The sequence below is a fragment of the Pyrgilauda ruficollis genome, unplaced genomic scaffold (assembly GCF_017590135.1).
Source record: "Pyrgilauda ruficollis isolate IOZ18807 unplaced genomic scaffold, ASM1759013v1 scaffold115, whole genome shotgun sequence".
Classification (NCBI taxonomy): Eukaryota; Metazoa; Chordata; class Aves; order Passeriformes; family Passeridae; genus Pyrgilauda; species Pyrgilauda ruficollis.
In genome coordinates, this window is record NW_024509766.1 from 234,312 (window position 1) to 303,929 (window position 69,618).

The 69,618-nt window shown below is 49.0% G+C and overlaps 2 protein-coding genes across 5 annotated transcripts; one reads left to right on the top strand and one right to left on the bottom strand.

The window, feature by feature from the left end:
• The first annotated feature begins 8,301 nt into the window (after window positions 1-8,301).
• On the top strand, window positions 8,302-40,383 carry MLLT1 (MLLT1 super elongation complex subunit). 2 transcript variants are annotated; one of them, XM_041482109.1, is made up of 12 exons: window positions 8,302-8,548; window positions 12,134-12,314; window positions 15,181-15,263; window positions 23,964-24,107; window positions 25,603-25,728; window positions 26,956-27,501; window positions 31,835-31,931; window positions 32,650-32,761; window positions 33,926-34,025; window positions 34,207-34,278; window positions 35,572-35,643; window positions 36,393-40,383. In XM_041482109.1, the coding sequence occupies exons 1-12, from the start codon at window positions 8,537-8,539 to the stop codon at window positions 36,519-36,521; spliced, it is 1,674 nt and encodes a 557-aa protein (XP_041338043.1). In that variant the 5' UTR covers window positions 8,302-8,536; the 3' UTR covers window positions 36,522-40,383. The 2 variants fall into 2 exon arrangements, with proteins under 2 accessions (XP_041338043.1, XP_041338052.1); XM_041482118.1 differs by having other exon boundaries at window positions 31,844-31,931.
• A 429-nt stretch (window positions 40,384-40,812) lies between these two features.
• On the bottom strand, window positions 40,813-58,916 carry ACSBG2 (acyl-CoA synthetase bubblegum family member 2). Of its 3 annotated transcripts, none has more exons than XM_041481962.1 (15): window positions 58,822-58,916; window positions 53,998-54,127; window positions 51,887-51,966; window positions 51,112-51,356; window positions 49,756-49,844; window positions 49,104-49,224; window positions 48,571-48,651; window positions 47,865-48,014; window positions 47,198-47,374; window positions 46,464-46,645; window positions 45,937-46,170; window positions 45,151-45,368; window positions 43,844-43,983; window positions 42,736-42,982; window positions 40,813-42,187 (listed from the first exon to the last, which is right to left on the bottom strand). In XM_041481962.1, exons 2-15 carry the CDS (start codon window positions 54,096-54,098, stop codon window positions 42,063-42,065), a joined length of 2,190 nt encoding a protein of 729 aa, XP_041337896.1. In that variant the 5' UTR covers window positions 54,099-54,127; window positions 58,822-58,916; the 3' UTR covers window positions 40,813-42,062. The 3 variants fall into 3 exon arrangements, with proteins under 3 accessions (XP_041337896.1, XP_041337877.1, XP_041337886.1); XM_041481943.1 differs by lacking the exon at window positions 58,822-58,916 and adding an exon at window positions 54,415-54,688; XM_041481952.1 differs by lacking the exon at window positions 58,822-58,916 and adding an exon at window positions 54,415-54,687 and having other exon boundaries at window positions 51,112-51,353.
• Window positions 58,917-69,618: the final 10,702 nt, after the last annotated feature.

The window sequence follows — 69,618 nt, forward strand, 5'->3', positions numbered from 1 at the left end:
TAATTCTATTAATCTTAGTGTTTAAAAGATCACAGAGCAAAGGGTCAAAAATAACATTATTTTCCTCTTTCTGCCTCTTACCCACCACAAAATATTTTTACGAGGATCAAATAAAAATTTCCAGGCTCAAACACATCAGCCATTTGAATTTGCCCTCATAATTTTACTCCTCACAAGTTCAACACCCCTGACATTGCCTGTGACCTACAGAGACCTGGGCCGTGCCCCCCTTCCCCTGGGATGGTGTCACCAAATAAATAACTCCATATCCATATGCAAATGATTGCTGTTTTCAAGCTGTTCCCCAGCGACCTCACACCCTGCTCAGACGGTGCAGGAATATGTTTCCCACATATGTCAGATGTTTTGTGACACATTTCACAGGGATTTAAAATAGATCTCCTGGCCTATAAAAAAGCCCAGGCACCCAAACCAAGCAGCCTGCACCTGCAGTGTTTGCAGAGTGCACTTCCAAAACTGTGTGAAATGGGTCCAAATGGATTGTATCCTTTATCCAGCTCAAATATTGATGGTTTATAACTTTACAAGTGCAGTGAATCCACTCATGGGAGGGTATTACCTGGCTTATTTGATGGCTGAGTAACAAAGGCAAAGAATTTGTTACAGCTTTGCTTCCACAGTGACAGCTCTGAATCCTCCCTGTGTTGGTCAAAACAGTGTTTGTCACATGTGTTTGTCACTTTATATTCCAGCCTGACTCCCTTGAAACTGCACTGGCTGTGCTTTTATGCAACAAAATCCAGCTCCAGGGTGTTTGAGATGTGCCACGCTGCTAAAAAATGACTTTGCTGCAATCAGGGGCACTCCTGTCTCACAGGTGACGATGGCACTGATAAAGCTGAAGTTTCAGTGGGCTGAATTTCAGCATGGCAGTGCCAGCCAAGTGTCCTGAGTCACAGCACGTTGGCATAGCCCCCACTGCAGCGTGGGGCACTATCTGAGCTGGTATCGTACCTGAGCCAGGTAGAGCAGGGGTCATTTGCATACATTTGCATATGTGGCAACCCCTCCTGCAGTTGCTGTGCAGACAGGTGAAAGCTCTTTTTACACCATTCCAGGAAAACAGTTTAGTGGAATCTATTATGGGAGCAGCTGATCCAGAATCCACTAAAAAAAAAAAATCAGAAATTCTTAATAATTTCATACAATCTCAGAATCAATCCCAATGGTTCAGATCCTTGAGTTCAGCCACCACCATTCAAACCATGCCCCCAGGGGCCACATCCAAAGTTTTTTGAACACTTCCAGCAATGGTGATTTCACCACTGCCCTGGGCAGCCCATTCCAATGCTTTACAACCCTTTCTACAAGGAAATTTCACAATATCCAACCTAAACCTCCCCTGGACCAACTTGAGGCTGGTTTTTGTCCTGTCCCTTGTTCCTGGGAGCAGACCCAACTCCTACATGGCTGCACTCTCCTGTCAGGGAGTTGTGGAGAACCAAAAGGTCCCTCTTGAATCTTCATTCTCCAGGTTGAGGCTTGGAATGCCACAGGCTCTGAAAAACAGCTCCAGGAGCTCTGGTTTTGTCTCACAATGTGCTCTGAGTGCACAGAGCATCACACAGCACCAGGCTGGGGACCCACTACCCTTGGAAAACACCAGTGGCTCTCAAAGCCACCAGGCTGAATTACTGGGCTTGGAAATAGCAGAAACACCAGTGCCAAGAGGAAAAGGCTCCACAAAAGATGAGGAGAGCTCAGGATGCTCAGAAGTAGGGCAAACATGAGTATGCAGCCACTGCATTACCACCTTAGAGCCCTAGGAAACTCCCATTACTGGGAGGGCCTTGGGAGGGGTCCCGTCTCAGGGTATTTGTAGAATCATGGAATGGTTGGGGTTGGCAGGGACTTTAAAGCCCATCCAGTGCCACCCCTGTCATGGGCAGGGACACTTTCCACTATCCCAGATTTCTCCAAGCCCCACCCAACCTGGATTTGGACACTTCCAGGGATGGGGCAGCCACAGCCACAGCCAATCCCTACTCACTTTTTGGGCTCTTCAACCTAGAACACAACTCAGAACAGGCTCTTTGGTGCTGGTGAGACTTCTCTACTGATCTCCTTCTGTCATTTCTATTTTTCAAGCTATTTTTTCCCCTCACCTGGTATCTTTCAGTAGCCTGAAGGTCACCCTGCCGAGGGTGACAGTCCCCAGTCACAAGGTGGCCTCTCTCTCAGCATGCAGATGGGCACCTTTCAAAGAGTTTGGCAGCCCTGTGCAGAGCAGACACCGATTTCAGCAGGAAATCTCCCTCCCTCCCATTGTGCCACGATTGTGTTTGCTCCAGTGGCCACATGAGGTGCCTGGGCCCGTCTTCTCCAGCTGTCCTTGTGCCAGCAGTTTGTATTCAGCCTGGGACAAATCCAGCTGGTGAAATTCTCCCCGTGGCAGGTCTGGCCAGCTCGGGCAGCACCAGGCTGTTACATCACTTGGCCAAAGCTGACCCTGTGTGCAGAGCACGAGGGGAAGATGGCCTTACCTCAATAGCCAGCGGGGAGGATTGATGGGTGTCACTTCAGCAGCCCATTATAATGCCAAACTCACCTTTGGTGTTAATGAGGCCCCTTCATTAACAGCCTGGAGCAGAGGGGTCAGGGGCTGAATAGTGACAGGCTCCTTTCTCCCCCAGCAAGCTGGTGCTGCTCATTCAGAACTGGGTCACGTTGGCGGGGCAGTTCGAGGATGCTTGTGCTGCCCATGTTGCATCTGCAAGGGACGTGACATGTTTGGGACTATTCATCTGGCTCTTTTCACCAACACTAAATACCCAGAAAGAATAAAATAAATTCTCATTGTGTTCCCACTTACTAAGAAAATTTTCCCTCTTCCTTCTGGTTCGGAGGGTTATTGTACATTTAAATCCTTCTGCATTTTTCAGTAGCTATAGCATGCTATAATTTAGATTTTCCTCGGGCACAAAAGAACTTAGTTAAGCTAAACTGTATTACAGTGTGGGTTGGGTTTTTTTACAAAGTCCTTCATTAATAAGGAACTAAAGAATTTCCAAGCTGTCTGTAATTTTTCCCAGATGCAGCTAGTAGTTGCTAGGAGTATCTTCTTGGCAATCAGAGTTTTTGGTTATTAACAATCTGGGCTTTTGCTACACTCCACCAGTGTTAAATATGTTCTGTGAACACTGCAGTGTGGAGTGTGAACTGCAGAAGGGGAAGGCAGACACCAGACAAAAAAAAATCATTTTTCAGAAGAATAAACACTGCTGGGGTTCACAGCTGATTGAAACAAGCACAGGATTCCCTGCAGGGATCCCAGTGTTGATTAACAAACCAGGAGCCAGCGTGGCTGCAGCCCTCACTCACAGCTTCTCCCTGTCACCCTGAGGTGACCCTGTGCCAGACACAGATCAGAGCAGCACCCAGGTCCCCCCAGAGGAACCAAATCCTCCCTCAGCTTCAGGTTCAGGACATTTTCAGAGGCTGCACACAAGGATGTGGTGCCGTGGTTGTCAAAGCCTTGGTCCACACCAGGAGAAAGATCTCTGCCCCTTCTTACTTAGATATCACCAGTTCTGGGTTCCAGCTGCACATTTGCTCATCCTGGGAACACCACAGGGCACTTGGCTCACGGGGTGTGCTTTGCAGAAGTGGGTGAAGGCCACTGTAATCATTTTGCAGCTGTCAGAGAAGGCAGTGAAGTCACTGACATCCAGAACCTGAGGATCTTTCCTCAAGCATGTTGCACATGGGCAAGAAGTGGAAGAGTGAATTTTCTCAGAGAAACCCTGCTCAAATGCGAGGTTTGTGTCCTAATCTTTAAATCCTTTAGAGCTATTACAAGATGATAATTTTCCTGCACTGCCTGATTCTTTCCGTGCTGGAATCAGCATTGCTTGTTCCCTGGCTGGTGTCCAAGCCACTCAGAGCCCAGTCTGACCACAGAAGTCGTGGTCTTCAGTGCAAGAGTGGAAGCAGGGAAGACTGCAACTAAATTAATAATGAGAAAATAATAATGAATGATGAAAAACAGTGAAACAGACTTGTTTCTCCAGAGACAGGAAGGGCAAGCCACAAGCACAGACATATGAAACCATGACAGGGACTTGCAGTCAATGTACAGTTGATGTAGAGCCCACCTCGCAGTGAGGGATGCTAAACTACAGGAAAGAACTTTTGGAAAAATGAGCAATTCAGGCATCTTGGGCTGCATGATGATGATCTGGAGGGGCTGCTGGGGATGGTGGGGGCTGTGTGTGAACAGGTCAGTGCTGTGTTCCTGCAGAGAAAAGGAGGCAGGAGAGGGAAGAGGTGCCTCAAGGGGCAGTTTTGTCTGCAGTTGCCTGCTGCTCAGATCATCCCAAGAGCTGGGGTGGGCTCTGCCAGTCTGGTGGCTGGGGGGACACCTGAGCATGGGCTGCTCTGTCAGGACTTCACCCACTGCAGCACCAGGACTCACCTGACCTCAACGCCCCAGCTGCTGCCTCTGCTCACTCTCCCCAGGAACAGCCACGTTCAAGCATCCGAGTGCGCACAGGCAGCAGAGAGAAAGAACGTGTTGTCCTTTCCCAGGGCTGGAACCTGGGAAAACGCCCCCGAAATCTTTCCCATCCCTGGCCAAGGCAGGGATACGCAGTGCAAAGTCTTTTTTCCACTTTATTTTCCATCATCCCAAACTCTCACGGGAGAGAACCAGCCCTTGGCATGGTCCCCTACCATGGGCCAAGCCAGATTAAACACACACCTTTCAGTCTGAGACAAGGATCTTTGAGGCAAGACTCTGGAAAGAAAAATAAAATAAAATAAAAAACCCCAAACAAAAATGAAGGAGCGCTGTCGTGTCTCATTTGCATATTTGAATATGCAAATAAGGGCTGTTTCTTATCCATTGGCACTGGCCCTACTGTAGATGGCAGCAGCACAGCGGATCTCTGCCAGCATCCAGTGCCACAAAGAAAGACGCTAATTGGATTTGCAGACGCTTATTGCAAAGCCCAGAAGTTGCTGGAATAGGTATAAAGAACCAGGAGCTCAGCCCACGGCTGCCTCGGGTGCGAAGGCACTCGGCTGACAGCTCGTTAGCTTGAGATCTCCCTGCAAAATTAGGAGTTTGGAGAAGCCTGGATGGCTGCTGGCTCCGGCATCCCCAGCACCCAAAACTCCCCAAGAGCCTGGCAAATTTTCTACCCTTGGCTGTGATTTTTTTTTTTTCCTTTTTGAGGGGAGCTTGAAAAGAAAATCAGGGTAGGTTTGATCAGTGGTTGTGCTGGAAACAGTTCAGGCTGGGAACTGCTAGCAGAGGAAAGGCTGGTTCTAGGAATTTCTCTCCTTGAGTGTTTTCACAGTTGAATGTAAAGAGCCACCCCAGCACATTTTAAATTAATCCGTTCACGCCACTTCATCAAATATCCTGAGTTGGAAGGGATCCACAGGGATCAGCAAAGTCCAGCTCCAAACTGCTTGTCCCAGCAGGGAGTGCTTGGAGCACCAGGTGGTGCTTACCCCAAATGGGACACCCCAAATTGTTCAGGAAAAATGTGATTTAATGCCCAGTTATTGGACTGCCAGAGTGCATGTGGAAGCTGAGGCACCTGGCTCTGGGTTTCCCATCTTGGAAGTGTCCAAGTTCTTGCTCTGATCCTGTCCCTGAAAGCTGGAGGAGTGACCCGTGTCCAAACCAGAAGTGGGATGGAAGCTGTGTCCTGCACTGGGAGAGCACAAAAACAACAATTAACACCAGGCTGGGCAAAAATAAAAGCATGGGAAAATTGCCATTGAGGGAAATTAAAACAAAAAACAAATTCTAACGATGTCTCAGAGGAAGAAACAGGGAATTTTTCAAGAAAAAGTTCAGAGTCTAGTGTGTCTGAACAACATCTCTTGCACAAGGTGGAAATTCAGCAGAGCAAGAGCAAACTTGGGAAAGATGAAGACATTCCCAGGAAATATTCAGCCCTGGGAGCACATAACCACCAGGACTGTGATGAGGCTGTGAGTGAATAGCCAAGATGGGGAGGTAGAAAATAAAAAGATTTAGACCCGAGAGTCACGTGCATGGGAATAATGTCCACAATTAAAGATATCAATGAGAACTCCCAGAGAAAGAGGCCCTTTCTCAGTGGAGAAGAAAAGGGACTGTCCAAGGAGATGTCTCTTGGGACTGCATCAGACAGAAACATGGAAAATTAAAACCGGAGCACTTAAAGGAACCCAAATCAGGCTCTTTTTTGTTGTTGTTGTTGTTAACTGAAGCGATGAAGCATTTTGCTTCGCTAATATCCTCTATCAGGTTGATGAGGTAAAGTGGCTCTTTAGAACGATTTGGGAGCCGATTAATCCTCGCCTGTGGCGATCAGGCAGCGACACACAGAGTTATTGGCTAACACGGGGGTTTTTCTGCTGCCTCGCAGAGATCAACAAACTATTTCAAACAAGAAAGTTGCACGGAGAAAAATTCTGAGAGGCTTTGCTGGGAAACAGTCACCAATCGCACTTGTAAAGATTTTGCTGAGTTCTTTTAGGGCTGGCAAAATTGAGAGCTATAACTTGTCACTTAAAATTCTAAAAAAAAAAAAAAAAAAGGAGAAAACTCTGCCCGGGAGGGAGAAAGAGGAGGGAGAGGGGGAAGGAAGGCGGGAAGGGGAAGGGAACTGCAGGGGAATGAGGGACAAAGGGGAGAAATGAGGGAAGTGAAGGGGAAATGGGAACTGAGAGGAAATGTGGGAGGCTGAGGGGAAGAATGAGGGGAAAATGAGGGGGAAAAAGAGAGAAAATGAGGGGAAAATGAGCAAGAGTGAGAGGAAAAAGGAGAGAAACTGAGGGGAGAATGAGGGAGTGTGAGGGGAAAAAGGAGAGAAATGGAGGTGAGAATGAGGGACAGTGAGGGGCAAAGTGGAAACTGAGGGGCAAAATGAAGGGGACTGAGGGGAAAAAATGAGGGGAATGAGGGAGACTGAGAGGAAAATGGAAACTGAGAGGAAATGTGTGAGATTGAGGGGAGAAATGAGGAAGACTGAGGGGGAAAATCTGGGAGACTGAGGGGAAAAAAAATTAGCAAGACCACAGGGAAAAGGAGATAAATGGAAGGAAAAGAGGGAGACTTGGGGAAAAATATGTGAGACAAGGGGAAAATGGAAATTTAAGAGGAAATGTGGGAGATTGTGTGGGGGGAAGGAAAGAAAATGAGGGGGAAAATGAGAAAAACTGAGGAAAAATGAGAGTGGAGGAAAAGGAGAGAAGCTGAAAGAAAATGAGATTGAGGGAGAAAATGAGAGAAAACATGGGATACTGCAGGGTAAATAGAAACTGAGGGGGACATGAGGGAAACTGAGGAGAAAAGGAGAGATAATGAGTGGGGAATGAGAGAAACTGAAAGAAAATGAGGGAGACCAAGTGAAAAAGAGTGTAAGAGGGAAAGGAGCAAAACAGAAAGAAAAAGGAGGAACACCAAGAGTAAAATGGAAACTGAAAGAAAATGTGGGAGATTGATGGGAGAAATGAGGGAGACTGAGAGGAAAAGGAAATAAATGGAAAGAAAATGAGAGTGTGGGCAATTGAAATGAGAGAGAGAGAGCAAAGGAAAGATGAGGGAGAACAAGGGAGAATAAAGGAGTGAGGGAAAACGGGGGGAACGAGAGCAAATGAGAGAAACTGACGGGAATCGAGAGATAGGCAGGAGGAAAAGGGGAGCGCTGAAGGAAAATGAAAGACAACGAGGGGAAAACTGAGACGGGGGAACGTGAGGGAGAGACGGAGAGAAAAAAGGCGCAAGAAGGAGCGGAGAACGAGGCGAGCCCTGCCCGGCCATCCCGGGCTACCCAGCCCGCCGCAAAACCTGCGGCTTCCCTCGTTTCCCCTTGTTCCCACCTCATTTGTGTCGGGAATTAACACACCGTCGGGGAAACGTGGACCGAGGGCGGGATGGGAGGAGAAGGGGCGGGATGGCGCGGCCGGGAGCGCACGGCGAGGCCCACACGCCTGGTCCCTGTGTTGGCTGTGCACTAAGAGGAACATCGCGGGGAACAGAAGCGGGGACAGCACCGGGACAGCGGCCGGAGCGGAGCGGCCGCCACATCGCCCCTCACGGGGCTGGGGGGGGCGGCCGGACCCCGCTCCCGCCCCCCGCCTGACCCACAGCGCCAGCCCCGCCCACGGGCCCGCCCACTCCGCAGCCCGCCCGCCTCTCATTGGTGGATACTCCTGTCCATCACAGACAGGAGGGCGGGGCCGCGCCCCGCGGCGTGCGGCGCGCGGGCATTGGCGGCGCGCGGGGGCCGCTGTGGCGCTGAGGCGGTTTCCGGTTCCGCGGGGCGGGCGCGGGGCTGGCGCTGCCTGTGAGTGACACACAATGAGGCGGGCGGCGGGGCCGTGAGGGGCCGCGACCGAGCAGGCGGCGGCCGAGGCGGTGGGGAGGGGGGTGGGGGGGACGGACAGAGCGGCTTCGCTCGTGGACTGAGCGGGGGAAGAGATTCTCTCCCCCCCCGCCCCGCCGACCGGGCAGCGAAACCGCCGCGGCGGCGGGAGCGAGCGAGCGGGGCCCGCGGCGCTGCTGTGCCCAGCCATGGACAATCAGGTGAGGGGAGCGGCCGCGCCGCGCTGCCGGAGGGGTGGGGCGGTGCCGCCCCCCCCTCAGAATGGGGGGCACGTAGGGGAGGGACCCCCGGGAAGGGACCCTGAATGGGGGGGCCGCCCCTGTCCTCGGGAAGGGGGGGCTGGGCGGCATCGCCCCCCTTTGGGGGGACATATCTGCTCCTCACACCCTCTTTGGGGCGCACACCTCCTCCCAACCCCTCATATTGGTGGGGTGTATGTCCTCCCCACACCCTTTAAGGGAGATACCTCCTCCCCGTTTTCTGTGGGGGAGCACACCTCCTGCCCAGTTGCTTTTGGGGGGCACATCTACTAGTCAGTCCCATTTGGGGGACACACCTCCTCCTACCCACACCCTGGTGCGGGGGCACATCTCCTTTCCAATCCCCTTTGGGCGGCACACGTCCTCCTCACACCCCTTTGTGGGGGCACACCTCCCTACAAGCCCCATTTAGGGGGCACGTCTCCTTTTCACACCCTTTTGGGGGAGGCAGATCCCCTCAATTCAGTTTGGGAGGGGTCACACCTCCTTCCCACCCCCAATTTGGGGAGCGTGCACGCCTTTCTTCCCACTGTCCTTTTGGGGGACACATCTCCTTAATCCCATTTGGGGTGCACACCTCCTCCTTCCCGCACCTTTTGCATAGGCACACCTCCTCCCCCATCCCATTTGGGGGGGCACACCTCCTCCCCACTCCCCCATTTGGGGGACACACCTCCTCCACACCCCCATTTGGGGGGTACATCATCTCCCCAGTCCCATTTGGGGGGGCACATCCCGCCCTTCATTTGATGGGGACTCCTCCTTCCCACCCCGCATTTAGGGGTCACACCCCCTCCCTAATCCCATTGAGGGGGGGGACACCTCCCCACACCCTTCTGGGGGGGTTTCAGCCCTCTCCCCTCCGTGGGCGGCCGCCGCAGCCTCACCCGCGGCGGGGGGTGTGAGCAGCATTTCCCGCAAATTCCTGCCTGGGATTATTGCCGGGGAGGGACGTGCCAGGGGGCGACCCCCCCCCGAGCCGCGCCCGGAAGGGTTAATGCCACCGGGAAGGGTTAATGCCACCCGGAGAGTCCCTGCAGGCCAGGGGGGTCCCAGGATGCGTGCGGGAAGTTTACCTGAGGTGATGTGGATGGGGAGCCTTTTGTGTGCGGGGAGCGGGTAACAGGTACCTCCCGGGCTGAGGTTCGGAACGAGCCCCGCTATCCCGGATAATCACCCGCAGGAGCGGGAATGGGAGCTGCTGATGGCTTTCAGGCAATTAGCACATCAAACAAAAACCAGAGCAGCCTTCAGAATGTTTATTGAGAAGTTGAAAGCAGGCTCCTTTGTATTATTACAAATTGTTTGAATAGGATCCTGATTTCCCTTTGTTGAGAGACACGCTTGGAAAAAAAGGAAAAAACCCTCCATTTTCAGCGGAGCAACTTTGGATGCTGGTTATGTTGGGAGATCTTATTTTCAAATGTGTTTCAACTTCTGGCTTAATTCACAGCGATTGTTAATTGGAGCAGGGTGTGAGGAGTGCAGCAAGTACAACTTTCACTCTCAGTTAAACAGTTCTCTTTTATGTTTAATTTCGGTCTCTTCCACACAGCCCCATCTGGTTCTCAGCTCCAATTTCTCAGCCGTTTCAACTCGGAAAGGCAGATTTTGTAGCCTGACAGTCATTTGCACTTCTCAGGAGAGGGGTAGTAACTGGCAACAGTAGCAGGATTTAAAGGGTAATTACGGAATCGATAACGTGAGGCTGCGGCACAGACTGGCTCAGGGGATGTGAACACTGTGGGAAGCATCCCAGATAAAGCAGGCCTGCAGGCACACTCCAATGTGAGCTGAGGATTTCGGCAGGCTGCTCCATAATGCTTTTGCAGCGTTGGAGGGATTGCTGTGCTGGGAGAGAAGCACACCTTGCCTTTCTTCTCAGCCCTTAATGCGACATGAAAGAGCAGCCGGCCCTGGGCCTTGGTTCTTAGTGCAGGAGCGAGGTGGAGCTGCTGTAGATAAGCCTTAAGAACAGGAAAAAATGGCCTGCCAAGAGAACTTGCAGAGGAAGGTATCCCAAAGAAATGCTGTAGCAATAATGGTGAAGGAATTAATGAGATGAGTTTGTCCCCGAGCCTTAGGATTGATGTGTTGGGTGGCTGGAGGTATTTTGCTGGGAAGATTTAAGCTGCCTGAAAGAGTGTGTTAAGGCTTATGGTTGAAATTGGAACTGGACTGCAATTTGGGAGGTCAGGCTTTGATGCCTGGTGCTCTGCAGACCTCCTGTGAGAGCTTTTTACAAAGACAAGAAGGCTGAGATGGAGTCACTTGTGCTTTTTCAGCAAGTATTCACCATGTTCTGGAAAAAATCTCGGGTTGGAGATGCAAAGTGGTTTTTGAGCATTAATTGTGAACACACTCCTTGCTGCAGTGTGTCAGGGAGAAAATAAGGATGATACTTTCCCTAAACATTTGTCTGGAGCTCAGGAAGCTTTCTCTTTCCCTGCTCATTGTCTAACATGCCCTTGGTTTGGCTCCAGGTCAACATGTAATATAGGTAATGACAAATAATGCTGCCTCTCCCAATGGTAATTGGGACTTGCTAGGAAGTGCAAGACACTTATTTTCAAGCCTGAAGTGAAGAATGGGGTAGGGACTAAAACCTGCCCCTTTTTCTATGAGCCTCCTGGTGCTGAAGCTGGATTTTGGTAGGTTTAGTTTGGAATCACTATTGCTGCTCTGGTTTGTGTAACAAATCTGCACAAAAGTTGGGTACCTTGAGTGTTTTTCTCTGTCTACAAATGTGGCTCTAAAGATTTCCTTGATTTATTTTGTGTCTGATTCCCATTTGCCTTTTCTCTGTTACATCTGTTTAATTCATTTCCTTTCTCCTGGCTGTGAAGTCTGCAATACTATGTGGATTTTCACCATTAACTTCATTTGGTTTTTAAGGCACTTAATAGGATTTTTCTGCTTTGAGCCTGACATGGAATACACCTTCTCTGTTACTCAGAGGTCGGAGTAGGATTTAGGAGTGCAAATCAGAATTAGGTCAGTTTAGTGTTGGACATTGTACAGGCAGATATGTTAACTTGGTCTTTGAAAGTGAGATGATAAAATATATTTAGAATCATACAGGAAACATAATTTTCTTCTGGTGAGTGATATATTCTAGAGAATATCATAAACCACCAATTCATGATCTGATTTTTCCTGTTTCAAGATGAGTTTTCTGTCAGTGCTGTGAATTCTGTAAGCTGTGAACATCAAGTTCTGTCTCTGACACTTTCTAGAAATAAAGATTCCTCAATTAGGACTTTGCTGACAATTTAACTGATAAGTGAGGCAGAAAAACCGATCCCTCTTTTAGAGCTGCTTTCTCTTCAATGTGAATATTAGGAAGAAAACAGGTATGAAATGGTGCTGGGAGCTTTTTTTGTGGCAGCTTTGCCGTCCATAACCGCGGTTTGCCGTCTGAGGCCGATCCCCACATGGGGGCTGTTGTGTTCCCTGGCGGATGCGGTGTCCTCAGCACGGTTTTGTGTTCTCTCTGCTGACGCTCCCGCCTCTGTCCCCACGCAGTGCACGGTGCAGGTGAAGCTGGAGCTGGGGCACCGGGCCCAGCTGCGCAAGAAGCCGACCACGGAAGGGTTCACCCATGACTGGATGGTGTTCGTGCGGGGCCCCGAGCAGTGCGACATCCAGCACTTCGTGGAGCGCGTCGTCTTCCGGCTGCACGAGAGCTTCCCGAAACCCAAGCGAGGTCAGAGGGGCTGGGCACGGTTTATCTCTGTGAAAGAGCATTTTGCAAGTCGAGGTTGCTTTGAACTGTCGCTTTTCTGTGAAATATCTCCTTAAAAAGGAGAGAAATATCCATTGCGTGCACTCCAGCTTTAACCTTTCCCCACTGTGTTTGAGGAAGGTCAGGGAGAATGGGACCTTTCTTCTGCTGAAAGGGCAGGAGGTGAGCTGCTTTCTCCTCTTATTTAAGCATTAGTATGTGCAGGTTCTCAAGACACAAGTGACAGCAGAAGATAATTCATGGTACACCATGGGAAAGATGGGTTTGATTTGTGAGAATTCACCAGCAAAAGCTGTAAGCACATGAGAGATGCTCTAATACTGGTCTCAGATGTGTACTGGGTATGGAGAGTTTTGCAGATTCTTGCAATTTCTAGTCTCAGATGCCAGTTTAGGTAGCCTTAGCCCAGCAGAAATCAATGCTGCCATGGGGTGATGGTGTCTTTGTTGTACATTCCCCCTGCAAGCTCAGTGCAGTCATTGTGGTTGGGTTGAAGTGTTATTTTCTGACTTTGTTTTTTGTCTCTTTAGCAAAATGAACCTTATTCTTGGCATGGGCCAGCAGGAGCTCATGAGGTTGAGGTGGAGGAGCAAGAATTGCCCTTCTCAGGGGCAGTGCAGTTACCTCTGTGTAGGATTGTGTAACTGGAGCTGCAGCATTAGTGCTTTAAGAAATACAAGCTGCCCCTGAGAATTGTTGTAATGTGCATTTTTGGAAATACTGCTTCAGGAGCAGGACACTCAGGATGCCTTAGGACAATCTGTGACATTGGGTATTTGTGGGAGTCCACAGTGGAAAGGAACTGAGAGGTGCTCACATTCACAAGGGTGTGATTCTGGTCTGTGTGTTGATAAAATCTCCTTCAAACTGATCTGTTAAAACTGATGTATGACAAGCAGGTGCAGGACTGAGCTGAAAGCTAATTTATAGAATGAAAATACAATTTGTGGGTTACGTTCTTGTCTTCTAGTGTAATTAATTTATTACAAATAACTGTGTTGGGATAGTACATAGAATCCTGGAGTGGTTTGGATTGGAAGGGCCCTTAAAGCCCATCCTATCCCACCCCTGCCATGGCAGGGACACCTCCCACTGTCCCAGGCTGCTCCAAGCCCCGTCCAGCCTGGCCTTGGGCACTGCCAGGGATCCAGGGGCAGCCACAGCTGCTCTGGGCACCCTGTGCCAGGGCCTCACTGCCCTCCCAGGGAAGAATTCCTTCCCAATATTCCATCCATCCCTGCCCTCTGGCAATATAAAACCATGGCCTTTGCTCAGGCAGTGCTGTATCATCTGCCTTTTCAGGGGTATTTTCTCCCAGTCCCTGGATTTTTCATGCTTCCTTGAGCTTGTTCCTAATGCCAGTGTGCCTTTGACCAAGGCATGTCTGGGTTGTACCTCAGTACTGTGGCAAATGCCTCTCCTAGTCCTGAGTTTAACTGGAAGGGTTTCTTCAGATGGTGCCCTCTTGGAGCAGACCCTGGTGCTGAAGGTGGGCTCGTGCTGCTGGCAGATTGCTCTTGGAGCCCTTGGAATTTGTCAGAATAGAGTGGCAGAGGAACAAAGGCTGCTTGGCAGATAGGCTTAAGATTCCTGCTGCCATATTGGCACTGCTCTTTGGTTTGGGATTTTTCCCTCTAAATGACAGGGTTCTTATATGAAATTCAAGTTAAAGCAAGTCTAGAGGTTTTTGTTATTTTTAGTGATGCCCTTTTTTCTCAGTTGCATTTGGAGTGCTGCTTTCCAGCGCCTTAATGATGGTAGAAGTGCTTAGAGCTGGGAGGGGATAATACAGCTACATTAAAGAAAAATAATTTGTGTGCTTTTAGGTTTGATGTACTCTTTCCTAATCATATTAATTACTTGGAATTCTTAAGAGAAACTCAAAAGATTTGCACTGAATTCCTCTAATTACCTAATTGACTTTATTTACATATATTGTAGTGCATAAATTATATGCAAGTGCATCCGGTTCCTGAGAGGGAGAATATCTGTGTGGGTCTCATGTTTCTCCTGGCAGCTGCTGTGTGCTGCTACATCATAGCCAAAGAAATGATCCTGGAATCCTTCAAATTGGATATCCTGGAATGGATAATAGGAAGGATTCAGGAGCATGAACCCACACCAGATAGCGGGACAGGGGGAACTGAGGCAGGGACATGCAGATTAATTTCTGAGAAGCAATTAACTTTTCTAATTGCTGTTTCTGCACTAAGCAGCTCTGACCTTAACAGCAAACTGGTTCACCTTCCTCCTCGTGTTTCCTTGTGTGTGAAATAAATAGCAGTGCTCACCTGCCCTTCAGGTTTGTTCACCTGTGGGGGAAGCAGCAGCCTGGAGCGTGGCCGTTACCCAACTGTGAGCATGGAGGAGTGCAGGGGAGTGTTTCAAGGAAAAAATCATCACCTGCTTGTGTGTGGCAGTGTTTTGATTCAGAAATAGGGCATCAAAGTAAAGTTTACCTTTCTGTGCTGTTCCACCTTTTGGATCTTGGCCTTTCCTTGCCAGGCACTTGGAACTGATAGTTTGCATTGTTGTGGGCCTGCCCAGAAATGTAATTGTATCTCGGAGCACAGGAGGGGAAGGATCTCACTGAGGCTCCGGCCTGCAGTGTTTTATGTTTCCATTCCATGGGAGGAGCCAAGAACAGATTTCATGTTCTTAGCTAAGCCTGTGGCCACCATCTTATTCTGTGTGGGTTTTTACACAAAGGTCAGTGCTTTAACTGTGCCCTGAGTCGTCAGAGGCCCAGCTCTCCTCTTACAGCTCCTTCTTGCCTCTGATAAAGTTGTGCTGAATTCCAAGCTCACATTTATTTGTTCTCTTTCAGTGTGCAAGGAGCCCCCCTACAAGGTGGAGGAGTCTGGCTACGCTGGCTTCATTATGCCCATTGAAGTGCACTTCAAAAACAAGGTAGAATCTGATTTCTGGTCTTTTAATTGTTTTGAGCTGTGCCAGAGCCTGAAACTGCCTGACAGAAAGACTCTAAATTATGTGACTGTTTTATGTGTGTGTTTTTTATTAGTCTAATAAATAGAATTTAACTGGGAGTTGGAAGCTCCTGCCAGACTTCAAAAGAAAGCTTTTGGCAGAAATGGAATTGGATAGAAAGGTGATACCAGGACAGTGGATGGTCCTGGAGATTCTGAGCAGAGATTGTGCCACTTGTAGCTTCTTCAGCATGGAGGATATTAAAGCAATTTAAAATATTTTATGTACATATGGAAGTAAATAAACATAAAACACCGATGCTATAAATATTTGTAAACACTGTGTTGATTCTCAAAATATTAAAAAATCTGCTTTTGAATTTGCAAGCTTATTAAATTTAACTGTATAGGTATGAAATCTGCAGAGGCCCAAGACAAACATTTGCATGTGTAGCACAAGTATTTAGAGCTGTCTTAAAGATATCCTTGTTCTTACTCAGTGCTCTTCCAGAAAGAAAACACTAAATATTTTAAGTCTTAAGATGCGTTGCCAGCAAGTATATGAAAGTTAAAATTTGGATTTATTGCTTGCTTTAAGTCTACCACAGAGGTCACATGCTGTAGGTTATGAAAACAGGGAATTGGGCACTTGTGTTCATATTACCTCAGTTTCAGTTAAATTGTTTTGTTAAACATGAATAATGGATGTTTCTGGGTTTGATTACTGCTTAAATCATAAAATAAAAACTAATGTTTTGCTTATGATCCCTAAGAGGGAACTGAGATAAACTAAACCAAAAATGTTGAGCCACATCCCTGTAATCTGTGCTCTCCCACCCCCTCAGTTCTCTGAGCACCAGCCCTTACCCCAGGTGTGTTGACAGCAGACCACATGTAACAGCCTCATTCTATTTAGCTTCCCATCCTCCTTTCCCTGTCCCTCCCACAAACATCTGTCTGCTCTTCCCTTCTGTCCCCACTCCAGCCCAGGATGCTCTCCTGGCAGTGTCACTCTGAATAATCAGCATTTTGGGCTGGGTTCTTGGCCTACCACATTGCTCTGACCCCACTTTATGGGTTGGAGGAATCAGCCAGATAATGGAACTGAGCCACAGAAGACTGAGTGCCCTCCTAAACCTGGGAATGTTTTGCCCACAAGTTGGTTTTTGGGTGGGTAAGGTAAACCAAAAGGCTGGGAAGAAGAATGGCAGGCAGGGGCTGGGGGGTGAAAGTTGTTGATAAAAGCAGCTTTTTCGGCAAACACTGGAAATTATTACTTGAGTGCAACAAAAACACCTCAAAAGCTTGAAAGTAGTTCTACTTCTGGTGGCTTTTCTGAGGTTTTAGATGGGAAGCAGTAAAATTCTCCATCTGCACTAAATGTTGGCTTAAGTCAGGTTCAAGATCCTTTACACTCCTGACCAAAAAATGTGAACTTCTCCAGGCTGATTCCTTAAAAGTGGAATCTCTAATGCCTGGGAGGGGTGAACTGTGTTTTAGTTCTACCCTTTCCTTTTATTTTATCTTACTTTCTTCACCCAGCCATTCCCCACTCTTCCCTTTTCCCTGCAGCTCTCCAATGGTTTCTTTCACAAATCCTCAGATCTCCCTCATTTCTGTGTCTTTTCAGAGGTGCTCACATTTTCTATGACTGCCATGTGCATTCTTGTGTTTTCTTTTCCCTCTGTCCCTCATATTCTTGTGTTCCTCATGGAATATGGAGCTGGCAGCTTTTCTGCCTAGAACTTGCTTTCACACCCACTGGGGTCATCACTCCTCATTGTTTCTCCACGCACGTGACTGCAGAGTTGTTCCCCAGCACTGAACAGAGAGGTGGCTTTTATAAATAAGGGAAATAGGTGGGCTCTGTTCTCCCTGGAAACAATGGAAGGAGCTGTTAATTTAGGAGAAAGCTCTTTGTTTCTGACATTTTGGTCTTCAGAATCATGACAAATAAATAGGAGAACAGGTTGAGTTGCAGACTTGTTTTCAAATCTACAGATCTTCAAAACACTCATTTTTGCCCTGTTTTTTTAGCTGCGTGTTTTCTGGAGAAGTTCTTTTCCATTTTCAAACTGATTAACAAATTGCTAATTAAGGAGTTTCAGGCAGCACCTCTCATTATTTAATTGGGCCAAGGGGTAATTGAGGGAAAAGGTTCCATCTTCCAGCACATCATTGGAACAAAGATGTGTTTTCAGATTTAGCCATGAACTGACTTAGGATTGCAGGGAGCTCAGAAGCTGCTGCTGAGGGGCTGAGCAGGGACAGGAGGCCAGGAAGGGCTGGAGCTGTGCCAGGGCTTGGCATGGAGCTCAGGGAAAGGTTCTTGCCCCCGAGGGTGCTGGCACTGCCCAGGCTGCCCAGGGAATGGTCCCGGCCCCAAGGCTGCCAGAGCTGCAGGAGCCTTTGGACAGCGCTGCCAGGGGTGCTCAGGGTGGGCTTGTTGGGGTGGCTGGGCAGGGACAGGGGCTGGGCTGAGCATCCCTGAGGATCCTTTCCAACTCAGGATATTCAGTTAGGCTCCTCTGTCCACCTCTGCCCTGTGATGATGCCATCTGGGAATTTTAAGAGCTCAGATCATTTTCAGTGAGTGGAGTTGAAGGAAATGTAAGAGGTAAATACTTCTGCAAGGACAGGAATGCAAAGACTTGGGTATAGTAAAAAGTAAAAAGATAGGGAAAGGGGAGGAGGAGGAATGGCAAAGGTTTAGGATACAGTCTGTGTTCTCCTGATTTAAAGAAGATGGTGTTAAAACACCAAATAAAGTCTTCTTTACTTCAAGACCTTGTTCTCCCTCTGATCTGTGTAAACCTGTTGACACTGGTGGGGATCAGCTGGTGTGAGTACAGCAGATATTGTGAATTGATTACAGCATTTGGGACTCATCCTTGAGTAATTCTGTTCAGGTAGGTGGTATGGATTGGTTCTGGGATTGGGGTGAAAAGGCTCTTTGGAGGTGACTGGGTAGGTGTCGAGGAGCTGGGTGGGTTTTGAGGCCATATGTTCCTCACAATCTGACACATTTTTATTGATGTGTGTCCTCAGCTGAAACTAGACTTGCAGAGGCTTTGGGATTTGTTTATTGGTGCATGTTGAGCTTTGTGAAGGTGAGAAGAGAAACGATTTAAAGAGGGAGTGAGCCAGTCTGTGGAGATTGATCTTTGCCATGGTTGGCTGAAATGGGTTTTTTTCCACAGTTTAAGCCTCCTTTCTTAGCCATTTCCTTTCTCTGTTCTGATTTGTTACTGGGATGACAAATGCTGGCTGTCAGAGCCTGTGTGCTCTTTGCTTTGGCTAAAGAAATACCAACCTGTGCTCTGGGAAGGAACAGCTTTACTAAGAACTGTTTTAATTAACTTCATCAGGGATTTTTTAAGCAACTTGGCATAAAATTGCCCATTGACTCTTTGTGTTGGAGGAGTCCCTTTTTGTTATCATTGTGTGTGTTTGGAGCAGCAGTCTCGATGCTCTTGGTGCCTTTTTGTCAGACGGGGAAGTGTCAGCAGAGTGTGAAAAAGGTGTAAGAGCCTGTTCTCATCTTCTGTGAACATTACTGGGCTTTATTTGTCCTTCTGCTGCAATCCAGCTCCTCCATGAGTAGTGCTTTCTCAGCGCTGGTATTTGAATTGCAGAATATAAATTGTGAATATTGCAGGGAGCCTGGGCAGCTGGGGGCTCTGAGCAGCCACAGCACTTGTGGTCTCCTTTAACACTGGCAGAGCCTTTGCTGCTGTAACTGATCCTGAAAAACAAATGGCAGGGGCTCAGCAGGTTGATTGATAAAGCTTTTGGAAGTCGAGTTGGCTAATGACAGCAGATCATTTGGACTGGAAATGTTAGTGTGCTATTTTTGTTTTGAAATCCTTTGTGTTCCTGTAACGAGGGCTGCTGTGAGTGGCTTCTGGTGCTCCAATCGATACAAACCCGGTACAACAAATGCGTTGCTGTTTTTCTCCTGCTCTTCCCCTTCCCTCTCCCCCTCAATTTCAACAGTCTGGAGGCTTTTTTTCATTGTTGTCTCCAAATAAATCTCTTCTAGTGGTACACGTTGTAATCTGGAGGCTGTAATACAGGTCTGGCTTTGGTATTCATTCCCTGTGACATTTTTTGCATCCTAATCAAATTAGATCAATCCTCCCCACAAAGCTAAAGGTCTAGTAGATTTTCATGTTATTCTGATATAAGGCAGATGATATTAATGCAACATGGATAAGATGTTGTATTAAAGTCTCTTTAAAGATGCTACCTCCTAATTTTAGTGCTAGAGATAAAAGCCTTCCAGGATTTACATAATGGATACATGGAACTTGGGCTTTTCCTATTAGTGAGAAGGAGATAAGCAAAGAAAGCAGAGAAATTAGTTTGATTTTTCCAGTGAGGTTCAAAAGAAAAATAAGCATATTTTACCCCTTCTGCAACCTATGTAGAAGTGATGTAGAAAACAAATAGAGAAATATTGGGAAAGGGGAGAATTATTTGTGTATCAGAGTAGGAACTCAGTGGAGACGTTGTAGGTGGGCTGCACATATGGCAGGGAGGTGAAACGGGATCAGCTACAACTGGTGTCAGGACTGTGCCATCAGGAAGGGATTGGCCTGGGAAATGCTCCTGGGGAAGGCTGGGGCAAGTGTTGGCCAGGGAAGTACTTCTAAGGAAGGTTGAAGAGCCTGTGTTTGCATGAGACATTTGATTTTACTGAAATTGCCATTTTGGGCAGGATGTGCACAGGTTTGAGGAGAGGAGGAGTAGCTTCAGCCTGTTGGAATTTACTCAGTGTTGCTGAAAATTGGGCAAGGAGGAGTAAAACTTGCCCTTTTGTGTGCCCTTTGAGGGAAACATTTTAGGTCTGTCCTTTACCATCTTCCTTCCCAAACCTGAAGCAATTCCTTTTGTCCTGCTGCTGTTGTCCAGGGAATCTTTGCTTTTACCTTTTCCTGTCAGAAATTAGGATGGATTATCAATCTACCCATTCTTATCTGAGCAGGGCCAAGCCCTGGGCTCTGTGTGTTTGAGTAGCCATTCAGTGTGGCACATCCATGGGCACCTCCAGAAGCTGAAAATACATATATATGTATTTCTGTATATATTTGCAGTGTGTGGCAAGGCTGTGTTTGCAAAGACAGAAGCTTTATCAGCCATGCCAGCTTCATACCATGTATTTGTAAGAGTTAGTAGATTATTAAGTGCTTGTCTTGGAGTAGTGAGTAGATAAAGATATGTATTTACAATAATCTATATTATTTATACTCAAATAATTATTGTACTCATTATATATATATATGTAATAAAAATATATTAGGAAAATCTGATTTTCAAGCAAAGTAATAAACGTCTGATGGAGGAAAGTCCTAAATGCTTAACCCTAGAGAATTTCCCAAAAGATAAGGGTGATTAATGGATTCCTGAGTGTAACATAAGGCTGATTATTTCAAAATCTGAATATTGGGCTATTCCCTTTCCAATGCCCTGTTTGGAAGCTGCTCCAGGACCAGTCAGACAGGTTGGACCAGCCTGGGAAGGGGTTTCATTTCTCCAGACGTCCCGGATAAATGGCTCTGTCAGGCTGGATCTATAGCAAAAGGGAAGTGGTGTTAGATGTTATAGTTATTGAATAACCATGAGCCTGCTTCCTTGGTGTGCTAGATTTTTGTAGATAATTTTGTTTTATGGCTTTCTAAAAGTGATTTATGAGCTTTATGCGCACGCTACCAGTGAAATTCTTTTGATTTGTGTTAAGTGGCAAAGGGCACACCCTGCCTTAAAAACAAGACAAGGAAATTTTAACAAAAGACTTTTAAAAATTCCTTCTCTTACGAAAAGTGCCAAAAGAACTTTAACCCATTACTTCAGAACTCAAAGGAAAAATAAAGCAGCTTCAGAGCTCATAACAGCTCAGTGGCAGGCGGTGCAGACAGGAAGCAGTAAAAATAAAAGCTAATGTACCCAGCTCAGGAGATTGGAGGTGGAATAGGGGGATTCACTGGATGAAGGGAAGTTTACAGCAGCTGCAAATAAAAGCCCTGGCTTTGTGGTGCTCACTTGGAGTTTACTTCTCTGGCATCCTGGGATTTAAGGGGCAGATGCAAAGTGAGGTTCTGAGGTGCCTTGCTGAGACATCCCTGCACCAGCTTAACCATTGCATGGCCAAAAGAGTCACTGAATTTGAATCTGAACAATTCACATCTGCCAGTTAGAAATGGATATGAACCCTTTTATAAAGCTTTTCTTGGGTGTAGGGCCCTTTAGAAAAGCTTATAGTCTTGGGAGCAGCAAAGTCTCTTCCCTTGTCAGTTTTTCTGATTGACATCAAGGAATGTCAGAAGGTGGAATTCTCTAAGAGCAAAGCTTGGCTTGTGTGTGTAGTTGTTGCTGAAGCAGGAGTACATGAAGGGTGTGTAGGATTGTCTGAACCAAAATTTGGAGGGTGAGAAAGAACCTGCTGTGAGTTGCAGCAGGATGTGTGGATCCCAACATGTTATTGAGAAAGGCTTTGAAGTGTGGCACTGTGGACTCAGCCTGGCTTTTCATTTAAAGTTAGAGGATGGGTAGGTCTGGGTCAATTGAGAGAGATTTTCCTTGGGTTTCTCCCCCCCTTCTTCCCCTTGATGGTTGTTTGGGGGGGAAGAACCTTTTAGGGAGGACCGGATGGATTAAGCTTTGGAGTGGCCTGAGCTGTAATCATTAGCTGGGCAGTGAGGGCAGTAAAGGAAAGAATGTTTATTTGCAGCTTTTTGCTTTGAGAGTTTTGTGGTGGTTCTTTTAGGAGTGCTGTAATCTCAGCTATTCACTGGGGGGGCGGGGGGCTCCTTATGGCCTGGGGGATACAAAGGAGATTTTAATGATCAGAGCGCTCTGCTGGGGCTCATTCCCAGGCCAGTTGTGATCTCTGAACTGGAGGAATATCACATTAAAAATCTGCCTTAATTCTACAAAAATTCAACAGACATATGATAAATATTTCGGTGCTTGTGAAAAAAGCACCAAAAATGGGATATCCAAGGTGAGAGGGAAAGGGATCTTGCTGCCTCTCTCCTGCTTGGAAAGCAAATGGGCAAATGGCAAAGCAGAGCTGGTAATGGGATGGCAAAACATCTCCTGACCAAAGCCTGCGATTGCTGATAGAGCCAAGACTATTTACCAGGGAAAATAATCAGTAAACCAGGGAAAGCATTTTAGAAGCCATTATTAGGCCACATTTGGATTTCTATTCATCCTTCATTTCAGTTTATTAGGCTTTGAGGGACCCTGTGCAGCTGCTGTTTGAACTGCAGCAAGCGCACACGCAGAGCTCGCTAATGATTCAGTTAATGAGAACAGGCATGGAAAACAGGCAAATGACAGGGCAGTGTATTTTGCAAGATTTTTCTTTTTCCTCCCATGTATCTGTTTTAGTAAACTCCTTTCAGCAGCATGTGGATTCTTCAGGACTTTCCCAAAAGAGGGTCTGAATACCTGGTGTTGGCAGCACGTTAATCTGAGACTCTCCCCTGTGTCTGTTGATGCCTGCCCCTGTTTTAGGGTGAGGATCCAAGACCTCAACTCCTAGATGAGCTCAGGGTACTGACTTTGATGTAAATAAGGTGTAGCTACCACCCTTTGCATTGTTAGAGGTGTAGTTTGTCCAAGGAATGGCCTCTGCAGCAAACAGCAGGAACCAGGGTGGTCTGAAGCTGTTTCAACCTATTTTCAGCAAATCTAATGGCTGGGGCTGGGAGCCTGCAGTGCCTGTTCCCATCCAACAATGCCACTGCACCAGGAAATGGAGCTGCTGGAAGGGAATTCTGGAAAAGACTGCTGTGCAGCTGCTCGGTGCTGCACAGGGAATGAGGCACGTGGGATGCATTCATGGAAATGCGCAGGGCACTGCCGGCCTCGCTGGGCTTCCCAGCAGAGCCTCTCTTGCCACAGTGAATTTCCAGCTTGGAAATGCAAACTGCAACAAACACCAGGCAGTGTCCTGTGGATATTTGTAATACACAAGAAGAGTATTTGCAGTTTTGGGGGTGGGGGGAGAAAAGAGGGGGATTTCTTCCATTCTGTGCTGCAAACGCAGCAGGTGGAACAGAGGCAGTGAGGCGCAGATGATCCCCCACCACTCATACAAACTCTGGATTGCTTGGGTGAAAGTGCCCTTGGAAAGTTCAAAAGCCTGGGATATCTTCCCATTCAGCCCCTGCAATATGCATATTGAAAAGGATTTTACAAACCAAGCCATCCTTTTCCCATTGCCTTTAATCTTTTCTTGGTGCCCGCAGAGATCCTGGGAGTTCAGAAGTTGTTCCTTCTCTCAAAAAGGATTATGCTTTTCTTAATATTGATACACAAAGTTGCTTCCCAAAGGAGATAGGATCTGAATTTTGGTGAAAACAGTAGTGCATAAAGCTTGTGAATCTGCTTTTCTGGGGAGACTTGAACAGCTTTAAGCAGGCAATTTTCAGTCAAAATCTGTGTCCATGCATTGCTTTTGCAGCAAGAAGCCTCATGCCTGAGTTCCTGATGAACAATGTTAACCTCAAGCACAAACAGTTTAATTTCCAGCTCTCTGATCTCATGGTGAAAAACTCCATGAATGCAACACTTGGTGGTTTATTTGGGATTTTCAGGAGTGACTGTTCGCATCCCCAGACTTAGTGTGCTTGCCAAGCTTCTTCCAGTTTCCCAAAGCCTTTCTTGTTTTTAGGAGGAGCCCAAAAAGGTTTGTTTCACATATGACCTGTTCCTAAATCTGGAGGGGAACCCACCTGTGAACCACCTTCGTTGTGAGAAACTGACTTTCAACAACCCCACCAAGGAATTCAGGCGCAAACTCATCAGGGCTGGAGGGGTAAGTGCCCAATTTGGGATCCTAAAAGGAGTGGGCTTGTTTTGCTCTGAGGTTTCTTTAAGGCCAGCAGGCTCCGAACAGTTTTCTACATTCACTTAAAAGATGACCCAGCCATTTTTGACTCGTGGTTATAGGGCTGCAGCACTTGCAGCAGAACAAATCCTTTGTTGGTGTGTGATTGGTGACGCTTCTTTTGTCAATTTAAATGTGAGCATTAATACCAAAGCAGAAAACCCCTCTGGAAAGTGGGATCTGCTGTGGATGTTGCCTGGTGCCAGGAGCTGGGTCAGTACAGAAGAGCTCAAGAAAAGAGAGAAGCTTTCAAACCATTCTTTATTAATATTTTTTAAACTTAATAGTTAGTGCTTCCTGATCAATAAATGACCTCTAAACCTGGCATCAGCTACTTATGGCTTAGATAATAAAATAATGAAAAATTGGACAATATAGCGTGAAAACAGATGTGGGAGGGGGAAATAGATACTCTCTAGAAGGCCCAGTGAAGTATGGGTTGCTACAGGAGCTGAACCCTTCCATCTGGGAAGGTAATGAGTAGTGATAGACTAAAGGATGGTCCTCAAATAACTGCAGGATCTGGGCAAATCAGTCCAAACCACAAAGTACAAGAAGTTTTTAATGAGCCACAGGATGTCACGGCCAGGTTGGACAGGGGTTGGAGCAACCTGGGACAGTGGGAAGTGTCCCTGCCCGTGGCAGGGGTGGAATAAGATGAGCTTTAAGGTCCTTTCCAATCCAGATCACTCAGTGATTTTAGTTCCACTGTGTGCCAGTATTTTCCTGTATTGGGCAGAGAGAGGAAGGTGCTCATTTCAGGCCTGGGATGGCTGGAACATCATCTGTTCTCTAGGATTTTCACAGTATGATATTTTAGTCCTTGTGTACTGAGGTGTTTCAGCTGTTAATCACTTTTGATGCCTTTTCTCTGGTGGCAGTTTTCCACAGAATTATCCTGACGATGTAGGGAAGGTAAGAAGGGAATTGTTCCATGGAGCTCAGTGTTTGCTGTTAAGATTTTGTGAAAGGAGAGACCCAAGCCCTGTTTTTTTCCTTTTTCCCCTGAAACAGTGCATTCAGCTTTTCATAAACCAAGGAAATCTTGCTCATTCCTTCCAGATTTCTCTCCCTACCCTTTTTCAGGGGAAGAGCATTTGCAGCAGAACACACAGTTCTTGTCCAGAGCTTTATTGCCTGCCTGTGCTCAGAATATTGGCATTCCCTTTGGGAAAGACACTCGATATTGCATTGCTGCCTTTCAGTTTTGTGGGTTTAATATTCTGTATTTGAGGAGTTGCCTTGAAACTGAGCATTCCATAGACAATATCTTTTTATGGCCTTTAAGCAGGTGAGGAAAAAAACATTGAAAAGATGAATAATAGTGTGTTAATTGAGCAAGTGGCTTAACATAATCATGTGTTAATAGTTAATAGTCCGTGAGACTTTGTGCAGACATAATTTCCCTCCTCTTTATTCCCAGGTAATGGTGATGCCAGAAGGAGCAGAGACTGTTTCAAGGCCAAGTCCCGATTATCCGATGCTGCCCACGATACCTCTCTCTGCCTTCTCTGATCCCAAGAAGACCAAACCCTCCCACGGGTCAAAGGTCAGTGCAGCACATGTTTGGGTCAGCCTGAGGTGAGGGAGTCTTTCAGGCCAGGCTGCTGAGAGCTTGTTCAGCAGCTGTTCCTGGCTGCTGCTAATTCTGAACCTCCTTGTACTCTGCAGTTCAGTAGTTAATGGTCTGGAACTTCCCAGCCTCTAGGAGGCTTTTTTATGATCTGATAGACTTCTCTCCAGGGAAGTTTTGAAAAGAAAATTAAATGTGCTAGACTGGGAATTTTTGGTGAATCGTATCGTCCTTAAAGGCGGATGAAAACCTCTCTGATTGTTCTGGTTGTGTCCCCGATGCTGAGGATGGATTCTGGGGCTCTCTCACTCTCTGCCATGCCCAGCTGCACTCCGAGGCCCTGCACCTCTTGGCTGGAAGGCTGACTGGACAGTCAGGGCAGTGACTGTCCTCTGTCCTCAGGGCAGTGCTGGAGAGAACATCAAACACGCTTCACTTGCTCCAGCGGGTGCTTTCCAGACTGGATGTTTGTGTCCAGCAGTAGCCAGCTCCTCAGACTTCCAAAGAATCTCAAGTTTTTTCTTTTTTTTCCCTTATGTACTGAAGTTATTTTTGTATAATCCTACATGGGGGAAACAATCCCCAAGCAATGTGTTTTGGAGCAGATTACATGCACTGTATCAGCCTGAACAGTCACAGGTATTAACAGCAATTCATTTTCCAGTGTAATTCAATTCTGATAGCCATGTTCTTCAGGGCTCTAAACACTCTGGCACTTCAGTTATGCCTTCTCATGTTATGAAACAGAGTGAAGATGACTTACCTGTTAGTGGCTGATTTAATTTTGGTCAGGAATTAAGCACTGGAAAATACAGCAGAGAAATAAAGGGCTCTGAGATGAGCTCTGGTGAAAATTGCCAGTTGCTAAAGAGACAGCATTCTCCTGCTTCCCTTCCTCCAGGGTGCCCTGAGAGCTGCATCTGTGTTTGCATTGAGGTTAAACCTGAATTAAACATCTGTAGATGTTTCTAAACCTTTGACAGACCCTGGAAAGGAGCAGAACATGTTTCCTAAATGTTGAAGTGCCCACTGCCAGTTTGTGTGCAGCAGCTTGAGGGAAGTGTGGATGTTTACCTGGGCGTGTGGGGGTGGGTTTCTGCACAGAACAAACGCTGCCATGTGATTTATGAGGATGTGTTTTATCATTCTGTGCAGAGCTGCAGTTTCATACCCAGCTTGCATGTTTCTGTTGCTGAATTTTAGGATACAAACAAGGAAAGTAGCAAAGCATCCAAGCCACATAAAGTAACCAAGGAGCACAGGGAGAGGCCCAGGAAAGACTCTGAGAGCAAAAACTCCTCCAAAGACCTTGAGAGAGAACAGAACAAGCCTTTGAAGGACTCCTCCAGAAAACCAACTGAGAACAAACTGCCTAAGGAGGAGAAGGCACCTCCAAAAGCTGCTTTCAAGGAACCAAAACTGGCCGTGAAGGAGACCAAACTGGAGAACACCTCTCCAAAGGGAGGGCCGCAGCCGGAGTTAAAGTCTTCCAGCAAGAGGCCCTCCAACGTGGAGTCACCAAAGCCTAGTGCCAAAAAACAAAAAAAGAGTAGCTCCAAAGGGGTAAAGAATATCCTGGGGACATCTCCCAGAACCTCGTCTTCCTCGTATCCAGAGAAGAAACAAACCAAGGAGAAGATGAATGCCAAAGTGGAAAAGGTAAAATCTGAGAGCGAGGCCAAGGAGATCAAAAAGCCTGTGGAAATGGAGGAGTCAAACTCAGAGGATGAAACTTCTTTCAAGTCAGAGGTGAGCAGGGATTTATTCTTTACCAGAGTGTGGAAGGATGATGTTAAATCCCTGCCTGAAAAAGATGTTAAAAATTATCTCTCAGAGAAGATAGAGCAGCAGATTGGTAAATACTTAGCCTGGGTTGCATTTCAAATAAAATTCTTCTTTGAAATTCCAGTCAATATTAAAAGTTCCTCCTGTGTGATTTAGCTCCTGTTTCAGATACAAATTTATTGAGACTTATCTGCAGGCAGTTACCTAAAAGTCAGAGTTTAAGGTTATGGTCCCTCATTCATCCCTTGCAGTGGCAGCTACAGAGCTACAAGAGATACAGAGAGACTTTCTGCCTGCTCATGATGTTAGTGTTGTAGAATGTGATCTTATTTCAGAAAAGAAGGAAATAATCTCAGTTTTGGTAATGAAAAAAACCCAGTATTAAAATGTAAATAAAGCCCCTCTTCCTGCCATGGCCTCTAAGAAATGTGCCATTGGCTGAAGCTCAAAATACAACCACATGCCACTAAATCTAAATAAGTTGTGTTGTGAAACATAAAACAAATTATGTTCTTGTACTACTATTTTTAAAAGCTGTCTAAATATTTTTTTTCCTTTTTACAACTGAGAACATTCCTCATCCTCTGTTTTCTAAAAAGTGTTTTCCAAAAGAAGGCAAAAAAATGCGAGAAGGAACAGACAAATCCAAACTCTTGCTACTTTTCACTTGTATATTTGTTATAAAGAAACTATATATCTTGTAATAGGGTTCACAGGATAATGTCATGGGAATTCTGGAACTGGTTCCTCCTGACCACTTTAAGAAGGGTTTATTTTATTAAGATTAATTTTCTAGGGACAGTTTGTATTATGATTTAATCAGCACTGTGATACAACAAATATTGATGTGTTTGTCAGGAAGGATTTTTTTTTTTCTGCAGCACTCCCAGTAGAAGAGTTTATTGGGCAAGTGTTAATTCCACTCTGCAGAGAAGTCACATCCCTGGAAGAGTCCCAGGCCAGGCTGGATGGGGCTTGGAGCACCCTGGGATGGTGGAAGGTGTCCCTGCCCATGGCTGGGGGTGGCACAAGATGAGCTTTAAGGTCCCTTCCCACCCAAACCATTCTGGGATTTTAGGACTTTGCTTCCCAGCTGGATAAATTTTCACATTAGGCATTAAGAAGAGGCAGTTCCTCTGTCTTATCCTTTTACCAAAGTGGAGCAGTGCTCAGCAAGCCCCACATTTCAGTTCCAGATGTACAGCTCTCCCTGCAAACCTGTGACTGTGCAGATCCCCGAGTGTCCTTCACTGTCCCCGAGGTGTCCCCATTCCCTCTGGTCCCAGCAGTGTGAGCTGATGGTGCTGCCAGGCTGTCCCTGGAGCCACAGGGGGGCTCAGCCTCTGCTGCAGTGTCCTGCCCAGTGTCCTGCCCTGTGTCCTGGCTGGCCCAGCTCCTGCTGGGTGCTGGGGACACTCCGTGTGACAGACAGGGAGCGGTGGCAGCCGAGGCTCCTGTGGAACCTGCGCCCCAGGGCACGGCTGCAGAGTGCGCTGGCAGCAGCAGCCGGGCTCTGGAGTGTCTGCACCTGGGGCATGTCCCTGCTCCCAGCACTGCTGGTTGCTGCCCCAGGGTTTCTCCTGGCACTGCTGAGTGTGGAGCCGGTGGGAGTCACATCCCTGAATGAGGGAGCAGCTGGGGGTGGACCAGGGCCCGGAAACTTAAATCAGCTCTGTGCTGCAGCCAGGGGATTGTGCAACAGCTCCGGGCTGCAGCTCCACGGTGGCTCCCAGCTGACATCTTTGCAGGCTGCTGTGGAGAGGAGCAGCCCTGCTCCCATTTGTGCATTTGGGAGCTCAGAGAAACACTGCAGAGTTTCTCCTGCTGTTTCAGCTCCTGCTAGAAATCTTTTGGGGTTTTTGAACTTTTTTTTTTTTTCCTTGCCCCGTCAAGTCCAGTTCCCTGAACTGGCCTCATGCTTGGCTGCCTCAGTGCTGACAAAAGGGGGAGGCAGGGATGGGAGGCAGTGCAGCTTTTTGCCTTAGTCACATCCCCAGTGACAGTCACTGAGCACACGGAGCGTGTCCATCTGCATCCTCCTCCTCTCAAAGAGCTGCTGATGGTGTTAATGGCAAAGGGAAATGGGTTATCTCCAACAACTGCTGCTTAGCTCCTGTTAAGTTAATTATAAGGGATTTTTAAGGAATTTTAAGGGAAGACCTGCAGATTACCAGGAATGAGGGATGTAGGATTGGAGGTCAGATGCGAGAGCTGTGCTCCGTTAGCTTGAAAACATTCATAAAATCCCACAGTGGTTTGGGTTGGAAAGAGGCCTTAAATATCATTCAGTTTTATCCCCTGCCATGGCAGGGACACCTTCCACTGTCCCAGGCTGCTCCAGGCCCCATCCAGCCTGGCCTTCCAGAGATCCAGGGGCAGCCACAGCTCCTTTGGACAACCTGCTCTCTCTGCTCTCCACTTCCATGTTGGAATTTCCATAAACAGCCAGGGCTGCTGCAGTGTGCCAACAGACCTGATATTGGAACTGTTAAATTATTTTCCTTTGCTTCTGAACCCTTCCCAAGGGTTGTAATACCATTTTTTGACACGTTTTCCCCCTTCTTACAGTGAAATAATGAAAATCTTCCCAATACTTCGTTGACAGTGTGACCAGCAGGACCAGGGCAGGGATTGGGCCTCTTTGTGCCTGTCTCAAGTTTTTTATAGTATTAACCCTTCCTGTGTCAAATTATTTATCAGTGAGTATGTGTGATTTTTCAGCATCAGGATTTGGCAGCAGCAGTAGTAAGTAGATTCCTGGGAATGAAACAGTGAAACTGAAATGCTGATTTCCAGGGAATTACTTTTAAAAAGGCAAGATATTGGTTGACAGTGTGACCGGCAGGACCAGGGCAGGGATTGGGCCTCTTTGTGCCTGTCTCAAGTTTTTTATAGTATTAACCCTTCCTGTGTCAAATTATTTATCAGTGAGTATGTGTGATTTTTCAGCATCAGGATTTGGCAGCAGCAGTAGTAAGTAGATTCCTGGGAATGAAACAGTGAAACTGAAATGCTGATTTCCAGGGAATTACTTTTAAAAAGGCAAGATATTACAGTGCTTTGAGAATCTTTAAACTAGAACCCCCCTGAGTACCAAAAAACCCATTTTAAGGGATTTTAGGAGCTGCTTGGGGGCAGAGGGAGTTGCTGTGGCCTCTTCTGCCCTCTGGCGGTTCCCAAGGCTATTGCAGGTGATTGCTGCCGGTATCGGATTTAACCATTAAAATTTCCCAGTCTTACCTAAATTTCCTTCCTGGTTGCTGCTGTTACCAGTAGTTCATTTACTCTTCAGTCACTCTTAGTGCACAGGATATTCCTGTTATTTCTGCCAAGTGCTGACACACGAGTTGGGGTCACAAGGGTTGAGTTGGTCTCTGTTATGTTTTCACACTTAAGTGGAGCTAGTACAGTGGATCACTCAAACTGGTGTAGAACCAACTGGGTTTAGGATATAATAATAATAATTTAGAGTTAATTTTGGAGTCATGTGAGCTGGTTGGGATAGACATCTCCATGTCTGTGAGGAAAGGGTAGAGAACTGCGATTGTTCATTGGAGAAGTGTTGGGGTGACCTCATTGTGGCCTTCCAGTGCCTGAAAGAGCCAGCAGGAAAAATAAACTGATTATAAGGAATGGAGGACACAGGGAATGGCTTCCCTCTGCCAGAGGGCAGAAATAGATGGGATCTTGGGCAGGAATTATTCCCTGGCAGGGTGGGCAGGCCCTGGCACAGGGTGCCCAGAGCAGCTGTGGCTGCCCCTGGATCCCTGGCAGTGCCCAAGGCCAGGCTGGACACTGGGGTTTGGAGTGACCTGGGACAGTGGTTTGGATTAAATCATCTTTAAGGTCCTTTCCAACCCAAACCACTCCTTGACTCTGTGATTCCATGGTCAGTGATCAATCTGAGGTTCAAGGGAATCTTGGTGGGTACAATAAATACAATTTTTAAGAGATTTGGGTAGTTGTGGGTTCTGTGCTGCTCATCTGTCACACTTCAAAGTAAGGGTTTTAATTTAAATGTATTTCAGATGCTCCATATCATCATTTGGGGGGTTTGAACCTCATGGTGTGAAGGGGTTTGATGTTGCTCCCAGGAGTGCTGAGCTATATCCTGCCAGACTTCCATAAATGTTGTTTTTATTCCTCACTTTTTGTTTTTTTCTGTAACCCCAAGAACTGTATTCAATGATGGGTGATGCTGTAGAGTGCTCAGATGCTCCTTCCTCACAGTGCTTTGTGCTCTGGTTTTCTGGATTAGAAAGATTAAGATTCTTTTTCTTTTGTTTCCCTTTTATGGGGGGTTAAGTCTGTCCAGTCCAGCCCTTCCAACTCCAGCTCCAGCTCCGACTCCAGCTCTGACTCTGATTTCGAGCCATCTCAGAACCACAGTCAAGGTGTGTTGCAAGAAGAGTTTGTTAAAACCTTCCTTGTGTAACCTTAAAATGCTCAAGAGAATTAAATGTGCTTTTCCAGCACTATAGTAATACAGTTTTTTGCATGCAGCCATGTGTTGGAGTTGTGATGCTTCAGCAAGAAAAGGCAATAATGTTATAACATCATGAACAAGTATTTTTCTTCTCTTGGCAGCTAATTTATGAGTAGGGAATCCCTCTGGATTTGGTTCTTTCCCTTTTGGCTTTGGTTTCTGCCTCAGTTTATGAATGTGTTGCTGCTGCCTGATCTGTAGAATCACCAGAACAGTTCTCCTCCAGTCTCATCTATGTTTTATTAAAAATTATAAATGTGCCATTCATCACTTTGCCAGTGTGTAACAGCTCCTTTCTCAGATCCCTCTGCTGATAACCCAGAGAGGGAAACTGGCAACAGTAAATGTTCCAAGTGCAGCAAATGCTGTGCTGCTCCTGTCTCCAGTGACATTTAAATCAGCCCCACAGGCATGAAAAATGTCCTTTTGTTCTCGTTTGGGAAGGGAGGGGGAGGCTTTGGGAGGGGAGGGAGTTGTAAAGTTTGTCAGCTCTGCTTTAGCTCCGAGCCTGCACAGGGTGTCCTTTCCCAGTGCCACCTCCCAGGGGTCAGGCCGTGCCTGGGTTTGGCTGGGTGGAGCCGTGCTGGTTGTGTCCTGGTGCTGAGCTCCCTTCTCCATCTGCCCAGGCCCCCTGCGCTCCATGGTGGAGGATCTGCAGTCGGAGGAGTCGGACGATGACGACAGCTCCTCGGGAGAGGAGGCAGCAGTCAAAGCAAACCCCGTCAGCCGGGATTCCAGGTGGTAACAAATCCAGAGCAGGGGGGTTGGGTGGCTCTTTGCCCTCTGCATTTGGCATTTCTGGGTGCTCTCCCTTTGGAGGGAGGAATCAAAAGGTCAGGGCTCTGTGTGGGAGGGGAGGAAGGGCAGATGTGTGGGGTCACTCAGCACAGGGTGGGGACACAGAGGTGGTGACAGCAGGGTTGGCTGCAGAGCACAAAGAGGGGAAGGCACTGGGAGGTGCTGAGCTGAGCTGGCAAGTGTCAGTGACTGAGCCCCTTCAGTCACCTAATTGTGACCCTCAGATCTGTGCAGAGCTGCTGGAGTGTGACACCTTTGATCTGCAGAGCTTAGGGATCTGTGGGGGCAGGCAGAGTGTGCTGCTCTGGCTGCCTGGGGCTGACAGGGCTCAGGACTCACTCTCTGCCCTCCCTGTGTTGGCTGCTCCACTCCTCTGGACTCAGTGACAGCTGTTTCCTGCTCCAAGCCCTGGAAAGAGTTGAACTTCACCTTCTTCCCTCAGGAAATGCTGTTACTGCCCAAACCTGGAGTCTCAGTGAATACTTGAACCCAAATGCTTGGCCCAGAGAGCAGCTGCACATTGGAAATGCTGGTGGTGGTTACCAAAACAAACAAATATCCATTATTGCACCTATCATCAAGGAAACAATAATGGAGGGACTTAGAAGGGTATTTTTGTAGACCTTTAGGGGATAACCAGTTTAGTTCATCACAGGTAGGATACCTGCCATATCTATAGGGCCAAAGGAGAATGAAAATAAATAGGAAATCTTAGAGGTTACACCAGCAGCAGCACAAAATGCATTTTTTTGCTTGTGGAGGTGTCAGTGAGCCTCTCATGCAGGTACTTTATGACACTGGGAGGAATTCCTGAACAGCTGCTGTTTGTGAAAGGAAGTGGTGCTTAGTTGTTGTAGGGGGCTGTGGATGCCAGAGTTGAACTGCTGCCTGTAATGTGTCACCTTAAGCTCCCTGCTCTGGGAGTGCAGGGTGACATCAGCTGGGAAAAAAGGGATTCTTGGAATCTCCAGTGACCTGTTCTCCCAGCCAGTGCAGTAGTCTGTGATAAAGAAGAGTTTCACTCAGCTCTGTGTGGCTCAGCTGGCAGCTGGTGGTGGGTTTGCTGCTGCTGGTGATGCTCATTCTCTGCTGGTGGTTTTTCAGACTGAGCCTCAGTGACAGTGACAGTGACAACAGCGCCGACTCGTGCCCGCCCAGCCGGGAGCCACCTCCTGGGCAGAAGCTGCCCCCAGCAAACAACAAGGTATGAAATCCCTGCTTCCCACCTCCCCTGCTCCCTGCCTTGGAAATTCTTAGATGCACCACATTTTCCCCATTCCTGTCCTCAGCTGACAGGTGATTCCTCCCTTTCCAGCGCTCTGGTGTGACACCCCCATGTTTCCTGAGCTCATTTTGGTCCTGTTGTTGGTTTCTTTTCCCCTCAGGCGTCTGGAAGGAAAAGCCCAGAGTCTTGTAACAAGCCAGAGAAGATCCTGAAGAAGGGAACGTATGACAAGGTGTGTCCTGTGGAGAGGGATCTTTCACGAGGGCCTGGAGTGCCAGGACGCAGGGAATGGCTCCCACTGCCAGAGGGCAGGGATGGATGGGATCTTGGGCAGGAATTGTTCCCTGGCAGGGTGGGCAGGCCCTGGATCCCTGGCAGTGCCCAAGGCCAGGCTGGACAGGGCTTGGAGCAGCCTGGGACAGTGGAAGGTGTTTCTGCCATGGCAGGGGTGGCACTGGATGAGCTTTGAGGTCCCTTCCCATCCGAACCATCCCAGGATTCTGTGGTTGAGGAGCTGAGTGTCACAGGGTGGTTGGGCCTCAATGTGCACAAAAGCACCTGAATCAGCCCAGCTTCTTCATTGTTCTGTCTCAGCAGGGTAAAAGCTTGAGTTTAACAAAAAGCAGATGTTGAAAGGACAGATTTTGGAGAGTGGCACTGCAGAAATTGTGTACATTAAATATCTGGAGCCCCAGGTGGTGGCCATAGGCAAAATGCTGAAATTGTTTTATTTGTTTGCCCTTTGTCTGAACCAATGGCCTGGTCACTGCTGCAGTGCTGGGGCACTTCATTAAAAGGCAGTTTCATCTGGCTTTGATCTTCTAAATTAAAGATTATTTGATGCTCTGCTTTGCAGGTTTGGTTGGAACCTTTGTTTGTTCAATGAAATTCCCTCCTTCCTTGCCTCCAGGGAGGGCAGAGCAGTGTCCATTCTGTGATTCCCTGATTCTGTGAATCAGTTTTGCTGATACAGACCTGTTGCTGGCTGCCTGAGAAAACCTAAAATGAGGAAAAAAACAAATCACTCTTACCTAAGAAAAATCAACATGTTGAGCCTGTTGTGGTTTAGGTAAAACTACCTGGGAGTACAGTGCACTCCAAGAATTTTTCCTTACCTAAATGCAGATCATTGCTCAGTAGATTGCTGGGGTTTTGGTCACTGATGCACATGATGTTTTCAGGTAATTTGGAGTTAATTAGGAAAACCCACTGGTGAAGAGCTCACTCTGAGGGTCACCAAGGTGGACTTCACCTCACTGAGGTCCTTAAAGGTTCTGCCCAGTTCTTGGAGCTGGTTACAGCTGTGGGTATCATTAAATTAAAAAAAAAAAAAAAAAAAGGCCTTCAGGGCTCTTGTATTTAAGGGAAAGACCTTGGTGCCCCAGTACTTGAGAAGGAGGAGGAGGCAGCAAAGTGTTGGGAAGACTTAGGAATGTCTGAAAGGGCCTCAAGTTCTTCTGATCCTCACTGGGGAAGTCCCTTTGGCAGCCTTGAGACGCTCCACGTGTCCCTGTTTGTGTTGCAGGCCTACACGGATGAGCTGGTGGAGCTCCACAGGCGGCTCATGGCACTACGGGAGCGCAACGTGCTCCAGCAGGTACAGACCTTGTCCCTGCTGTCCCCACTGTCCCCGGGATCTGGGTGTCCAGGGGCTCAGCCAGGCCCTTCCATGGAGCTTCTGCTTTGCTTTGAAAGCAAAAATACAGAGTAAAAAATAAAATCAGCTGTGCATGCAATGTTTTCTTGGAAATGGTACAGAAGTGTGGTGTGGGCATCTTCCCTCTGCCATCCTGGTAGCAATCACAAAGTTGGGACCTCGTGGTCTGACTGGCAGCTTGGTCTGACTGACCAAGCTCCTGGGAAGAGCTGGAGGGGCAGGGGCTGAGCTCTGCTCTGGGACAGGGACAGCATCCCAGGAAGGGCTGGAGCTGTGCCAGGGCTTGGCATGGAGCTCAGGGAAAGGTTCTTGCCCCCGAGGGTGCTGGCACTGCCCAGGCTGCCCAGGGAATGGTCCCGGCCCCAAGGCTGCCAGAGCTCCAGGAGCGTTTGGACAGCGCTGCCAGGGGTGCTCAGGGTGGGCTTGTTGGGGTGGCTGGGCAGGGACAGGGGCTGGGCTGAGCATCCCTGAGGGTCCCTCCCAGCTCAGGATGTTCTGTTATTTTATGATTAAAAAGAAACATGCCCACATCACTGTCCAGACTGAGCTAGTCAGGCAGGCAGTAGGAGCTGGTTTGCTTTTTTGGGGAGAGGATTCCCTTCCTGTTGTGAGCCCCTCCAAGGGGTGGGAAAGCCTGGATGGGCTCTGTACCCTCTGTGCTGTACTTATGTCCATCCCTCTGTCTCCAGATCGTGAATCTCATTGAGGAAACCGGGCATTTCAACGTCACCAACACAACCTTTGACTTTGACCTCTTCTCCCTGGATGAGACGACCGTCCGCAAGCTGCAGAGCTACCTGGAGGCCGTGGCCACATGACGCTGGGCCTGGGAAGCTGGCTCTGCTCTTCAACCAGAGATCCCCTCCACTGGTACCAGGAAACCACCCCATGGAACTAGGCCTTCTTATCCTCCTGCCTCACCCGAAGAAGCACTGCCTTAGAGAACAGCCATGCTCTAGGAATGCTCAGCCAGCTGCACTTTTCTTGTAGGCTTCAAACCAGCGCCCGCCTTGCTGAGCCTGTCCCCCCCAGCTTTGTGGGCCAGGCCCTGAGCAGAGCAGGCGTGCTGCACTTAGGCTGCACAGCGCGACCTTTTTGGTTTCCCTTTGAGCAACTGTGTTTCAAGAGCACATTTTCCAGGCATCTCTGAGCTCTGAAGAAGCGTGGATGCTGTTCCCTTCCCCTGGAGCTCGGGACCAGCCTGTGGAGAGCTCCAGAACCAGAGCCCTCCCGCTCTGCCCCGCGCCATGTGGGTGACAGCGGCTTTGACAGAGCTGGCCGGGACACTGGGGACACAGGAGGCTCCCCGGGCTCCTGCTGCAGAGGAGAGGGGCTGCATTCCAGCTCCATTCCAGCTGGGATCACCCACTGGTTTGGTGGCCTGGCTCCCAGTGGGGACAGGACCCTCAGCTCCCTGCAGTGACACTCTGTGCTCGGTGAGGAGGCCTCTGGACCTGCTGTCTCCTGCTGGGGTTTGGAGATGTCTTGTTTGTTGATCTGAGCTCCTAAACAAAGTCCCACTCCTTTCAGTCTGCTTTAACTGTCATAGGACTCCAAAACTGTAAGCTGTATATTTTATATATATATATTATATATATATGTATGTACTGTATGTATAAGAAGGGCCTAGTTGGGTCTTATGATCTTAAGGGTGTGTTTTTCTGTTGTTTTTTTATGGCTCTGGCAGGGGAAGGCGCTTAATAAGATTTGACTCGTTTGTTCAATGCCTCTTGTGGACAATTTGTAGTGTAAGGAAGCTGGACAGCAACCTCCAGGCATCCCGTGCTCCAGAAGGGGCTCACCCGTCGTCTTTCCATTTGTCAGTGTTTGATAACTTTGCCAAAACATGTGATTGGTTTTGTTCTGTGTTCTCAAAGAGGAATCTCCTTACAGTGGCCCCTATAGTAGTGGCTGTACTTTGGGAAAACCAAAACAAGGGAGAACTTAAATCTTTGGACATGCCTGGGAGACGCTGATGTAAAACACAAAGTGGAGTTGGGTTTGTTCCCTCCTCCCTCTCCCACCCCACTGCCTGTGCAGGAAAAGGCAGGAAACAGAAACACTAATGCAGCCCCTTCCCTAGACTTCTAGTTAAACTAGTATTGACCTCCAAGTGTTGTCCAGGTGGGCATGGGCAAATCCCAGCACCTCCCTCCAAGCTGCGTTACACTCCTGGTCCCTAAATTCAGTATTTGCCCAGGATTTGCTCGTTTTTCCAAGGGCTGTGGGAAGCTTTTGCCAAATGTCCGTGGGGCACAGGCGGCGTGGGAGCAGCGGTGCTGGGGAGCCCCTCTGCTCAGGGAGGGTTGCACCGCTCCAGGTTTGCTGTCCCTTGTTTTGGGTTCCCCCTTTCTTTATCATGGAAATGTTGCAACTAATCAACTGAAGTGGCAATATGATGATAAGCTTGTTTGAGTTGGGTCATGTTGACCCGATTCCCATTAATTTTGTCCTTGTACCACCTTTCATGTGTCATGTGTGTGTGTGTGTATATATATATATATATATGTGTGTGTATATATATATATATATAGAAGTTCAAGCTCATGCCGGGTGCAAACCCTGTCACGCCAGTGATCTCAGCTGTTTTCTTTCTTGCTGGACGATGCCAGGGCTGGATAGAAAGGCCAGAGAAGGTGGAGGGCAGGGGGCAGAGGGGGAGGTGGCAGCAGGACGCCCACACTGGAGGTCACAGCCCGTGGGTGGGTACTGCAAGCCCTCGTGTCTCTGTGGGGCTGTGCCAGGGGGAGGCAGCTCTGTGCCCGCACTGGGCACCCTGGGGTGGGGCTGGTGGCACTGTCCCCTCCCCAGAGCAGCGGGGCTGGCCAGGCTGAGGCCCAGCTCCCTCCAAGTCTTTGCTGCCCGCTCCTCCCACAGCTCTGGTCCCAGCACTTCCAGACGGTCACAGCTCCAGAGCTGCCCCTCAAGGGACTGCAGGTGCCACCCCCCTCCTGCCCCTGCCCCTGGCAGCACCCGTGGTCACAGCTCCCAGCCTGTCCCAGTACACCCATGGGAGGCTGCTCCTGAGCCTGCCGTGGCATCGTCCTGTCCTGGAAGTGACTTTGTTGGTAAGTCTGCTGAGCATTGATAGGGATTTTGTTTGGTTTTTATAAGAAGTATTTTACACATGGATTTTTTTAGACTGTTTATATTCCCCCTGAAAACCCGAGGTAGGATTGTTCCCCAGCAATAGTTCCTCTCCATTGTGTGCACATGCTGATTTGTTACTAAAAGGTTTTTGCAAGTACTTAGTTGTTCTACAGAGTTGATGTTTTTTGGGGTATGTGGTAGCGTCGGGGAGCACAGGAGGGGTGACTCTGCAAACAAAGAATGGTCACATTTGGGCCTCATCTTGTGTCCCCTTGCAGTTCCCTGTGTAGATTCCCTCTAGGCTGGCTGAACGCTGTTCTGAACATGCCGTGTACAGGTTTTTGTGGATAAAGTGTTTGTTCTTGTGTCACTCTTGAGAGCATGGATGGATTATTGTACTCTAGGAAGGAGGGGGCAGTGCTGCTGTGGGCATTGCTTCAGGTCCTCGAGGATGTGTAGTAGCTTGCGTTGTTAAAAAAAGGAAGAAAAAAAAAAAAGAATCCCAAATTGACTTGTAGCCATAATGGTTTTTCCAAGGAAAATGGACAGGACTCTGTTCCTTTTCCGTGTCCTTCGTGGTGCTGCTGGCACAGACAGGTGCTGGGCAGCCCCAGAGCTTCCCAAGTTGCTGAGTTGGATTCGTGTTGGAGGTGGGGTCAGGATTCGGCTCCTCCATCCTCGGCCGTCGGCTCAGAGGGCCAGGAGGGCCAGGAGCGTTTCCCTGGCTCTGCTCTGCCATGTGTTAAGCCTTGAGGCTTTGATTACTGACATGTATTATTACAAAAGTTTAATGAAGAGAGGAGAGGAGAGGAAGGTTGGCTGGCAGCAAAGCCCGGCTTTTGGGCGTTTGGGCCACGGCGGGAGCGAGGCTGGCTGAGGTCAGGCTGGATCCATGGAAGTGCAATGACTCTGCCACCTGTGGGATCGTGGGGTGCGGTGGGAGCATCAGAACGAGCCAAGCAGTTGATGCAACAATCCAGAAACAGTTTTTTTGTCAGATCTTGGACCGTGTTTGATGGTGAGAGAGGTTGAGTCGTCCCTCACGGAGGGGCCTCTCCACGAGCAGAGCCCAGAGCGGCTCCAGTTCCAGTTTTCCATTGGGGATGTGCTGGAGCCGGCTCTGCTCGCGTGGGGCTCCTCCCTGCTGGCCCAGGGTGGTGCTGTGACTCCCCTGGTGCACCTGCACAGGTGTTCATCAGTGCTCAGAGGACCCAAATGGGTGTTGCTTTCCTGGGGCGCGGAATAGCCATCAAAAACTGACAAGATGAGTTTGCACTCCTAAAGAAAAATGTAAGTACTTCAACTTCTAGAGAATTTTTAATTGTATTTCTGCCTAGAGCTGAGGTATTAAATACCTCAGCACCTGAGGATTTTAAAAGTTGTGTTGGGAGAAAAGTTCTTCACTCAGCTGGAAGAAATGCAGCTGAGCCAAGACTAACTGCAAGATTAAAAAGAAAAAACACAAAAAAACTCATGTTTGTAATACGTTACAGGATTGTTTGTCCTGAATTTTAAACTTTTTGTTAAATTTGTGGAACTATGGAGGAATTTTCTAGAAAAAGTGAAATAAAGTAAGATGGAAAAGTAAAACTTGGAAGTGTTTTTCAGTTGTGTTGTTTCTCCAGGGATGGCACTGTGCCTTTCCCAAAACCTCCCCTCATGGCACAGGTAACAGCATCGGGCCTGGAAGGGGAAAAGCCAAGGAAAAGGGAATTGTTGTAAGCATGGGGTGGCTCCAATGTCCCGTAACCCATCAGAGCTCTGTCTGTTCAGGTCAGGGGTCCCTGCCCGTGGAGCAGGGCTTTGCCTGGGGCAGCTCCCATGGGATTTGAGGGGTCCCCACTGCTCCCTTGGCACAAGGGCAGAGCCCTGGCACGGGCACTGTCCCTCCCCTGCCCCCGAGGGAGTGTCCCTGTCCCTGGCTGCCCAGGGAGCAGCTCCAGCCCCGGCTCAGCTCTCCCTGCCTGAGGCAAACCCACCCCAGCCCCGGGCCTGCTCCATCCCAGGAATGAGTGAGAGTTAAGAGACACAAACAGAGTTTATTACACTTGGACACAGCAATTCCAGCCAGCTCAGCACTGGCACAGGGAGAGCTGCAGTTCCAGCAGTGCATTCCCACCCTTCCACCGTGCACTGGAATTCCACTGACCCAGCGCAGACAGTTCTGGGTTTAACCCCCCTGAGCCCACCCTGCTGTGACACCAGCACTGAGCTGCCCCCACCTCCTCCCACAGCTCCTCCTTTCCATGGGAAATGGAACTGGGAGTCAGAGCTGGGCTGCTCTGCCCTGCTCAGGTGAGGGTTTGTGTGTGCAGTGAGCCATTCACAGGCACTCCTTCACCTGCTGGCACTGCACAGCCTGGGAAAAGCCCTGCAGAGAGCACCAGGAGCTGCAGTGCGGGACTCTGTGTCCTCCAGTCGGTGAGTTCAGCATGGAGACCTTCACAGCTCTGGGCTGGTTGGTCACAGACCCTCAGGAGAACCAGCCTGGGCTCTCAGCACCATCTCCCCAAGCACAGCTACAGAGCCTCAGCCTGACCACCCTCCACTCTGGAACTCTCCATTTCAGACACTACAACATTCCTGGATTGTAAAACACAGATTCACACATTGTACACAGCCTTATAAATAATCCCTGGAGTAAATCACTTCTCAGAATACCAGCCATGGATACAACTTCAACAATACAATTTATGGCTTCATTACAACTCATAAAGGTAAAACAAACTCAAAATATTGCACAGACAAGCCCAGTTCATGTGAGGTTCCACCTCCACTGCTGTGTGTAGTCACATGGCATTTGTCATCTCAGACAGGAATCGTTTTTGGGGAAGGAGATTTAAAATTATATGGATGCCATCAGCATGCAGGGAAACGTGCAGCAGGGAGTGAGGACACTGCTGGAAAATGAAATCTGCCTTTCTCCCTTAGCAGAAAAAGGGCAGCTCCTGATTTGCAGCTCCTGCTTTACATTCATCTCAGGAAAAGAAAACTTTGGTTAGAACGTAACATGTCACACGGATTTAAGGTAAACATTGTATCGCCCTTATAAAAATGGAAATAAAAAATACAAAGTTGAGATATTTGGGATATCTCAGCAAGGGACACAAGACACAGGAGAACATGGGCAGGACCACGCTCACCACACTGCAGGGCAGGACAGGGACAGCAAAGCGACGCCGAGGGGCTGCCTGAAGGCTGAGCTTCTTTATTTCATCAGGATCCAGGGAATCCTTCCTGGGCAGCTGGGAGTGTCCTCGGGGATGGTTTCAGTGCAGGCTCTGCGGCCGGGTCGAGGGCTCCCCCAAGGGGATGTCGGTGTCCATGTAAAAGCGAGCGATTTGGTCCCGGTACTTCTGAACCACCACCGGCCTCTTCAGCTTCATGGTGGGGCCTGTGGGGAACCAGCACAGGGTAAATGGGGAGAGCAGCACTGGGAGCACCCAGCAGGGCTGGAGGGGAGAGGCAGAACACAGGAACAGTGACCTGTGCTAAACTTCTCTTTGGGTTTAATGGAATCTCCCTGTCCTGTGAGCCAAAGCAGCACAGCAGCACCCAGAGGGGGCTGGGCACTGCCCAGGATCCCCAGGGAATGGTCCCAGGGCTGCCAGAGCTCCAGGAGCTCTCAGGGATGCTCAGGGTGGGATTCTTGGGGTGTCTGTGCAGGGACAGGGGCTGGTCTGAGCATCCCTGGGGGTTACTTCCAGCTCAGGAGGTTCCATAACTCTACAAGAGGCATCACAGCACAAGGGTAAGTGCTGCTCCACTCAGTGCTGCTGGGCAGAAGTGGGAATTCACCCCAGTTCATCCCACCCCAAACTGCCTCATGGAAAAGCCACAGTGAGGAAAGGCTGGGGGCAGCTCTGTGCATTGGGGGTCGTGGTTGTGTTGTGTTCAATACCAGGGAAGGGGGCAAACCCCAGACACCCCACCACCACTCACCAAGCTCTCCACCAAAAATGGAGAAGTCCTTCTCCAGCAGGGTCCACTTCTGGACTTTCTGGGCATTGGACACAGCTCCCTCATTGACAGCAGAGATCCCTTTCTGGATGGCAGTGTAGATGGCCTTGTCTTTGCTGCTGATGATTTCTGAGACCTTGGTGGCCTTGCTGCCCAGCTTCTGACAGAATTCCAGAGCTTCTGGAGAGAGGTCATCTCCGGGCTCGCCCGTTTCTGCATTCACCACGCACTGCAGGACAGCCACAACAGGAAACTGAGCAGGGCTGAGCACCCGAGGCCCTCTGCACCAAGGAGCCTCCAGCCCTGGATGCTGCCCTGGGACAGTTCCTGGGGTCCCTTCCCCACCCCAACCCAGCAGCCCCTCAGCTCTCTTCCAACCCCTGGCTGCCAATGGAAAATTGGGACAAAACAGAGATAAACCCCCTCAGGTCTCTGCCTGCTCAGGAGCCAGCAGGGTACACAGCTCATCTGCCAAATTCCTCCTGTGCTATCCAAAGTTAATCACTGTTTTCCAGACCTTTTCTGGAGCACAATTTACTTCCCTTCACTGTGCAGCAGCAGTCTTGGAGTCACACACAGCACTCAGGCGTGACAAGTGCAGCAGGGCCACCTCCAGGGCCTGGCTCAGCTCTCCTGCCCCAGGCCAAGGCTGTTGGCCTTGGTCTCACTGAGGAGCAATTCCCACTCTGACAGTCAGCACAGGCCACCATGGATGTGTCCTGCTGGAGTTTAAAGCCAGAGTCTGACAAAGAAATCCCTGACAGCTTTTTACCTCCCACACTACTCTGGGAGAGACTGAAACAGGTGAGGAGAGCAGAAGGGTTTTCTTTTCAAGCCTTTTGGGTCTTTTCCTTCTGTTTGTTCCTGCCCTCTGTGGCACAGAAAAAGCTGCCCTGAACAACAGCAGGGCCTGATGGTCTGAGCAAGTGACAACTCTGTGCTTTCAGCTGCTCTTGGCAGCCCAGCTACATCAATTGTGCTCTGGGCTCTTGCCTCCACAAGACACTAAAAGTGTGTAACAACTCTTCCTCCCTGGAATTAATCAGATTCAGCAGCACAGGTGGTGGATCCCCATCCTGTTTGCCATTACCTTTAGTGTCAGGAGCATAGAAAGGAATTTGGCTTTGTCTCCAACCAACATGGCGTTGCTGATGATGGGAACAGCACTCTTGACAGCATCCTCAATTGGAATAGGAGGAATGTTCTCACCTCCTGCAGTGATGATGAGCTCTGGAAAACAATCAAATCCTGATTAATGCTTGGAGCTTCTCCCCTTCCCACAATCTGCAACAACTCAACTGCTCCTTTGTGTCTGCTGAATCAAAGAGTGAGTCCATGTCAGCAGAGCTGGAGAAGGCAGAACACCAGGACTGGGAAAGTCACAGGGGGACCATCCCCAAAAGTGCCCCAAAATGTGGGGATGTGGCACTAGGGAATGAGGTTCAGTGATGGCCCTGGGGGTGCTGTACTCAGTGATCTTAAAGGGCTTTTCCAGCCCCAGTGCTGATCCCATGACTGCAGCAGGCCTGGAGAGAGGAGCAGGAGCTGCTCACACACAGCCCAGCCTTGGTGCTCCAGGGGTGTTTGCAGCCTGGCAGTGCAGGTGAGCCCCTTGGCACAGACCTGGGCCTCCAAGGCTCCTAAGTTGGCACCCAAATTATTGAAATTGAAGTGAAAGGAGGTCCCTGTGTGCTGCAGAGCAGAGGGGAGCCCCCCTGCTCAATCTCCTGTTCCTCAGAGCAGCCCTCACGTGAGCACCTCTCCCTCTTGAGGGCTGAGGGCTTGAGTGATGTTGGTTTTGTCTGGAGTTGCTCAAACTCTGTCCCAAGAGCCACATTGCTACAAGGCACTTGCACAACAGTGTTAAGCTGCTGTTTTCCTTGGAGGTCACCCAGCAAAGCTCCTGAAACTGAGGGAGCTGCTGGTAAAACAAGCCCATAAAGCACTGACTGCACTGGTGCTGAAATCAGAGGGCTTCTCCCTCACTCTACAAACACACCCTGGTTCCAGAGCCTGCCTCTCTCCTCCCACCACAGGGCAGGACACCCTGCAGCCACATTCAAGTGGAAACTCCAGGAGGAGAAGGATTTGAATATTCTTCTGTGCGAGTCACAACCACACAACCAGCAGAGTGTCCCCTGTACCAGAGGGGGTTTAAGTTGAATATTGGGAAAAATTTCTTCACTGTTCAGCATTGGAACAGGCTGCCCAGGGCAGTGGTGGAGTCCCCTGCATCTCTGGAGGGATTTAAAAGATGGGGCAGCTGGGGACATGGGTTATGGTGGCCTTGGCAATGCTGAGGGAACAGTTGGGCTCCATGGGGTCTTTCCCAACATCAACAACTCACTGATTCCATAGCACTGCACAACATCAAGATAAAGCCAAGGGATGTGTTACCTTTAATTCTGCCTGTGATGAAGAGGAATCCATCCTTGTCATGCTTGCCCAGGTCCCCTGAGTGCAGCCAGCCATCCTCATCGATGGCTTCTTTGGTTTTGTCCTCCATGTTCAGGTAGCCCATGAAGATGTGCCTTCCTGAGAAGCAGATCTCCCCAATGCCATCCTTGTCTGGTTGATGGATCAGGGTGTGGCACCCCGCCAGCTCCTTCCCACAGCTGAAACAGAGCAAGGATTCATTTATTTTAAACTGAATTCAAGCTGAAGTTACAGCAGCACCTCTCAAGCTGAAGGGTTTGAACAAAGCCCAGCAGCTTTTTAGCACAACAGCTCCAGCGAAGAGCTTTAATGGCATCTGCTCTTGTAAGGGCAGCTGCAGAAAGAGTTGTTATTGCAGAGATCAGTGCTCACACACCTGCTGGTTTGCACTCATTGTTCTCAACACCTGAGCTTTGAATGAGCAGATTTATGTCCTTGGCAGCAAACTTTCACTGCACAGACTGAACAAGCTGTTCAAAGACACCCTGCACCCTTTAGTCATTTGCCATTGAAGCCAAGGGTAGGTTGGAGTTACCAGCTTTTCCTTCATCCCACCAGCCCCTCACTTCTTCCTCAGCTCCACAGAACCCTGTAATTTCACATATCCCTGCTGATGCTGCCCTTGGCAGATCTCTTCACCTGTGACATGGCTCCCCAGTGACCTTTTAGTGGCAGCAAGGCTCTGGGGGGGATGAGCTGCAGCAGGAGATGGATGTGCCCTCCCTCTCCTCCCAGGAAGGCGCTCACCTGCCGAGCCTGAAGGCGTGAGGTAGGGAGACTGTGTGAGGCCCAGAGCTCTCACTCATCCCATAGAGCTCCAGCACGAGAATGTTCAGGCTCAGAAAGAATTCCAGGGTCTCTCTGGTGATGGGAGCAGCCCCCGTGTAGCACTTGGTGCAGCGGTCCAGCCCGATGGCCTTGCGCACCTTCCTGTACACCAGCTGCCTGGCCAGGCGGAAATTCACCGGCTCCTCGGAGCACCTGCACCGGGAAAATGGCACACTTAACTCCTCCCCTTCCTCCTTTTATCTTCATCCTGCTTCAGTTCATAAAAAATATAGAACTCCTCCCCTCCTTCCTTTTATCTTCATCCTGCTTCAGTTCATTCAGAAAAATAATGGATTATTTCCCCCTCCAGCCCTTGCTGCTCCTCCTCAGGTCCAAGCAACACTGGCCTGTCACAGGATATAATCCTGGATGGAATAAAATCCCTGATCTGACAGAAAAGTTCTCCTAAAACTCATCAGCATCCCTGAAATGTAGCTCATAATTACCCATTCATCCTCTTGAGGTTGGTCTGCAGCCCCACTCCCTTGGCCCACACTGCCACTCTCCTTCGGAGCGCGGAGGCTTTCATGCCCACAGATTTCATTTTCTCTTCCATTTTTTCCCAGACACGAGGAACTCCCAAAAAAGCAGTTGGCCTCACTTCTCGCAGGGTCTCCACCAAGCTGCCCTGAGAGAAGCAGGATTTAATGCAGTTTTTAGAAGTGAATCACTGCAGACTTCAGGTCAGTACTGGTCACTAGCAAAAACTTGGGAGTCTGCCATCAGTTTTGAGGAATTGTTTGTTTTTTGCAGCACCACCAAGAAAAGGGAACCCCTGAGACATTCCAGTGGGAACTGGGAAGGGAACAAGGGTCGATGCTTTCAGTGCCAGCATTGACACAAGAATCCTTTAGTCAGGACTCAGGTTTAGCTGGGGCCGTGGTGCAATGTGGGCAGAGCAAACACAAGGCTGTTGCTCAACCAGTTCTTCATGTGGCACCAGGTGTCAGGTAAGAACTCAGCAGATCCCAGTTCTGAAGTGCTGGGTCAGCTTCTCCCAGTTTGTGACTGAAGCAAAAGGTGAAGGTCAGGCTCCAGTCAAACCAACAAGGGCAGCTGGTCAGTGGGAAAAGTAAACCCAGTCAGGAAAGCTGACAGAACCACAAGATATCACAGCCTTGTTTCAAGCACCCACCCCAGCTCAAGCAGGTGGATGAGAATAAGTTTATTATTTTTTTACCTTCAATGCATCTGGTTGGGCAAAGTAAACTTGCACTCCGAGGGCCATGGCTGCCCAAATATCACACATTTGTGCAGCAATGTGGCTGAGGGGCAGGTAGCTGACCACCTCCTCCTGCCTGTTGTGGGCATCACTCAGCATGATGGAGCGCGCGGCCACCACCGCTGTCCACGTCAGCTGCAACAGGAACCCACAGGGGCTTCAGAGCAGGGACAGCACAGAACACACAAGGCACAACACAGCTACAGCATCCTGGGATCTCAACAGCAGCACTTGGCTCGTTCAGCTGGAGCACAGGAGACTGAGGGGAGGCTCCTCGGGGGCTGCAGCTCCTCCCCAGGGGAGGCAGAGGGGCAGGGGCTGAGCTCTGCTCTGGGACAGGGACAGGAGGCCAGGAAGGGCTGGAGCTGTGCCAGGGCTTGGCATGGAGCTCAGGGAAAGGTTCTTGCCCCCGAGGGTGCTGGCACTGCCCAGGCTGCCCAGGGAATGGTCCCGGCCCCAAGGCTGCCAGAGCTGCAGGAGCGTTTGGACAGCGCTGCCAGGGGTGCTCAGGGTGGGCTTGTTGGGGTGGCTGTGCAGGGACAGGGGCTGGGCTGAGCATCCCTGAGGGTCCCTCCCAGCTCAGGACGTTCTCCCTCAGCACCCCTGGGTGGCACTGGGCACTCACGTTGTCGTGGCTGAGCATGACGCCCTTGGGCTGCCCCGTGGTGCCCGAGGTGTAGATGAGGGTGCAGCACTGGTTGGGTTTCTGGGACGCGATGATCTCGTGGAGCTGCGAGTCCGGCACGTCCCTGCCCAGCTCCATGAACTCCCTCCACTGCAGAGAACAGAAGAGCTCAGTCCTTTTGTAAGGTATCACCCACAGGAAAAATGGAACTCTTTGCTACAGACCAAGAGAATGAAGCTGTTCTCCCTGTCTAGACATCTGGAAGAGGCTGTAAACCCACATTGTCACCCCACAGTGTTTCCTGGCTGACACAGGGAGAAGCAGAAAGGAGACAGATCCACCCCCAGCAGCTTTACAGCTCTGTAGCAACTCCCTGGAATAATTGTGGGGCCCAAGGTGTCTGCCAAAGGTCAGCAGCCCCCTTACAACACGGATTATCCAGGTTGCACAACAGCAACAGCAGACACAACAACAGCAGACACCTCCTGCCCACCACAGCCAACACCAGCTCAGGGGATCACAGTCACACAACCCCAGGCTGGTTTGGCTTGGAAGGGACCTTAAAGATCATCTCACTCCAAGGCCCTGCCATGGACAGGGATGTCACCCACCAGATGTTCAAGGCCCCAGGGCAGGTGACAGGTACTTGCAGCCACCAGCTGAACACAGCCAGCACTTAGAAGCCGTGAAGAAGCCCAGGACTTACCGAGTACAGATTTGGTCTCTTCTCTTTGATCTCCTCCCCATACTGGACAATGCCCTTCAGATGAGGTAGTCTGTGCTCAATCTGTGTTAAGAAGGGAGATTTGTGAGAAAGAGCAAATGCTGCTTGTCCCTTTTAGACCCCTGTAACCCCACTTAGCACGCTCCTCAGATTTCCCACTTTATGTGAAGCCAAGAGAATCCCATGTGTGCTCCTGAAAGAATGGGTTTGCCTCACTAGAAACAGTCATAATTTGAGCTGGGATGGTGCCAGACAACCTAGAGGATGCTCAGTTGTTCATTTTGGCTTCTTCTATTTTAAGCCCAAGGCTTTTAAGAAGTGAAAGCACCACTTAACCTCTTGTGAGACACAGTGCCAGTGACAGCTCAACTGGCTGGAGCAGGGAGCACACAAGGAATTCACCTCTGCTCTCAGACCCAGCACTCCCCTCAGGTAATGCCTTCCTACAGCATTTTACCCTCCCACATCTGTCAACAGGTTGCTGTAACCCCCAGCCATCTAAAAAACATAATTACTTCTAAAATTTTCTGCAGCTGTTTATGGTTTTCCACCACTATAATGTTGGCACTGCAGTTCTCTGCTACGTAATGACAGGCCTCAGGAGAGTTTGTAGTGTAGATCCCAACAGCAAATCCCCTGGAAAAGGGAAAAAACAGAACAGAAAAGCAGAACAGAGTTAGAGGACAAGCAGAGTTGCTGGCAAATTTCAGAGAAAAAACTTTAAGAACAATATCCCATAAAATGACAACAAAAAGGGGAGAGCTTAATTCCAAGAGGAAAGATTCTGTTCTGGGGCATGGGAAATGTCAAGAGTGGTGCAAGGGACCAAAATATCTCATGTGGAAGGCAGATATCACAATCCAGCCACGGGATTCTCTGGAATTTCCTTAATCACTGTGTACATAAGAATGCTTTTAGATTAACCTACTGGTCATCTTATTTTGAGAGAAGCAGCTGGCTAAAAGAAAGTATTTTAATTTTGTCTCATTAATTCATTATGAAATAGTTCAGCTTCTATCTACCTTAAATCCAAATCTAAGCAATTTGGTTTGGGGTGTTTTTTGTTTGTTTTACTGGGGTTTTAATCAAAACCTGCTTCTCATGTGAATACTGCAGTCACTCTCTGCCTGCCAAAGCAAAATGCATGGCAAGAAACAAGAGTCTTACCCTGCAAGGATGGCTCCAATGTCAGCAATGAACCACTCAGCAGAATTAAATCCCAGGATGCCCACTCCATGGAAACGCTCCAGCCCCAGCTGTAAACAAGAGATGGCATTACAGCAGCCTGCCTTCTCCTCTGGACAAAGCTCAGGCATCATTTGCAGATCTCTGCTGGGAGCACAGCACTGAGGGAAGAGTTCATGTTCTTACACTGAATAGCTCCCCAGGAGCCAGGATGGAACCAGTGAAAGTTTCACAGCACTGTCCCACTGTAAGTGGGCAGGAAAACAGGGATTTGCTGAGGTCTGCCCTTGGAAAGACAGGCTCACTGGAATTCATTCACAGGAATATAAACCTGCAGCCCAGGGAGTTACCAGTTCCCCTTGGGCTGGGAGTGAGGAGGTGAGAGGTGAAGTCAGACAACACCTCCTGGGACATTTGGTACAAGCTGGGAATGTCAGATATCAATAACTCCAGAGCAACAAACTCCAGTGGCAGTCACACTTGGATATGAAATTCCAGCTCTTGGAGTCCCAGTCTTTAACTCCCTCAGCCAGACTCTGGTTTTGTCCCAGAGTGGAAGATCCCACCACAGGAGTAAAACCAGGCTGGCCTTAACTTGAAGAGATAAGACTTGATCCCAACAGTAAAAACAGGTGCTGTTTGTTTCTGTCTCCAAGTCTCCTAATCCCAGCAGTACAATCAAAAGGCTGGGCCATGTGGGACACTTAAGCCTGGTTTGTAAGCATCCCTTTTTTTCTTAGAAAGATTAACCTTTCCAAGCCTCTGGAGGGGCAGTGTCCAGGTTTGCCATACACCTCAAACATCTCACTTGAAATGTTGTCTTACAGGCTTTTTTTCTTGGTTAAATGTGGAAGCAACTGTCAAAAAAATTAAATACCAAGGTATCCATAGCATGTTCAGGTATTTCCCTGTCACTGTAAGATTCATCTGCACTCAAGGAATTTGCAGATTTAAGATAGACTTGACTGCAGCCATTGCAGCACTTAAATGAGTGAACATTAAGCTTGACTTTGTTTTGTTTTGACATAGTGGTAGGAAGAGGGAGAACAAGTTTTAATTTAAAAGAAGAGAGATTTACATCAGATATTGGGCAGGAATTGTTCCCTGGCAGGGTGGGCAGGCCCTGGCACAGGGTGCCCAGAGCAGCTGTGGCTGCCCCTGGATCCCTGGCAGTGCCCAAGGCCAGGCTGGACAGGGCTGGGAGCAGCCTGGGACAGTGGGAGGTGTCCCTGCCATGGCAGGGGTGGCACTGGATGGGCTTTAAGGTGCCTTCCAACCCAAACCATGCTGTTTTTAGGATTCTATGAACATGCCAAAGAGAACTCAACAAACTCTTACCTTCAGAAAGCTTTTGGCTGCTTTCCAGCACTCATCGTAGTACATCTTATACGTCAGCTTTATCCACCTGCCATCTTTTTTGGATGCCAGGGCATAATAGTCACTGTACTTGTTGACACTTTCCTGAAAGAGCTGGTGCACAGTCTTTGGGGCCTCGCTGCCAGGGCCCTGCTCTTCCATCCTCAGCCTGACCTCCCCATCACAACGTGTTGTCCACACACGGGAGCCAGGAGAGGAGAAGGCTGCTTTGAAAGGAAAGTGTTCAGCATCTTAGATTTACAAATTTTCTGCTGCCATAACAGCAATAAAAATACAAGTCTCAAGCACATGAAAGCAAATGTTGTTACACCCTCTCCCACATCCCTTTGTTGACCCTTTCTTCATGGCAATTTTGCCATGTGAGCCCCAGTATTTTAGACTAGAAGCCTCAACATTTTCCAGTTACATCCCCTCTAACCTGCTCTGCTGCCCTAAGGCTCTTGTACTGGTAAGGTGAAAGTTTCCTGCACCTTATACTCTGCTATTTTTAATTTTTTTGTCTTTTAAGGAGGACTGAAAGCAGGACACTGGTACCTGGTAGATGAGCACCAGGCACTGACACTGCTTATTTAACCCTTGAAGCACAGCTGTGCTTTAAAGTCTGAGTTCCAGGCACTTCTGCACAACCCATCCTGCAACCTGAGCTGCTTCTTCCATTGTCATGGTTTGACAAATCCCTCTCTCACTGCAATAATAATTTCAGGCACCTCACAGTCCCCAGACTTCATCCACTCACCTTTGGGACCGAGTGAGTTCACCTGATATCTCTCCATCTTGGAATCTTCCCCTGGCTCGCTGTTGTGTGGCTCAGCAGTTCTGCAAGGCAAAAGGAATTATCCCTGGATGAGAACACTGAGGGCTGACTGCCACAGGCAGGTTTGCTCCATCCCTTAATGTCACTCAGTCCTTGGACGTCAGAGTGATTCCTGATGTTCTGCAGGTGACTTTATTAATTCACTGCCCTGCATGGCCCCAGCGATGGAACAGCTCACTCCAAGTGTTCAAGCTCTGCCTGTGCTGGTTTTGCACACAAGTGTTGTCCTAATTGCAGCTTTCATTGCAGACAAGCTGCAGAAGAATGCATAAACATTATCCTAAAAACAGCCATCATTTAATTCCTAAAGGCTGCTCCAGGTGTCTGGAATAAAGAGTCTGCAGCTGGGAGGAGGAGGAGAAGGGGGGCAGGAAGGGACACTTGGATCTGGAACTCATCTCCTGTTTGCAATATGTGAGTCCAACAACAGGGGCGGCCCTGGGGACACTCTGGAGTCACCCATGGGGAAACCCATGGAGATTTCCTGCAAAAGAGCAGGAAATTGATTTAACAGGAAATCTTGTGCTTAGGTATTCCTATTAAAACCAGGGCTCCCACCAGATGCTTGGGAAGAAACAGAAACAGGCTCAGCCCTGTGTGCTTCAGCCACTCCTCCCAGCTGAGCTGTCCTTTCACTTTCAGCCCTGCAGAAGCTGGTGAAGCACCACTTGCCTGCTTGCAAAACTGTTCTTACTCCATCCCTTTCCAAGCTGGACTGTCTCACAGCCCTAATGAGGAGGGTGAGGGATAATCAAGGCTCGTGTCCTGAGGGATAATCACGGCTCATGTCCCACTTGAGAGCAGGAGCTGGAAGCCAGACCCAGTGAGATTTGGGAATCCCACCCTCCAAGCAGGCAGCGTGTTCCCTGCCCTGGGCAATGCTCTGCCAGGACCATTGATGTCTGAGTTTTAGCTGAGTTAAGGTTTCACTGCAGAGACCCAAACTTTTCATCCTGCCTGGCCCTACCAGGCCCTTTGCCTCAGCCCATCACTCAGGTGTTGTTCCTCCAGGCTGGTGTTTTCCCTTCTCAACAGCAGCACCTGCAGCACCAAGCCCAGGCTCTTCCAGAAGGGTCCTGACATCACAATAACCCCAAACACTGGAGGGGCAGCTCTGGGCAGAAAGGAGCCCAGACTCTGCCCATCACATCACACTGCACACAGGTGAGAGCTCCTCTGGGCTCACACAAACTCCTCAGCCTGAGCCAGGCAGGGCTCCCACCAGGTTCCACCTTTTACTTCCTTTCTACCAGGCCAGAGACAAGACAACCAGCACAGGCACTGTGTGAATTTCAGGGTAAGGGGAAATCTCTTCCCTGTAATCTACATGCATTCTGAATTTCTAGGGAACACACAGCTATGACTGCTTAGGGCTTGAGGAGGTTCAAGGCCCAGGGAAGGTCTGACATGGCTGATCACATGTCCTGCTCTAAAGCAGAACTGCTTCTCTGAACTAATCTGCAAGCCAGCAACCAGGGCTGAGTAAATAATTTCTTTATTTTCCCCAAGGGGATTATGAGATGTTCCCACCTCCGTACTCCCTCCTCATTATTGAGAACATTTTTCAGCACAAATTAATCCTCAGTTGCAATAGTTCTGCACCATTTCTCCACCAGCTTTTATGATCAAAGCATGCAAATGACCCAGTAATATGAGCAGAAAAGCCCCAACTATTTCCCTCACAGTCAATCAAGTCATCTTTCTCTCCCCATTACGACATGTAGTTCAATGCAGCCCCAAAAAAATCAGGTAAAGATGTTTTAGTTAGCTAGATCCCATTATGCTGTGGTGAGATATAGACCCTAATCTGCTCTTTAGTCTGTAAATCTAAGCAGCCTCTTACCAGCAGGAGTTTGAGATCAGTGTAGGTACTGCACATGAGCTGTTCTCTGCGGAGGCAGGGCTCTTCCAAAATCGTTTTAATTAATCAAAGTAAGCATGGTAGAATACAATTTTATGTACAGCTCACAACAGGGTAAATAAAATCCTAAACAGACAAATAAATCCCAAATAAAATCCTAAATTAGACCAACCTGGGTGAAGAGTTGAGCAGCACATCTTCCCCTGCCACCTCACAGCTCCCTTGAAGAGCTGAATTGCAATAAGCCACGGAGACTGGTTCTGCAAGTGCCATCCTGGCGTCTGACTCACACAGCACTGTCCCTGCGAAAACAGGTTGGAAAAATCAAAATACAGCCACACGTCACAGCAAAGCAGCTCCACTGACGTGAGCGAGGCAACCCCAAAGAGGCACCGCTCGAGCCTGCTGCATTTGCACCAAATAACAGGAAATTCTGACAGTGGGCATTGCAAAACCCCACAGCAGAACCAGGCACCCACAGCTCCCCGAGAGCACCACGAGCCGAAGCATTTCAATTCCACGCTCCCTTTTGCCCCAAACGCTGTCCCAAAAGCTCGGCTCGCAGCCCCCGCCATCCCTCCAGCCTCACCGCGCATCGCCGCTCCCGCAGCTTCCCCTCCGCAGCCGCTCCGCACCGGCGCCGAGCCCGACGTGTAATATCCTTTATTTTTAAACTAGCGCCCAGGAGGCAGATCTGGAGCATCTTATGTCATGTGCTGCTGCCTCGCAATTGGAAGCGGCTCGTCACCCCACACCGCCGCCTCTTAAGGAGGCTCTGGCCCCACGCCTGCCCGCCAGCCTCGGCACACCGGGGATTTCGGCTCCCTCTGGGGGGACACAGCCCCGCCACTCCTCACATTTAGCCTGTTCGCATCAAAATAAGCGTTTTGCAGCCGGGTTTTGGGTTGTTTTTTTTTTGGGTTTTTTTTGTTTTTTTGGGTTTTTTTTTTTTTTTTGTGGCTCCCACGCTGCTTTCAGCACTTTGTCTTGGGGGATTTCATCGCCTAAACGAAGTGTTTTCTAAACGCTGATTTTATTTAATGTTTACACTCGTCAAAAGCCTTTGGTGCTTATGAGTCGCCAGGCTGAGCTTTAATTGTTTCAAGGGATTTCAAGCTGATTGGAGATGAATCCCATTATCCTTGATCTCTCTAAGAAGTGGATTTTAGGCTGCTATTTTGTACCTGCATTAGACAGACACATTTAAATCCCGTGATGCGAGGGGCATGTTCGCCTCCATGAGGAAGAGGAGTCTTTTTATGAAAAAGTCTTTTATGTCATAAATCGGACTCAGCACGCTGCAGCCTCCTGCCTTTACCGGGAGGGGAAAGCCACGCCAGGCACGGCTCAGGGACATCCCCCTTTCCGCTTACTCATCTGCACAAGGACACGTTGCTGCTCACGCCACGCTCCGCTACAGCCCGCGAGTCACCGCGCCAGAAATAGTTTAATTCACGAGCAGCGAGAGGGGGATGTCTGCAAAAAACCCAGCTCTGAAGCGCAGGATAACTGGCAGGCGCTGCCGCACACCCGTCGTGGGCTGGAACACCAGACAGGCTCATTGGCAGTGGGAGAAGATGGTGTTGGAGCTGCAGCCCCGTGCTCGGAACAGCCACTCAGACCTGCCCGGCCCGGAGCTTCTCCCCTGCCCTGCCCGGAGCTCATTCCCCTGCCCTGCCCCGAGCTGCTCCCCTGCCCGGCCCGGAGCTCGCTCCCCTGCCCGGTCCGGAGCTGCTCCCCTGCCCGGCCCCGAGCTGCTCCCCTGCCCGGCCCGGAGCTGCTCCCCTGCCCGGCCCGGAGCTGCTCCCCCTGCCAGGCCCGGAGCTGCTCCCCTGCCCTGCCCGGAGCTCGCTCCCCTGCTCTGCCCGGAGCTCGCTTCCCTGCCCGGCCCCGAGCTGCTCCCCTGCCCTGCCCGGAGCTCGCTCCCCTGCCCGGCCCGGAGTTCGCTCCCCCTGCTCTGCCCGGAGCTGCTCCCCTGCCCGGCCCGGAGCTGCTCCCCTGCTCTGCCCGGAGCTCATTCCCCTGCCCGGCCCGGAGCTCGTTCCCCTGCCCGGCCCGGAGCAGCCCAAACCCACCCGCGGTGCCACCCGAGGTGTCCCCACGGCCTCTCTTGCTCAAGGAAAACCCAAGAGGAGCCCAGGAGGGACGGATGGCAGCAGCTGCCCTCACTCCTGACCCCCTTTCACAATGCTGCTCCCACTTTCCCTCCCAGCACCCCACAACGAGGGGTTCAGGGCACCCCTGAGGGAAGCTTTGGCCTCTGCACTAATTACAGCGTTTCTCTTGCCAACTGTGCCTTAGTGCAGCAATGAAGTTTCAAGGGAAAGGGTGAGGTGTCCTCACTCCTGCTGCCAGGGAATCGTGGCATCCCAGAGTGGTTTTGGTGGGAAGGGACCTCAGAGCCCATCCAGTGCCACCCCTGCCATGGCAGGGACACCTCCCACTGTGCCAGGTCACTCCCAGCCCTGCCCAGCCTGGCCTTGGGCACTGCCAGGGATCCAGGGGCAGCCACAGCTGCTCTGGGCACCCAGTGCCAGGGCCTGCCCACCCTGCCAAGGAAGTACTTCCTACTAATACCTGATCTATCCCTGCTCTCTGGCAGCAGAAACCATTCCCTGTGTCCTGGCACTCCAGTCCTTTCAAACAGTCTCTCTCTGTCTCTCATTTTCTTGCAGGCTCCCTTCAGGTCCTGGAATGCCACAGTAAGATCACCCCAAGCTTGAACAATCCCAGTTCTCTCATCCTTCCCTCACAGCAGAGGTGTTCCATCCTGCTCAGTTTCATTTCCATGGTAGGCTTCCTGCATCACCTTCAGGCACCCAAGAGGGAAAAGCTCTTCCCAGTGGAGCCCCCCCTGGAATTCTGCTCTCACTGTGCACCACCCGGGGTACACTCACACATGAACTGAAGTGCAATCTGAGCAGCTTACCAAACCAGACATGCATTTTATCCAACAAGTTCAGATTAGAAGCAAATATTTCCCAATGTATGCAGACCCTCCCTAGCTTTTCTCAGCCCTGCAGCTCGGGCCTTCCCTCCCTGATGCTGGGTTACAAACACAGCCGCTGGTAAACACACACGTTCCAGGGTTAGGATGGAATGATCTTCAAGGTTCTTTCCAAGCCAAACCATTCCGCGGTTCACCAGAGCCAGGTGTAGCTCCTGGATACCAAATGCTCCCACCCCACGCTGTTCCCTGAGGTGAGCACACCATGATGTGCCACAGTGTTCAGGAACATGGAGGACACACTCCCAAACAAAAAACCTGCGGGAAGAAACCTCCCTTTTAATTAAGCCTGTCTGACATCTTAAATCATTTAAATAAAAACGCGTTCTGCTTTGAGGGAGCACCTGACCCAGAAGAACTAGAAATGGGATGTTTCTTTGGAACCACTTCACTGACAAACCAAAATAAAGGTCTGAGAAAAGTGCAAACTTGTGACAGTGAAGGGGGTAGGAGTGGAGTTTCCATTTCCAATAGGCTTTGGACACACCTTTACCCAAAGCACACACAGAGCTTCAACAACACCAATTCAAATTCAAATTACCGAGCACGTTATCAGCCACTTGACATTTTCCAGCACGGCCCCACTCGGCTTCCTGTGGCGGATTTCTTTTAACCAGTAAAGGCACCACATCCGCTCTGCTCCTGTCCAGAGCAGCTCCAGGCAATTGCCACATCACCATCAAAACCGAAACTTGGGCCTTTTTGTTCCTTCAAAGAGTCACTAAGTGAGGAAACAAAAGCTGAGCAACTCACACTTCTTCCTCTTAGATAAACCCAGTTTTTAGGAGAGGCGGTGACAAAAGCTTCCTGAGCACTAAAGGTTTTGTCACTGACCCCAGGCTGGGCAGTTGCCCCATGCTGGAGTGCAGAAAACAGGAAGAAAAGCAACTTCAGCCTCTGTTGGGATGAAGAGTGACTGTCACGAGTGCAGACAGGCACCCGACTCCACGGCAGCACCTTCAGAGCTGAGCTTTGAGCCGCAGCAATCTGCCCCCTGACCATCGCCTGGTCAGCAGACACCACAGAACTCTCCACTGCAGCTCCTTGCCTCTCCAGGGCAGCGGGATGTTTGTTTCAGGTGAATTCCCAGCACTGGGACTGTCCCAGTCGAGCTCTCTTCCCTGAGCTGCTGCTCCCCCACACATCTGCACAGCGGGGAAAGGCCCAGCAGGAAAGCTCAGGGCTGTATTTTCTGTGTTCCTGTACTCCTATAAATTTCCTGTATTTTCTGTGTTCCTGTGCTCCTGCCGGCTCCCACACGTGGCTTTGTGTCCCCTGGGAGCCGGCACAGGAGCGTCCCGAGCACTGCGGTCACTCAGGGCAGCCCAAACTTCCAGATCACCTCACGGAGCATCCCAAAGCCACCTCTTGGAGCATTCCCACCTCTCAGGTCACTTCATGGAGCATTCCCACCTCTCAGGTCACTTCATGGAGCATTCCCACCTCTCAGGACATCTCAGAGCATCCCCAAATTCCCAGGTCACCTCGTGGAGCATCCCAAACTCTCAGGTCACCTCACAGAGCATTCCCACCTCTCAGAACATCTCAGAGCATCCCAAACTCTCAGGACACCTCAGAGCAACCCCAAACTCTCAGGTCACCTCAGAGGATCCCAAGTTCTCAGTCAGGACCCCTCACGGTCCCTCACGGTGGGTTCCCGGACAGCACAGGGGAAGGGACATCCCTTCTCCTCAGACCACCTCCTGCCCTGACCGGCGGCTGGGGGAAGCTCCCCCTCCAACCCACCCTGTGCTCATTTAACCAAAACCAACAAGAATTTCCCCCCTCGCTGTCCGCACGCCCACCCACAAACGGGACATCACCACAAGCATTTGCCGAGAGGGTGAGCCCCCCAGCGAAACCCCCGCGGCGGGCGGGCACCCCCCACACACCAGGAGCCGCTGGGGACACCCAGAGGGGCTGTGTGGAGCCGGGACCCCCGTCCCTCCCTCAGCCCCGGCCGGGTCGGGCTTTAGGACCGCGCGTTACCTCCGGGCCCGGCGGGAGCGCGCGCAGCCCCTCAGCAGCTCCCGCGCGCCGCCGGGCGGCGCCTTTAACCGCGCTCGTGCTGGGGGGCGTGGCCAAACACCTATGCTCCGCCCACTCTGTCCTTTTGAAACATCCCATTGGGCAATGTGGTGGTGGGCAGAGACGGAGCCACGCCCCCTGCGCTGGGGAGAGACGCATCGCCGCGCGATTGGAGGAGGTGGTTGTCAATAACGCCCAGGCCACGCCCCCTCCCCGGCAGGGGTTACCCGCGGTCAGTGCCCGCCGCGGTGTCCGGGACACCGGGAATGGGCTGTGCCCAACACCGGGAATGGGCTGTGCCCAACACCGGGATCAGGCTGTGCCCAACACCGGGATCGGGCTGTGCCCGACACCGGGATCGGGCTGTGCCGAACACCGGGATCGGGCTGTGCTGAACACCGGGATCGGGCTGTGCCCGACACTGGGATCGGGCTGTGCCCAACACCGGGATCGGGCTGTGCCCAACACCGGGAATGGGCCGTACCGGACACCGGGAATGGGCTGTGCCAAACACCGGGAATGGGCTGTGCCGGGCACCGGGATTGGGCTGTGCCGGACACCAGGAATGGGCTGTGCCGGGCACCGGGATCGGGCTGTGCCGGACACCGGGAATGGGCTGTGCTGGACACCGGGATCGGGCTGTGCCAAACACCGGGAATGGGCTGTTCCCAACACTGGGATTGGGCTGTGCCCGACACTTGGAGCATCTGGGGTGCTGTGCAGGTGTGGGACAACCCAGCAGAAGTTTTTGGAGAAGGGAGGAAAAGTTTGAATCCTTCTGAAAGCTGTTTTTCCCTAAAATAAAGTGAGGTTAAGGGCAAGATTCAATAGGACAAGAGGAAACAGCCTCAAGCTGCACCAGGGGAGGTTTATGTTAGGCTGTGCCAGACACCGGGATCGGGCTGTGCCCAACACCGGGAATGGGCCGTACCGGACACCGGGAATGGGCTGTGCCCAACACCGGGAATGGGCTGTGCCCGACACCGGGATCGGGCTGTGCCAGACACCGGGAATGGGCTGTGCCGGACACCGGGATTGGGCTGTGCCAAACACCGGGAATGGGGTGTTCCCAGCCCCAGGAATGGGCTGTTTCACCGGGATTGGGCTGTTCCCAACACTGGGATTGGGCTGTGCTGGACACTTGGAGCATCTGGGGTGCTGTGCAGGTGTGGGACAACCCAGCAGAAGTTTTTGGAGAAGGGAGGAAAAGTTTGAATCCTTCTGAAAGCTGTTTTTCCCTAAAATAAAGTGAGGTTAAGGGCAAGATTCAATAGGACAAGAGGAAACAGCCTCAAGCTGCACCAGGGGAGGTTTATGTTGGACATCAGGGAAAAGTTCTTCATGGAAAAGGTTGTAAATCATTGGAACAGGCTGTGCAGGGCAGTGATGGAGTCACAGTCCCCGAAGAAATTAAAAAAACACGTGGATGTGCCACTTGGGAGCATGGTTTAGTGGTGACCACAGGCTGAGAGTTGGGTTTGATGGTCTTAGAGGTCCTTTCCAACCTTAATGATTCTGTGAAAAAGATTTTCAAGGGAAAATTTTGGTCCCTTTGACCAAATGAAACAGGAGATGGTTCATGAAGAAGCTGTTGGGCCATTCTGGACAGGGCAAGATGTAAAATGTGCTCTAACCACAGCTGGGGGGAACAGTCCAACCTGGAGCAGAAATCTCTGGGGAAGAATCAAAGTGGGCTTTGAGATTTAGGGGTCCAGGGAGGAGCAGTGAGGGGCTGGCAGAGCACAGCCCTGAACAAACCAGCCCCATTCTGCTTTCACAGACTCCCAGAATCACTGGGTTGGAAGAGACCTTCAAGCTCATCGAGTCCAACCCAGCCCCAACACCTCAACTAAACCCTGGCCCCCAGTGCCACATCCAGGCTTTGTTAAACACACCCAGGGATGGTGACTGCAGCACCTCCCCGGGCAGCCATTCCAGAACTTTATCACCCTTTCCATGAAAAACTGAAAGAATGATAAATTTTTCCTAATATCCAACCTATATTTTTTCCTAATATCCTAGTTAGGATTTTCCTAATATCCTACCTACAGGATAGGACCTCACCAACTTCCTAATATCCAACCTATATTTTTTCCTAATATCCTACCTGAATTTCACTTGGCACAGCTTGAGACTGTGTGCTCTGGTTCTGTCAGTGCTGCCTGGAGAAAGAGCCCAACCCCAGCTGAGCACAGGCACCTTCACCCCTGAGTCTCCTTTTCTCCAGGCTGAGCACCCCCAGCTCCCTCAGCTGTTCCTCACAGGGTTGGTGTTCCAAAAATCTTGTTTTCCAACCAGCACAAGCCAAGGGCACAGCTAAGCAGCACCACCAGCACAAGTTCTGGCTGTGATGTCCAGGCCCCCTTCATTATCAGAACCTGTGGTCTGGGGGCAGCTCCACCATCTCCTGCCCTCCCTGGGTCTTGCTTGTTTAAGCTGGAGTCCAACAGTGTATATTGATTTATTTATTACTGTATTTTTAAGGGTTATGATCAGGTGGATCCATGTAACTGTTCTCAGTTGTTTCTGGCTGATAAAGCTGCAGAAAAGCCAGGATTTTGTTTATCCTGTTAGGAAAACAGCTGTAGCTGTGAAATTATTTATTCCTGCTATTCTCCTGGTGCAGACCAAGAATCCCAAGCCATTGTTTTTTTCCTTGTGAATTCTTCTCTGCCTCCTCCCACTGCCCAGAGCCATTCCCCACTCACCCAGGGAAGGGAGGGCTTGGCTCACACCACTCCAGCTGATGAGCAAACCTAAGGAATTTGTGATTAGTGCAGCTCCTGCCAGAAGGTCAGGCTGCAGCTGGAGCAGCAGCAGGGCCAGAGGACAGAGCAGTGCTGGGGATATTGCAGCTGTAAAACAGCTCCAGCAGAGCAGGACAGCAGGGCCAAGGCAGCCTCGGGAGCCCCGAGCTGTCCCCTGGCCCAGGCACCTCCAGTTCTTGCTGTGTTGGCTGTTCTGCTCTCTGAGCCTTGCCTTGCAGCTCCTCAGCCTTCCCACCTCTCCCCAGCTCTCTGCAGCCCCTCCAAGGTGGCTGCATTCTCACTCAGATGGTGAATTTATTTTGAAGAAAAAATTTAAAAAAAACATATACTATAATTATATATATATATAATCTATTACTATAATATATTGATATGATATGATATGATATGATATGATATGATATGATATGATATGATATGATATTATATGATATGATATAATTAATATGAAAAAACAGCAGCCTGGAAGATGGTGAGATCTGTAAAATTCAGATTCCTGACCCTCACACTCCAGCCTGCCCTGGTCCTCAGCCAGGCCCTGCTGTGCTGACAAGGGGATTGCAATTCCCAGTGAAGCATGGAGAGCTCCAGGGGCACAGCCCAAAGGTTAACCCAAGAGGCAGGAGTCACCAGATCTATTTTTGGCCATTCCCTGAGCCAACAGATTACCCTGAGTGAGCTAGTTTTTATGTGCTGCCCGTGTCCTTGTCCATCAAACCGAGGTTGCATCAGTCCCAAGGTAAATCCTGTGCTGTTTGCTGAGCCCCTGCTGCTTCTGGGGCCAAAGGGGACCACGCTGGTGCTGAAGAGCAGAGATGGGCACAGGTGGTCCTCGGGCACCCCTGCCCCAGGCAGGAGAGGGGCTGATAGCTCAGAGTTATTATTGATTGCTGATAACACAGCACAGCCCTTTACAAACAAGCAGGGAGCTCTTGAGCTTGGAATAGCAAATGCACCAGAGTGGCCTCTGGTCAAACAGCTCCTTGGCTGGCTCTGTGTTTCCAGGGTTAACTCCTGTGGAGCCACAGGGCTCCTTGGCTGGCTCTGTGTTTCCAGGGTTAACTCCTGTGGAGCCACAGGGCTCCTTGGCAGGCTCTGTGTTTCCAGGGTTAACTCCTAAGGAGCCACAGGGCTCCTTGGCAGGCTCTGTGTTTCCAGGGTTAACTCCTGTGGAGCCACAGGGCTCTTGTTTTCTGAGGACCAGGAGCAGGGTGGCCACAGCAGCTCCAGGAAAGGGAAGGAACCAGGACCAGGAGAGGTTGGGGGTGAGCCAGTGGAGGGAAGCTCTGCAGAGAAACACCCAGGAGGAAATTACAACCCTGGAGGGACAGTGGGACCCTGGGGGCATTGGGAAGAGTGTGGCCAGGAGTGATCCTGCCCTTGGTCCTAGTGAGGCACATCTGGAGCAGTGTCCAGTCCTGGCTCTATGGTTCAAGAAAGACAAGGAGCTACTGGAGAGGATCCAGTGAAAGGTGATGAGGAGTCTGGAGCATCTCTGTGATGAGGAGAGACTGTGGGAGCTGGGACTGGTTAGCCCAGAGAAGAGAGGGTTGAAAGAAGATTCACAGAATTCCAGAATCACTGGGTTGGAAGAGACCTTCGAGCTCATCGAGTCCAACCCAGCCCCAACACCTCAACTCAACCCTGGCCCCCAGTGCCACATCCAGGCTTTGTTAAACACACCCAGGGATGGTGACTGCACCACCTCCCCGGGCAGCCATTCCAGAACTTTATCACTATTTCTGTAGAAAACTTTTTTCCTAATATCCAACCTAAATTTCCCTTGGCACAGCTTGAGAGGATCCCATAAATTCTGTATAAATATATAAATATCTCCAAGAGGGATCCAGAGGATGGTGCCTGTCAGTGGTGCCCAGGACAAGGAGTAATGGGCACAAACTGAAACACAAGACAAACCCCTCAACATGAAGAAAAACTTCTTTGCACTGAGGGTGACCGAGCTGCCCAGGGAAGGTGTGGAGTCTCCTTCTCTGGAGACATCCCAAACCCACATGGATGTGCTCCTGTGTCACCTCCAGGTCATTTGGGGTATTGTGGTGTTTATGGGATATGGTTTTGTCTCCAGAAAGTAATGTTAACTCGAATGAAAATGTGTAGAAAAACTAGACTGAAATGTAAGGAGTGCAACAGGGAGGAGGTAAGGTAGGAAACAGAGTTTATTTTATAGACCTGCAGATGCAGTTATCTTTGTCTCTTGCCTGTCTGTATTATTTTCTTCTCCTGCTTTGGTGAAAAAATGCCGCAAAATAACAGAATATCTCATTAAATCCTATGTCATAGATCCCTCATGCAATGCAAAACTTAAACTATGACAATAGAGTGGAATATTTCATTATCTCCATGTACCTAAATAAGACATTACAGAAACTAATTTCTTTCCTTATTACTTTATATGGGTTTGAATCTGAATTTATTATATAAAAGCACTTAATTAGAAGTCTTTCTTTGCCCGGTGAGCCTGTCTTGGCTGGATTGTCACTCCTTGTGACACAAGATCAGGAGAGAGGAGGTGGCTGCAGGTTCAGCAGCCTCGAGCTCTGCTCATAACACAGGCTCAGCCTCCAGGGGAAGACCAAAACCTCCAACATTTTGTTCCTGCTGGGAAATCTGCAGTGAGAACACACACAAAGCCTTCAGCTGATGATCCTGGGTGAGTTACAGCAGTGTCTGGGCTGGCTGTGCTGGGATGTTACAGATTTTTACCTCGGTGATTAAAGTCACTTATTCCAAAGTGTATTCACACTCCTGGAGGGTTTATAAGATGTGGAGATGTGGCACTTAGGGGCATGGTTTAGTGGGGTCTGACACTGTTAGGTTACCTGCTTTGGTGATTTTAAGGGTCTTTTCTAACTTAAACAATTCCATGATGTTTTCATGTTTCTGCCTCACCTTGGCATTTCCAGGTATTTCACGTGACTAAGGCAGGGGGAGATGCCAGCAGGGACAGAGCTGTCCCTCACAAGAGAAGTCTTGGATTATGCTCTTTTCTGACAGAGATGGGCCAGCTGAGAGGTGTTTTAAAAACTTTTATTCCATTTCCAGTCTCATGTGAAGAGTGAGACAATACAAATATTATAATGCACATTATATTATAATATATAATATTATATATACTACATTATATATTATATATTATATAATATACTACATTATATGTATATTGTATATATAGATACACAATATATATATAATACATTATAATATATAATATATATTATATAGATATATTCACGTATATATTATAATTCAGAATTTCTAATTCTATTTCTCTCTCAGCAATGCCTGTTTTATTCTATAACATTTCTAAGTGAACATTTCTTGTCTCAAAGTTTACATACTATGGAAACCTTCCATTAAGCTTTAAAAATTCTCTACAAATTCATTTCCCACAAAGAAGAACATCAGGATAAGAGCAAAGGCCCAGGATAAATTCAGATTCATCTGGGGCTGTGGGACTCTGGATTTGTGTATGTCACACCACATCACTGAGGGTGGGAGCTCTGGTGCACAGGTTTGGTAGAGAGACATGGCCTGGCTGCTGCTTCTTCTTCACCTCAGCCACAGATTTCCTGTGCCCTACAGAACACCAGCCCACTGAAATTTCCATTTGCATCTTCTTTCCTTTCCTACCTCAAGCAAAGCATCATCTCTTCATGCAGCTGTGGACACACAGAGTGGAAATTTCTTCTTCAGCTGAACAGAACCAGCCCTGTCTGCCCATCTGAATTACCCAACGCGGGTTACATAATTTTCACTTTTATCACCAGCCCTGGCACTGGATCTGGGAGCTATTCTGGGCTAGGACTCCTCTGATAACAGCCCCAAATTCCCAGCTCCAGACTGGCGAGTGACTCAACCCAAGCTGTTGCACCTCAGGACATTGACTTGGAAGATAACGGGGCATGGAGGGCAATAAAATATTTCAGCAATTTCCACTTGAAGCTGGACAGGAGGAGAAGATGGATGCGATGAGGAAACAGGCTGGAAAGCACGTGGTCACAGGCAGGAAGGCAGACAGAAGAGTCTCTTTACACCCAAGTCATTTCCACACTTAAACTGCTCATGGTGTCTTCCCATCAAGGACTTGCAACATCTTTTCTGGTCATGTGAAATGGTCTACAGCAAATAAGTGTGGGAAATACTGGAAAAACCCCAAAAAACCACAGTCCAAAAGCACCCAAACACAACAAAAGGACACACACACTAAAATCCCCACCAAATTATGCTCTAGATTAATATCCAACTCCCAACTGTCATAAATCAACAAAGCCAAGGACTCATCACCAGGACACAGCAGCTGATAAATGACCTTTATCTGCCTCTATGATTAAATGACTCTTCTGCAATTCTCATCAATAAAACAGGACAAAAACTATTTACCCTGGCCTGTCATGGGCATAAATTCCTTTCTGATTTTTTTTTAACTCATTAAAAACTGCACACTCATGGATTTTGAAACAACACAGAGCAGGCAAAGGCTGTTTATGCAATATGCAAAGTGTAGTGTGTGAAATACATATTTATAAAGTCTGAAAAACAGTGGAGAATTAGGATTTCTTGGCTGTATAATGACTTAGTTTGATGTTAGAGATCACCTCACTTCAGAGGCCATGCCTATATCCTCTGAACATTAAACTGAAACCCAAACTGCAATGCTATCTATGCCCACAGGTAATCCCAGTTTGGGAAAAGAATTTGCTGGAAGGCCATTTGCTCTAAAATGAGATGGATACGGAAGTTGCATGGAGAAAAAAATCCAATTGCACCTCCAGAACTTCAGAAAAAATGGAATTCTCTCTTTTCTCTCGCTGCTGGAGCAATGGGCTGCTCCCTCTGCCCAAGCCAAGGGACTTTGTGGCAGTGGTGTGACAATGTTTGCCAGGCAGAACCAGGCTGTGCCCTGGCTGCCCTCCCCTCTGAAGCTATTATTATCACTGCATTTAATGAAGAGATGGGACCACAGTCAGGCTAAAAATGATTTATTGTTCAAATAAACATCAATCTCAGAGGCTGTGAGATTTTAGAGGAGCAAGCAGTCGGCCATAGCTCAAAATGGTCACAAGTTCTTTGTTGCAAGACAATATAGAACTTTCTAATCCAATAGACAGTTGCCACAAAGTTTTTATTTTTAAAAAATAGTTTTTTATTTTATTTTTTTAAATTTTGCTTTTCTATCCTATCACCTTTACTTACTTCAACTGCACTGTGGATACTTTTGTCCAATGGGCTGCTATCCCACATACACACATGTGATTCTATTGTAACATCTAAACTCTTAATTTACTCTATACAATTACACCCCTACATTATAAACCCTTCACCACCTTATCAATACAATTTCTCACTTAAAGCATATTCTTACTTACAGCTATAGGAACATAAGTTTAAGATTTTTCTGCTTAATGTCTGTGTATTGTTATTTTACATCAATCCAAACTCCTTCCAAGGCTGCAGATCAAGCCCTCCTGTGTCTGTGGAAGTTTTCACATTTGCATTTCCCACATGAAGCTTTGTTGTAACAGGAAAGGGATGGATGTGTGACCAGAGATGGTGACACAGAAATCAGCTCTGTCCCTTGGTGACACAGGCCAGGTGCCACTCCAGGAGCCAGGGGACAGCACAAGCTGACAACTTTCTGCTGAGAACTTCAGCCTTTCTGTGCTGCCAGGCACTGACCCCCAAGAGAACACTGCATTTGACCTGAGGCTGTGGAGAAGGCTTCCAAAATTAACCCAATAATTAATCACTTGTAGCCTGCAGTGCAGGCTACAGAAGAAGAAGGTGAAGAAGAAGGTGAAGTTGTTGAAGAAAATGGAGAAGGAGAAGAAGAAGAAGAAGAAGAAGGTGAAGAAGAAGAAGAAGGTGAAGAAGAAGAAGAAGGAAGAGAAGAAGGAAGTAAAGGAGGTGAAGAAGGAGGTGAAGAAGAAGGACCAGCCTCCACTCTAAAACCTCCATCTTGCTTTTTATATATTACTGTATTCTAAAGCCTTAAACTCTAAGTTTCCCACCCTGTGATATCACACACTTCTATTCAAACTCCACACCACAATCCCAGTTCTATCATTCCATTTTGGAAGCCTTCTCCACGGCCTCAGGTCAGATGCAGTGTTCTCCTGGGGGTCAGTGCCTGGCAGCACAGAAAATCTGAAATTCTGTCCTGCTGGAGGGACATCCCATAACAGCCTGGAATTCATTTTCCTACTGGACAGACATCCCATAACAGCCTGGAATTCACTGTCCCCCTGCACAGACATTTCATAAGAGACTGGCATTCCCTGTCCTGCTGGACAAACATCCCATACCAGCCTGGAATTCGTTGTCCTTCTGGAGAGAGGCGTGGGCAGAGCAGGACAGGGAAATTCCAGCCTGGCACAGCCCCACTCCACAGATTTCCCCTCTCGAGCCCAGCCCAAAGCACTGGAGGAGGCTGCGGTGTGAGCAGCAGCAAGGGCAGGGGTTTGTGGTGCAGGGAACAAAGCCCTGGGGCTGTGCTTGGAGCAGGAGCTCAGCCAGGGCTGTGCCCAAGGAGTGCGGCAGGAAAAGCTGCAGCCTGCACCAGCCCCACTGGAATTGCCTTGGAAATAGGTGGGATGAAGATTTAATTGAGGTTTAATTCCTAAGTGCAGCCCTTGAGTGACTCCCTGCCTGCAAAACCAGGACCTGTTTATGTACACCACGAATTGAAAGGACTGGAAATGAAATGGTCTTGAAATTTCATTTTATGGCTGATATTTTAAAGGGAAAATCCACAATCACAGATGTGATGACCCGCATAACCTGCATGGGAGGGTGCTGTTGATCCTGTGGGACAGGGGACACGGAGAGGCACCAGTTCAGCCCCCAAATGTCCTGCACTGAGCTCACTCAGCAGCAAAACACAGCACGGAGGGAACAATAATTAGGGTTATTATTAGGGCTGGAATACAGAATCATTAGGGCTGGAAAACACCTCCAAGGATGGGGGGAAGCTGACACAGAAATCTCCCAGGTAGCAAAGTGCTGTCTGGTCCCTGTTTGGAATGGGGATTCTCCCACTTAAAACAAGCAAACTTTTTCTTTAAGCAAAAATCCCAAAGGCAATTTTAAAATTTCTTTTGGTTTTAACCTTCTGGGATTTTTTTTTTTTTTTTCAAGCAGGAAACAATTTAAAGGAATAGTTTCATTTCAGGTTTCATTTCCAGCACCCAAAACAACAATATTTTTCATGGATAAACACAATATTTCAAAGAATCTCGCCACCTTTACAAGGAATTTTCTTTTATCAGAATACTGTTTTTCTGTCAAAACCTCAAAAATTTCTTTTGGTTTTAACCCTCTGGGAATTTTTTTTCAAGCAGGAAACAATTTAAAGGAATAGTTTCATTTCAGGTTTCATTTCCAGCACCCAAAACAACAATATTTTTCATGGATAAACACAATATTTCAAAGAATCTCGCCACCTTTACAAGGAATTTTCTTTTATCAGAATACTGTTTTTCTGTCAAAACCTCCCTTTAGTGAAATCAAATCAATCAGTGGGATCCTTTGGGCGGGTTTGAGCTGAATTCCAGTTTGCTTTGAGGAACGTGCCCTCCTGTGGGTATCAGAGACAGCTGCAGCAAGCTCGGAGAAAAGAGAAGGAAGAGAAAAATCAAACTTCTCTTTCTTTACAATTTTGGAAATTAATCCCCTTCCCCAGCCCCTGGTACTGTGTGAGAGAAGCGAGACCTGGCTCACGAACAGGCTGGAAAAAAAACAACGAAAAATTCATCCCAGTGACCACCTTGGCACAAGAGGTGGCAGAAAATTAAAAACAAATTAAAAACAATTAAAAACAAAAACGCTGTGGTGATTCTGCCTGACCCCCTTGGGCTGCAGCGCTTCCCAAAGGTGTTGCAGTGAGCATTATCAATAATTTCAAGCGTTATCAATAATTTCAAGCGTTACCAATAATTTCAAGCGTTATCAATAATTTCAAGCATTATCAAGT

What these genes read in the sequence shown, in the direction of transcription:
- MLLT1 (XM_041482109.1), top strand. An exon ending in AAGTGCACTTCAAAAACAAG is followed by an intron (nt 15,264 to 23,963) that starts GTAGAATCTGAT and finishes TCTTGTTTTTAG; the next exon opens with GAGGAGCCCAAAAAGGTTTG. An exon ending in ATCTCAGAACCACAGTCAAG is followed by an intron (nt 31,932 to 32,649) that starts GTGTGTTGCAAG and finishes CCATCTGCCCAG; the next exon opens with GCCCCCTGCGCTCCATGGTG.
- ACSBG2 (XM_041481943.1), bottom strand. An exon ending in AGCTGCAGAAAATTTTAGAA is followed by an intron (nt 48,652 to 49,103) that starts GTAATTATGTTT and finishes TTCTTAACACAG; the next exon opens with ATTGAGCACAGACTACCTCA. An exon ending in CATCACAGGCAGAATTAAAG is followed by an intron (nt 43,984 to 45,150) that starts GTAACACATCCC and finishes ATTGTTTTCCAG; the next exon opens with AGCTCATCATCACTGCAGGA.